The sequence below is a fragment of the Ixodes scapularis genome, unplaced genomic scaffold (assembly GCF_016920785.2).
Source record: "Ixodes scapularis isolate PalLabHiFi unplaced genomic scaffold, ASM1692078v2 ptg000105l_1___fragment_1__unscaffolded, whole genome shotgun sequence".
NCBI lineage: Eukaryota > Metazoa > Arthropoda > Arachnida > Ixodida > Ixodidae > Ixodes > Ixodes scapularis.
In genome coordinates this window covers 157,714-217,162 of record NW_024609912.1, presented here as the reverse complement: position 1 = coordinate 217,162, position 59,449 = coordinate 157,714, and the positions used below count along the sequence as shown (strand labels likewise).

The following is a 59,449-nucleotide window of genomic DNA, read 5'->3' as shown; positions in this document are numbered from 1 at the left end:
TCCAGTGTACGACGAGGCACCAAGAAAGGATCCGTGCAAGGAAATTTAACATATCCATGATGAAATTACGTTCTTAAATTGCATCATACTGTAAGCCCCGTAATCATCTGGGTGCACTTTGCAGTGATTGGACTAGAGTGTGCTCTGCAAGAGGGCAGACGTGCATGCATTTTTCAGAGGTAGGATATATATAGCGATGTTAATCACGAAACTGCCAAAGAAAAGTGCAGGCATGATGGTGTGCCTTCATGTGTGTGCAGATAGTATATAATCAACATCAGAGTTTATGTATGGTATTAACAACAACATTTATCTGATTAATTAAGAATCTTTAATTTTACTGTGCTAAACACTGTGCACTATGCACCTGCTTGAAATCCACTGTAGGAATGCAAATACGGTAGAGGCGCTCTTTCGCATTTTACTTCTGCAGAATCGAGTCCAGCACCAAACTATGCCACATGAAAGCACACATTGACCCACCATGATCCACTTCATTCTAAACGCGAGGCTTTCAGCGCCCCCGCCAAGCACGCGCGAGCGTGCAGTGCAAGCAAAAGTTTAGGGGAACATGAAGATGTACCTCAGGAAAGCCTACAAGCTCGAGCTCCTGCGGCACAAGCTCTCGTTCACTAAGAGCAGCTTCCAACGCTATGAGCTCGCGCTTCTAGCCTTCCCCGCGGTACAACATAAGGTGAAACAGAGCATAGTAGCTTCGGCTTCGTTTGCACACGAAGTGAAACAAACATTAGTAGCTTCGATCAAAGCCATTCATGTGTAAACAAAACACGAAAAAAAAAAATTACGACTAAAGTTTGGAGAGCAAATTCCTTGGCATACTTTATGATTAAAAAAGCCTGAGACTGAGGAACACATACAAGGGGAAAACACATACGGCCCCAAACATAGCTGGAGTTCTAGCCGAACTCGCTTGCACCCGAGAGACCAAGCAGCCCTCTGACACCGTACCCGGGCTGGACGGCGCGGCGTCAGGTCCACACCGACGACACAGCAGCTCCACCGCCCTCACGTTCTCAGGCGTCAAAAACAGAATTGTTCACTGTCCCTGAGAACAGCCCAACGCCTAACTTCCAAAAAGTCACTCACCTTCCGATTCCCTCGTAGCCGTGCTCGATGAAATGGAGAATGGCCGAGGCTACATCCACGCGCGGGGACGTAGCCAAGTCGGGAGGAGATAAGGCTCCATCCACGCAAAAGGTCACGTGACTTGTAATATGGGGAGATAATTTGTTTTTATGTACATATTATGCTCTCTTATAAGTAAATATAGGATATAAAAATAAAGAGGTTATATTTCATTGTTGTTTTAAGGTTAATATGTCACGTGACCTTACAAACTTTTAGATCATGAAAAAAAAAATAGTACAAATTGAGACGTTGCCTCGTCTTTTTCTACCGTCTGGTGTGTCCTCTTTTCTGCCCCAGTCTCAGTTTTACAATCATGTTCAATATATATCTTTATATTTATGTTGTCCAGAAGTCACACACACGTGTGGGCGGCGTGCGTGCCATCCGTGCGTGCGGGCGGTGCGGCCTCCGGGACCTTCGCCCATGTGCGCATGCTGCTGAGGCGAGGCGGAGAGGCTTCGTCGTGTGTGTGGTTGGCTTGGTTTGAAGCCTTTTAATGTGAGCTTATCTGTATCGAAGGGGACAAGTACGTGCCCACCGCTTCGTACGTTCTTGACTTGCGCGCACGCTTGCAATCACACAAAGATTGTGAGAAAAGGGAAAACATGCACTAGTCCCACTAATAACAAACATACTGAGAGCATTCAATCGGGAAAACTGGGTAAAAGATTCCAGAAACAGTTTATTCCATGACAAATAAGACAGTAGCCGATGCGCAGATGCCACTCGTCCACGAGATCACCGATGAACACGAAGACCTGCTTGCGGCAGAACTCCTGCAGGAGCCAATTCACGTCTCTGAGCCGATCATTGAACGCCTGGATCTCGGTACTCTGACTACACTGACACTCCATCGAAGAGAACCTGTTCCCCCACCTCGGAAGGACAGTAGAATAGGCGATTGCGTTCCAAGATCTGAGCGGCCAGCCGACGATACTTGTCAACGTACGCGCTGGCACAAACGCTGGTGTTGTCTGTGCCAAAATCGAGCAGGGCGCAAGACACCTTGGAAAACAACGCCTCGATCCTAATGCCACTAAACGCTCGCACTTCGAGAGCCACCCGGTTATTCGATGGGAAATACTAGGACAAGTATTTCACCGTCGAACCCCCGGCAACCAAAACTTGAGGCAGATCAGAAGCGCGACCGTGCTAATACTCAAACGGCCAAACTCCTTGTCCGAGAAAACAAAGAAAATAAAAACGCTTCAGAGAAAGTCAAAACCGCTTGCGGAAGACCAGGCAGGCACAGTAGACAGTAGTCCGCACACGGCAGGAACGCAAGGTGCAATGGCCGCCAAGCAAATGGAAAAACAATGGGAGGCTAAACCGGAAGTTGTTCGTAGTGCGCCGGAAGTGACGTATTGCGTGGATGGAGCCTTATCTCCTCCCGACGTGGCTACATCCCCGCGCGTGGATGTAGACACTCCCATGGAGAATAGTGGCGAGCCGGAAGCTGTCAACCACCGATCCTAAATCGAGACTCGCACTTGCTTGCTTGCACAGACTTGAGAGGGGCTCATTCGTGTCCGCTCGCTTTTGATCTTTAAATTTTAAAAGTGAAAATAACACTCGCGAAAAGAGAAAGCGAGCGCGGTAGCAGGATAGCAGCAGAGACAGCGGCGGCGGCGGTACTAGTGGTACAGTGAACTCAACGAGGTAGAGGGGCTTAGAGTGATAAACCGGAAGTTCGGAAGTGGCACCCCCCCGGTTGCCGCCATATTTTACGCAAATGTGACCACTCGTCACGTGACCTCCCAAGAGCCGTGACGTCACAGGTAAGATGGCAGCGCCCAGAGCTGGCGGATGCGGGTTTGTTCGGCGCGCTGTAGAAGTGATGTGCAGCTGCTTTCCGACGACTTCGGGCTTCTTCGTGCTCGCTGACGCAGGTATAATGTGAAAATATGAAGGAATGAGACTTTATACCGTTTTTGCGCAAGATCGCTCTGGATCATCTGGATATTAACGCCTGTGAGATAGCATCAGCTTTGCATCGCCGTGTTGGTGCTTGGATTCCGGGATGTGTCCGAGGATCGATAGAACTTTGAGTGCTTTTAACATGAAATTTTCGCATTCTCTTAGCTTTGTTTGAACGTTGAAATATCTGAGAATCTACGCGAAGTGTATACGTCGCGTTAGGGCCTAAGGGAAGTTGTTTCAGCCCTCCGTCACCGAACAACCTTAGCAACTTTAAGCGAGGAAGCTCCTGCGATTTTAACCTTTTGTGCTAATCCACGATTCTACATTCGATCGCTTTTCTTCCTTTTTTTTTTTTTTTGTGTGTGTGAGTGCGAAGTGCACCCTTATTTTCAGCTACGAGGTTGGCGTTTTATTGAGTATGGGGAAGAATAAATCGTTGCAGGCACCTGCTTCAAAGCTATTCGACTTGCTATAAGAACAACTGTTTTGTTGCATGCATAGATTAACTGCGCATTTTTTCTGTTTTGTAGGATTTATTGCAGCTGTACTCTTTTCCATCAAGAGTGCATTGTATTAGTCGGTCAATTATTTAATTGTTCTAATTACCTGGATAAGATGATTCATATTTGTGTTCATCCCTTGCCTGGAGAGCAGTCCTGTTAAAAAATGTTGACTACCATTCCTTTCGGTCTCTTCAATAGACTCTTTTTAAAAGTGTGGGCTGTCTATACTTCGCATCACCGTAACTTGGAAAAGGCCAACCGCCACAGCCCCCTCGAGCCAATCAGAGAGACGGAGCGAAGGTGTGTGACAAATCTGTGCAGACGAGCACTCTGGTGGTATGCTGTCATGTGCCTCTCTCCAATGTGTGTATTGACTCACCGAGACCGTAGCCTTTGCCGTCTGCCAAATTCTGATGAAGCAAATTACAGTAGCTACTACTGTAATTACCCCAGGCTTTCATACTTTGGGTATTTGTTCGACAAGAATGTTATGTCCGCCATCCCTGTGAATTCGGCTCAGCACCTATTGGACTCGAATGCTGCATTGGCGTTCGACGTGAACTGGGGCTCATTCGTGTGCTTTGCGCCGAAAAAAATGGTGATGGTTGTGTTGCTTGATAAGGTTCTGCAAAGGGTCTATTGTGTCATATATATAGAAGTGTCATGCTATATAACAATGCATCAACACATACTATTAAACTATATGCTCAGAGGTGTGTTTGTTTCTCCAATTAACAAGTTACAGCAGTGTGCTTTAATGCTATTATCATGTGTGTAGTTTTAAGTATCCTCTCTGCGATGCCTACGAAGGCCCCTGGAAGGAATAAATTAATAAATAACATTTTCACATCACTGGAGTTGGTTTTCGGATGCACCACATGTTCAGGAAAGGTTGAACGAGTGCAACCCCTTGCAAGAAGTCTGCCAGTCTGGTATGACCCCTTAATTAATATTGAAGGGTCAGAGAAGCGAGTGTCCTCTTAAGGTCCAGAGCGTGCAATGGACACAATTCTTGGTGTGTAGACTCTCAATGCATGAAGGCAAGCGGAAATATGTTTATCTGGTTAGTGTATCAAATATGTTTATTTCCACTTGATTACATAATTATTGATTCTTAGTAAATGGTTCCATAACGAGTTCTTTCTGCAACAGTCTCGTGTCAGGCGTTCAGTCGTAGTACCTGTGGACCTTGTTGTCGGATGACGCTCCTGGCACGTCGGTGTTCAGTTTGGTCGAGTGGCAACTTTGACCGACTGATGCTGTCTTGTAATCATACGTCATGTGCACTGAAGCTGCAGGGCTGGCTTCTAATCCGAAAATTTTCCTGGTAGTTTTCGGCATTAATGTAGCAAGCTCGGGCATGTATTGCTTCCGTGGCTGTGCCTTTTGCTGTACCGTTGACTTGAAAGCTGGCAACAATTTTTGTTTGCTATCCAAGTCTGGTGATGCTTGCAGTTCACTTTTGAGAGCAACCAACCATTCTATTCCTTCAAGTCACTCAGGGGCATTCTCCCTCAAAGTTCAAAATTGTGTGCTTCGTGGAGTGGACACAGAAAATTGGTGTCAGCAAATTTTTAGGTATTGTCCTTGGACGACAACCGACACCAAATCCACTGTCACTGCATCGCCGCTCACCTGCTTTGTCGTGCTTACCTCTTGTTGAGGTGATGGACATGAGGAGCTTTGGGGTAATCAGGGATTCAGAATCTTCGATTCAGCACCTTCGGCATCAGGGACAAAGGTCGCCGAAGATAATCCTTAATCTCCCGTGGTCGCTCCTCGAGACGTAATTCAGGGTTGTTTGGTACGAACCCTCGCCGACCAATTTATTGGTACGGGCTGCTTTGGTAGACATGGTCGGCTTCATGCAGTGGTAGCAAAGTGGTTTTCGGTCGCACATTCGCGTCACCTACGTTTTCCTCGGTGTACTTTGTTGAGCACAGTCCTACACACGATGTCGGGAATGCTTCGGCGTTAGAGTGTCTCATTGAATTGGCATTGAATACTAAGGGGCAGCCGGTGGCGATCGTCGTGCCATTGTGGTGTAAGTTGCCCTTGGTTTGTCAGATGCCACTTCGCTCGCAGAAGTCTCGGTTGAAATACCTGTCAAACTTGTTCCGAAACAATCTCGGCAATCAAAATAAAAGCCGGGCAACTGATGCCAGGAAGTAGCTTCCTGATCTCCTCCCAGACCACGTCGTGGGTGATGTCGTGGATGTCTGGGAGGCTGGCGTCGAAGTAGTAGCTGGACAACTCGAGTGTCGAGACGCCGGGAAGTTGTTCATAGTGGCAGGCTCGGGCATGCAGTGCACATTCTATGTTGGAAGCCTCAGTGATATGAACACTTCGACTGTTGTTGGGGGGTTGCGGACAAGGCTGCCGAAGGTGTTGTCCCTCACGTGAGACGCATGGGATTCTTAGGTTCTTGTCTCCTGTAGCATCAAGGTCGGCGTGGGCGTGGGCGCTCGATCAAGCGCAAAACATCCTCCACGAGTGCGGTGGCACTCTCATTGGGGCAGTGTCCTGGACAGAATCAAGAATGCGGCTCTCTTTCGTTGATGTTGGCTGACGGATGCGCGCTTCAGCTTGATCTTGCAAACTTCCCATGACGTTAAGGAGGATCCATGGTTCTCAGACCAGCGCCGGCAGTTGCTTCCACGAGAAGTATAGGTTCTGCAGGAGCTGGTTGTCTGTCCACCCAATGTGGCGGGCGACACTGTCATATTGTTCAATCCAGTCCTTGACGTCTTCATACAGCTTGCGTGAAAAAGCGTCGGAGTGTGATTTGCGACGGGCATGCAAACAATGGTGGGAGGGGACACGGTTTGCTGCTACAGGTTTGTCATTGTTGGCTTAGTCAGCTTCGGATTTCTGACAGGAGACCGGATTCCGGTGGTTTTTCCTGGTAGCAGCAACTGGCTCGGATTTCAGGTGCTTCATGGTGTAGTTCCGAGGTTACTCCTTGTGGTACTCGGTCGTCTTGCGGTTGTTCTGCCAGGCTCGGGTCAGGACTTTGCCTACAGCTCGACAGGGGTATAAGACGCAGAATAGTCTGCCAGCCGTGTCCCATTATCGGGTAACTCGGCTGAAGAGCCGCCGGGTTCACACAGAGTGAAGGGCTACGGGTAAAGTGCCCAGCACCTCCACCTGAACACACAATTACAGCTGAGCATGACCTGCAGTGTCCCAGAATAGTCAATATTGATAGAAGATAGGACTGGAACAAGGATCCGTGACAGTATAACAAAACTAGCAGAAGAGAATCTATCCTGACCACTGAAGAAGCTGCATTGCGCTTTAGTGGCATTCTGTCCGAATAAATCCTCTCCTTCGGGGTTTGGCGACTGCCGTGGACGAACTGAACTGAAATGGATGTGGGACCACTTTTCTGGTAATGAGCCACTGCAGACTGTTGCCACAAAGCTGCGTGAGCTGGGTACGTAACACGCTCGGTGAAATGTCCGGACAGCTTGCAATTCGCGTAACGAGTGTGGATGAAACGTTTGTGTTGACGAAACGTGCGACAGACCAGCGGGATCAATGCCAACTGCAACACCTGTGCTCCGTGAAAGTGCACGTCTACGCCGGAACAATTTCGGAAGCAGCACAGCATCACCTAAAGCATGGCACAGGAACTACCAGCTTGAAGGCTTCGGTGCGCCGCACACCTGTGCTCCGTGAAAGTGCACTTCTACGCCGGAACAATTTGTAAGCAGCACAGCATCATTCAGCACGGCACGGGAACTACCAGCTTCGAGGCAGCCTTCAGGTGCGCCGCACAACCGAAGTGAGCCCTCGGTCATTTGATCAAAGCTGCACCGCGATTGCACACCGCCAAGCACGACTCACGCAATTTCCGTCGCTAAACTGTGTATCCAAATATATTGCACACGCTTCACTGCAAAGCTCGAAGATTCCGATGGTCAACGAGAGCACAGAAACGTCGCCTTAATTTTTTGTCCTAGCGGTATCCGAATCAATCCGAGGTCCGAGCAACGTGGGTCAGATTGTCTCTTCCGTGGCAATATCCCGGTCGGTCACCAGCGAAATGCACACCGTTTCTCCGTATTTTCACGTTATACCTACGTCAAACACCACGCTGAACTCTGAACTCGCTTTCGACCGGCCTCATATGACGGCTTCCGCGTCTGAAATCAACTCGCCGAGACGAACGACAACCAACAAAGCATCCGACAAGCTCCGGCCCAGCTGGGGCCAGCCGCTGCATGGGCGCTGCCATCTTTCCTGTGACGTCACGTATTTGGTTTGGTCATGTGACGTGTGGTCAAATTTGCGTACAATGGCAGCCTCCTTATGGGGGTCACTTTCGAGTGCAGACCGGAACCCCGGTTTATCGCTCTAAGCCCCTCTACCTCGTTGAGTGAACTAGAGCAGTGTTGCCAGATGGTCCCAACAAAAAACCGCCAAACGGCTGGGAGGTATAGCCCAAATATCGCCAAAGCCACAAAATAAATATAGCCCAAAATAGCCAAGACTAAAAACGACGATTTTTAAGCCTTTTATTGACAATTTTTCATACGCGCAAAAAACAACACGTTAAATTCTCTTTTTCAACCTTCAGATGCGCCACTTTTTGTGTACATTAGGTCCCCTGATATATATACATAAAAAAAGCTTCAGAAGGATGAAAATTTGTGAAACAATTACCCATCCTTCGTAGGTTTTCAGAAATAGAAAACATACATGGACAGCTGTATTGTGAAGCCCGGGAGATATAATCATACAGTAAAAGAACAGAATGTGGAAGCAGAACAGTCAGAACTGGGAGTTTTAAACTAGCACCCCCTATATCTAAGGTTCTTACCAATAAACCACCCGTCTTTTTTTCTTTGAATAGAATATGAGCGTCCCCTGTTCCGGTTCAAGCTATTTTTTATTGTGTTTCTTTTCTTAAAGTTGGCGATGCCTAAGAATTTTCGCAATGGGTACCAAAGCTGCGTTTGGAGAGTCCAGTCTACGTCCGGGTAGAAGACGCGCTACCGGACCTGTAAAAACAGTGCAATTTGTTTGTTTGATTTGCTTCACTGCGCTGTGGGGAGACCGCTTGAACTCTGCTAGCACTGCTTCTCTGCGCATTGTGAAAACCCCGAAGTTTGTAGAAGTTTGAAGCCATTCTCCTTCCTCTCTCTCTTCTCAACTAGCCAAAAGAGAAACAATTTTTTTTACGAAACTGACTAGAAGTTCGAAAATTAACTAGTCGAACCTCAAAGTTCGACGTCGAACCTGAGGTTCGACAAGAGTTCGCCGCACCCTTAGAAATAGCCCAAAAATAGCCACATAGCCAAAGGCGAAATTTTGACGCCAACTAGAAAAAAATGTAGCCCAATTTGGCTATAAATAGCCCAATCTGGCAACACTGAACTAGAGTACTAGTGGGCCGAAAAAGGCGCCATTGGCTAGAATAATTCTGCAGTAAATACATATAAAGCTTTTTCCTGATATTTCGAGATATTAGCTATTTATTTAGAGCAATTTCTTTTACAACTAAATGTAAAATGTTTCTGAATTTATTTTGTTAGTAATTTTTAATATTTAGGGTCTACGCGTTTACTTTTAATCTTTCTCATTTACTGCGGAGATGCACGCCTCAGAAGTCAGGGAAGTGCAGCTTCCAGTTTCCTCCTACCATCGCGACGACGCTAACGACGCGGCGCGTTGCGGAAGAAGGGCAAACTAAGTGCCGTGTTGGCGCGGCACTCGCAACAGATGGCGCGGTACTCGCCACAGATGGCGTACCCTCCCCTCCAAACACACACAACACACACAAAAACCGCCCCGTCGAAACGGTGCCCCCCTCTCCGTCTTCTCTTTTTCTTTTTTTCGTTTTTCCCGACCGAGCTGTTTTGGCGTACGCTTTGCGCGAAGGCACTGAGCTTCCCCTCCCGCTTAGGGGCTGCTTTGTGCAAAAAAGTAAGACACGGATTGTGCTTTTGTAGTGGAGCACTACCGCCTCTGAAGCGGCGATACTAAAAATTGGAACCACCACAAAGTCGACGTTTCAAACGTGCTGCGCAGCACCGCTAATGAGATTTTTGTTTCCCATGCCGTGCAGCTATCATTTCAAGTTTTGAACGCTGTAAGACACTGCAGCATGTTCGTTTCTCTTACCAGAAGTAAAAGAGAACACGTCACTTTCTCCCGGAGTACCGCGATTCCGCCGTGTAATCGCAAACCAAAAATCTGACTATTTCCCAATCTGCAGCCGCATATGGCGACAACGAGAAATATGGCGTGATACACAAGTTTTTAAGTAATTTGAAACGAAAAAAAAAAAACTTTTAAAGGTTCGTATTCAGCACCCTAGCTGAAATGCGGGAGAAGTGACTGTCAGGAAAAGCGAACCAGCTGTTTAGAGCGTCGGTAACAAAAATAAATGAGTCTTACTAAACAAAATAATTATAGTTAAAAATCTTTAAAAACAAACAAACAAAACAAAAAACCACTATAATTTTTTTTTTTTTTTTTTTTTTTAGAATAACCGGGAGGGGAAAATATATTTGAAAAAGGTTTGAAGAAACAGTCGACCCATCGCAATACATTTCTCTGATTAACAAACGAAGTAAGAGGGCAAAATTTTGGAGCGATGTATGGCCCGGGGATAATAACAAACTTTTTTTCAGTTACGGGTTTATGTGATCAGAAGTAAGTATTTGTAATGATAATGTGGCTAGGGTGACCAGACGTTCCGTTTTGGCCGGGACAGTCCCGTTTTTGAGATCCGCTTCTGCCGTCCCGTCTTTTTGTCCCAATAAAGAATCATAACCCGTTTTCGAAACGTGATTCTTCTTTTTTTTTTTTTTTTTTGTCTATATAACTGCGCAGACCTTTGCAACCGAGTCTTGTAGGATAAAGTCCTGCTTAGGAAACTTCAGTCGTCGGCAAAATACACCCACACCAACGAAGGACGCGAAGCAGTGTGACTGTTCTCTAGACTTTAGGGCTTAGCGCAATATAGTAACGTTTTGAAATGAGAGCAGTTATTTCATTAAAATTTTCCCCCAATCTCAATCTTTAGCCCCGCGCACCCCGCTGGGATGTCCCGTTGTCTACCTTGAGGAATATGGTCACCCTAAATGTGGCACATGAACAATTAAGTTTCTCAAAGGTTGATCAGTAAATCATTTGAATGCAGGCAGTGAGATGCATCCGTATTTTCTTTTCAATTTATTATATGTTGTCACAAATGCGGCTAGGATTACGCGTGTTTTCGGAGTTTATTTCTCGTGAATTCGGAGGGTGTTTTTGGAGTTTGTTTTTCGCTGAAAATTCAGGGTTTATCAGAGGTAATTTTTTGTCAAATTCTCAATCTTTTACATTCGGATTTTATATTCCTGCGTTGTTATAATTTTAAAAAAAAACTTCAAAAACAAAATGAAGTCCGGATACCGTGACCCACTGTCTTGAAGGAACCTCAAAGGGCAAACCCCTTTTGTGAGTAGTTTCATATATTTCAAAGGAAATTGAAGCGGCATTTCCTCAGGGCCAGTGACACTGTGCTCGTATGAAGTTTATTTGTAAAACACCAATTTTGTTTGTTTGTTTGTTTTTTATGGCTTCGAAATTTTGTGGGTTTTTTTTGTGTGGGTTTTTTTTTAGAGAAATCTGCATCGGCGGAAAATGCACCGGCGATTGTTCTTAGATTTTTTTCGGATTTACCCGAAAACACAGAACCCTCACGAATGACCGTCAGACAAATAAATTCCAGAGGAAATGGAAAGGAAGGCGGAGTTTTGACGACTGTCATGTTCGATTCGCGATCATCCTCGAACCTTTAGCGGCAGGTCGTCGATACTTTTTTGAGTAATCTATGTATAACATAACCAGTCAAAATATAAAAAAATGTTTATTATTTATCGCCAAGAATTTTGTAAACATTCCCAAACATGCCTTTGCAGCCCCAATCTTTCATTATTTTTCTCTCGAGTAGAGTTTTTGAAGCACATCGGATTCAAATTTCAAATCGATGCCATATACAGCACGTGTCATTGTCTTCCAAGCGAAGTATAATTTATATATTGAGAAAAAAAAAACTATGAAAAATTACAGGTTTTCAAATTTGGTACAAGTTCAGCACGCTGTGAAGAAAAACACACATCTCTCTCTCGCTCTCTCTCTCTCTCTCTCTCTATATATATATATATATCAGGGTGTCGAACCGGAACCGAACCGAACCGAAAACCGGAACCGAACCGGTATTTTTTCCGGAACTGAACCCGAACCCGAACCGTTATATTGTTATCGCAATGAACCCGAACCGGAACTGAACCGGAAAAAAAATAACGGTTACCGGCTCATGTCAAAACGGTTCGGCCACGTGCTGTTGACAATGAATGTGCTATCAATGCCATTTGTTTTTTAAGTGCCGTCAACTGACACACACCTCGCTTACATATTTTTCTTCTCCACTCGGTCTTAGGAATATAAACGCTGCATCCATGAATCTTGGCATAGGAACCAGTATTGCGCTGGTCGCGGCTTGCACAGAAGAAAGAGAATTGGAAGGCTGTGCAAAAAACAAAAAAATCGCGTCACGGGATTTCATTTTCCTACAATCTCGTAAATCCTAAATGCTAATGTGCGCTCATTTCATAACACGTTTTTAGAACGCGCGAGTTCTTGAAGCTTGCTTCCATCGGAATGAGAAAAAGAAAAGGCAGTGGAGTTTGATAATAATGCATCCGGTTTCGTATAGGCACTTAGAAGCTAACATATTTGTGAGACAGCGAACTCTTCTATTTTAATATTTATCCTATTACGTCCTTCTGGCGTTGCGTTCGGTGAAGTGTTTTTCATATTCCATATCTTGTTTAATGAAAACTTAATTTGAGTTACCGAAGGCTGGTTCAAATAAAGAAAGCTGTATTTTCTCCCCACTGTTCCTTCAATTGCTTACACGCCGAGGTGGCGGGATAGTTAGCGAGCTCTACTTGTAAGTGGGTTTGTAAGGAGGTCGCGGATTTTACAGCTACTGCGTCGGACCCAATTAGATGAAGTCCGAATGCGTAAACGTCGGTGAGGTAACCTTTGAGTGCACATAAAGAAACCATTCCTGGTAGAAATCCCTGAGCCTTACACTACGATGTATCCCGTTTCGTATGTGGTGATTTCGGATGTTTTATTTGTAATTTATTTTGACGTTGCAATTTGTCATTTATAATTTCCGAACCGGTTCGCGAACCGGTTCAGCGCCCCGAACCGGTTCACGAACCGGTTCGCGGATCGAATTAATCGAACCGGAACTGAACCGGAACTAAATAAATTTACCTGAACCTGAACCGTAACCGAACCCGTATTTTTTTCGGTTCGACACACTGATATATATATATATATAGACAGAGAGGGGGGGAGAGAGAGAGAGATGTCTTTTTCTTCACTACTTTTTTTTCTTTTTACTACTTAACATTCGTTTGATGTCCTTCTTCGTGAGGGGGAAATGTAGTCTCAATTGCCAAGCTTCTCAATGGTTAGAACCTTGCGCGGATAATAGTTTGTTTGATCACCCGTATCCGATCCACACCCGCAGACTTTGTATACGCATCCGAACCGCATCCGCAAAATTCGGAACCGCATCTGACACGCAATCCATGCATTCATGTTACACCAAAAAATCGAGCGTAATGAAAAAAAGAAAAAAAAGCATCAGGCCGTTTTTTTTTTTTTTTACACAAAGAACTCTTCGAGTCAAGGGTGGGTTGCACACTTGTGACTGGCGCCATATAGCCTTGGAACACTGGCATTTCCGTATATTTCCTATTTATGTCGCGCATCATTCTTACTTCCTTGGCTTGAAAAGCTTTTGATCATGTTATATCTTATAAATGACCTTTTCTCGTGGAGTATACATACTTATGATCTCGCAAATATCGCAAAACCTTCTGTCTAATTAAATGCAGTTCCAGAGTCACCTCGTAAATAGCACCAGCGTGCCCGTGTATTCTCTCGTCGGAAGCAATCACAAGAACTCGGTCGTAAGCAAACGCAAGTGCGTAAACGGGCCTTCGGAATACACGGTTAAAGTCATTTGATCGTAATCTGTTTTATCGAATTTATATTACAAGCGATCATCCTCCCAACACGTGGCGTCGCTGGAAAGATGTTTGCGTGTTATGGAGATCGTGCTGGCAGTTTGCGACACCCTGCCCAAAAGATGCACTCTAAAAAAAAACTTTTAACTATTTTTTTTTTTTTTTTGCTTTGCAACCTTCATTTTACGCAGAGGCGTGTTTTCTCACCATAAATATTGATAAGGGGCCAACTAATAATATTGTGTCATTTGATTTAGGCCAAACAATAAAAAAGTGGGAAAAGAAAAACAGTCTCACCGCAGCGGTGCACCACTGGGAAAATATCACAATATTCAATAATGGCGAAACGTTTATTGATTTCAGTTTGAAACACGAACCCGCGGCCGCGACTGTGTGCTCCGGACCGCACACTCAGCGATACCTTGGCAACTCTAAAATCAAAAATAAAAAAAAAATAAAAAAACGCGCGCGCACATTTTTTTTTTTTTTTTTGTGTTTTTTTTGTGAGGTTTTTATTTTGTTCTGGCTTGTACGTTTTAGCTTTCTTTGCCCACAAAACGTTATTTTTTCTGGGGACAACATTTTTAGCGAGATAGTACGCATATAGCAATCTTTTGTGAGAGTCGGTTCTTTCTTGGCAACAATTTTCCCCCCATTGGCAACCTTTTTTCTTAGAGGGTAATTTGCTCCCACAAAACACCCAGTGCTGTACAGGGAGTTCCCGACGAAAGAGAAACGTGTTTTTTGGCCCAAGTAAATAAACTACGTATGCATCGCAGAAAGCTCGAACTCCGTGAAAATGTGAAGCTGTTGGTGATAGAACGCGAAAGTTTGAGAATACGACGGTGCGTGGAATAAAAGGTAATTGGTGCAAGCTAATGTTTTCTATGAGCCGACGTCCACCTAAGCCTAATATCATCAATACAAGATATGATATTTTCAACGCTTGAGGAATTTATATCAATAAAAAACAATTATCAACAAGAAAGGGAATATTGTTTTCTTTCTTGTTGATAAGCGTGTTTTACTGAAAACTAAACTTAATTACCACGATCCGCTGAGGGGGTGGCCGCTACATCTAGCCAGAAGCGTGTTTCTAGTGCAGATAATCAGTGCCGGCCCCAAAAAAGTACCTGTATTTGACCACTTTTTTATGTGGCACAGGCGAATAATCATCATACACCGCCGTCGAAAAGCACTGTTTCATAGCATGTTTAGGGGTCCGAGGACGTTTTGTTGCGAGCGTTTCGGTACACGGACGTTCCGGGGCACAGAAGTTTCAGTCGACTTTTCTGGCGCGCGGAACTTTCTGGTGCACGAACTTTTAGGTGCACGCACTGAAGTTATCGGTGTATGGCCATTTAAAGATTATGAACATCGTTCGACTGTTCCTAAAATTACATCTCTTATTTTATTACTTAGATTTACGTTTTATCTACCCCTTTTGTGGCTTTGAAAATGCAATCCTGCTAATTAAATATGTTTCTAAATTAAAATGATTTGATTGAACCTTGAAATTGCCGCCTTCCGGAACTCAGACGTAATAATTTAAACACGAAAAATTATCGTACAAGTTCTGGCTAGAGCGAGCACATAAATGAGCTCTTTGAAAGAGGTAGGCCAGTTGCACATTCGTTTAACTTCGCATTTTGCAGCATATAAATTGCACCGTTTTAGATATAATGATAACGAAATTAATAGAATCTTAGGCGACAAAACGAAAAATAGTAAAAATGTTTTAGGGCCTGCTCAATAAAGCGCGAAACACATGTAGGACGAAACCGTCCGATCCGACATGCGAACTGCCAGTACGACCTTCGGGGCGAGGGTTTTCGTAGCACCGGAGAGCGTTGAAAATCCTCGCCTCCGACCGTCGTATTGCCTGATCGGACGGTTTCGTCGTACATGTGTTTCGCGCTTAATACCTATACATAAACACAATATAATTTGGAAGCCAACGACACGTAATATCTGGTTTAAATTTTAGTGTGAATCCTTAAAAACTCCACTCGAAAGCACATCAGTTGTTAATTGTCCGCAGAGTCAGGTTTGATCCAGAAAAGTCAATCCCGGCGCGCTCCAAAACGACTAGTGGAATTCGCCATAAATCCGGTCCTGGAAGAGTCCAGGGCACTTTTCAAGGACCGGCATTATTTGATTTTTATATACAGATGATTTTTTTATGTAAACAATACGTTTCCGGCATATCGACAACGCTGCATCCGACTAAAGACGGTCGCTCTTTGTGGGAAGCATTCCCCGAGGGGAAGCTTGTTCCCGAAACGGGCCGCTGTCGCCTCCCCGTCTGCCGCCGCCGCCGCCGCCCCCCCCCCCCCCCCCCCCCCCCCCCCCGCCCTCCGCGATCTTGTCTTTCCAGTCGTTTCCGGTTGGCGCAGCAGCGCAGCTTTCGTTTCTCACCCGCGCTCCGAGTGGTAGCGTTGTTCTAGCTATCGAGTTTGCCGCTGAACTTTTCGAGCGCGTTGTTATAATGAATACTTAAAAACGAAAGAATAAGAACATAAAGGACGTGCACGTGTGGTCGTCCGTGTACGTCTTTCGCGTAATCATTCTTTCCTTTTTAAGCTCAGTAGGTTTGAATAATATTCAGTGAACGCTGGAAAAGTCAGTGAGGGAATATCTTGGCGATGTGAGGCGAACTTCACTGACAAGTGCCACATTAGGGAGTTCTCGTAGATGGTTTTCCGCTGGCCCGCAACGTTCTCCGCTCCGCAACTTGCTACGAGATCTAGGACTCTGTATAGCAGGGGTCTCAAACACGCGGCCCGCGGGCCGCATGCGGCCCGCGACTCGCTGGGACGCGGCCCGCAGGCAACCGGCTACGCGTCCCGGTTCTTAGGTATCGAGCGCTAGAAATGGCACGCGCTATATTGATCTCATCCTGCCGATTCATTTTCTCTCGAAATGTCGCTCTGCTCTTTCAACGTATTCACATAGTTTTTACTTCTCTGTGTTCATTTAACCTTTCTTTCGCTTTAAAGGGATACTACAACGAAATTTCGGCGCTCATTTTTTGGTCTATATGTGTTCAAAAAAGCACCATCAAATTGAACATACCAATATCTCGTTAAAAAAGTCACGAAACGGAATTTTAAAACGAATTAAACGATTAGCAAAGAGCACCTGGTGGATGTCGCTAACGCCTCGCTTGTAATGCCCGTCTAGCAACCTTGGCAGCTAGTGACGGAGGTTGTCTCGCCTCCGGCCACGACGAGAGAAGAGGGGCAGGAGGAACTCCCCTCTTCCCGAGAATGCCTTTTGTGTGTCACAGAAGTCGCTATTGTCCCTCTACAAGATTATAGAAGATTAACCCGTCACTCAAAATTTTTACAAAAGCAGCCGCTTCGGTGGCTGGAACGACTAGGCCATCCTCTCGACGTCAGCCTCGCCGTAGCTTTGCTCGTCTTGAGACGACCTACGTCACGATTGCGTTGGATGTCACGTGGTCTCCGCTGGGCCTTCTCCGAGCGCTTGCCAAGGTGGGCCGTTTATAACGAAAAATACAGCCACCAGGCTCAAAATACAAACGTGCGATTGTCATTTACGGATATTGTGGATCATATTCAACCTATATTTGAACACGACGGGAATATTTCAAATTTTGTTGAAGTATCCCTTTAACTTATGGGGCGAGCTTTTTGTAGTGCACAACAATTTCAGTACTTGGGTGCAAGCACGTGCTCTTTGTTGAAGAATGCATATCGGCTGTGCGAACTCTCAATCAGCAGAAGGAACTACCAAATATAAAGCTACAAGCTCGGGAATCTCGCTTTAAAAAAGAAAAAGAAGAAAATATCACTACTAAAAGACAAGTATGGTTATTGTAATAGAAATCGTCAGGCATGCAAGAACTGCCAAATATAACTTGTCTTTTAGATAATTGTTCAGCTTGGTTAATTCATGACTGAATGGAGCAACAGGAACGGCAGTGTACTTGCTCCTTTGGTCTATTAAAAATGTGAGCACGTTGGTGGGGCGGTGTCATTTTAATTATTGTTATCCCATGAGGTCTAGCCCAAAGTAGTCATATAAAGAAATCACACCTAAAAATGTCACTGACAAAACTGAGTCTACATAAAGCATAGAGCACGAGGTCTGTTAAATTTTAAATCGTTTGACTCCCCCCCCCCCCCCCCCCCCCCCCCCGGTCTAACGTTGGCCCTCGGACTTCAAGCGTCGGCTATCTGGCCCCCACGCTCAAATGAGTTTGAGGCTAGCGCCGCGGATGAGCAGGAGAGGCGTCTTCGTTTCCGAGAGCGTAGAGGAAGTGAGAAAACGGTCTACGAAAACTCCTCTTTCCCCAAACTCAGCTGTCTGTTAACCCCTACATTTCTTTTCTTATTTTTTTTTTCTTTTTGTCTTTTCGTTTTAGGGTAGGGCTGCAGATGGAAAATTGTCGTTTTCTATTTGTCAGTTTGTTTTTCGCGAGCGGTTGCCAGGTCACGATCACCTCGATCCTTCAAAGGGATTGAGGGGCCGCACCAGGGCCTCCCTTTTAGTTTGGTTTGTATCTTTTGTGCTTCCTAGTAGCCCTGTTATCGTTCCCCTCGGCACGTGTTGTAACATGATCCTTCTTCCTCCCTCTCACACTGCATCGGCTCACAGAGGGTTCTCATCCAAGTGGAGAGAACCCTAGGAGCGTCAAAGGCCTGTGGTCTGACTGTCCCTCAAGTCTCAAGAGGACCACACGGACGCTACGAGCCATCGGAGCCATTCCAAAGAATGTGTGACCTTCCGGTCCTGCGCAACGAGGGCAGCGACGTGTTTTGTCCTTTTGTCGCGTCATACGTTCTCAGCGTTGCATTGGCTCCGATGGTTCGTAGAGTCCGCTTAAGTCCATTCTAAGATCGCGGGGGAAAGGACGGCCACAGATCAACACGTTCAAGAGAATGCATTTGTGGGAAGAGAGGAAAAGCAGAGTGAGACGTGAGACCGAAGTAAAACAAAACCAAGGAAACATCTTTGGGTATGTTTTACTTTTTGAAGGATTCTTTGTCACGTGCCGTCAAGAGGGGCCCCGGGTCGCAGAAAACGAATCTCTCTCTCTCCGAGAGAGGGGCTCAAAAAGTTAGAAGTGGCTGATTTCAACTGCTCCAATAACCAACGGGAAGACGGTGGCGCAACGGTAGGCTCGTAAATATAAATTGAATGACGCACAATGACAAAGTCGAGTGCTCGGGATAATGTCAATAAGCATCGCCAAACATTCGCGTAATGGGTCTTGTTCAATCAAATATGAGAACAGCCAAACTTTAACAATAACTGATGCTCAGCCCATGCTCTATGCTTCGCCGACCCCAGCGCATGACTATGACGAACACTGACGTACATACAATTAGCGTCAGTTCACGGGATGTCTTATTCTAATTTCGAGTTAATGAGGGGGGGGGGGGGGTAGCTGTTTCTTTTCTTATTTTTTTTTTCTGCGTCTTCCATTGCGCGGAGAAGAAAACTAATGGGTATTAGTATTCTTGCAAGTTATCAACGTCAGGGATTAGTTCTTAGCGGAATTTACTGAAAGTACAAAAAATTTTGCATGACCCATTTTGCACGCAGACATCCTTGAGGTGCCCAAACATGTTTTCGTTGTTGTTGAAATGCCTCAGATAGTTGTCCCCGTGATGCATTGGAAGTACTAAATGTGACTTATTAATGCGACATTACACAGAACTGGAACTCTGTACGGGAGGGACCACCTCCGTATTTGTTTAATTTTTGGGTGCAAAATAAAATCAATGGAGAATTACTGTAAACAAGTGACACAAACATAATAGTCGAATTAACACCCCACCCCCAAACGCAGGAGGGAGTCCTTCAGGAATAAAACATACTCTATAAACAAATGACAAAAAAAAAAAAAAGGGGGGGGGGGGTGGTTAAAAACGTACTGCGTTGTGGAGGTTCCTATGCTCCGCATTTTCGGCACGGGGTCCGGACATTTCGGTGTAGGACGTTTCGGTGCACGGACATTTTGGTCAATCAAAATCGCGAGATTTTTGTTTTGGTTTGTTTTCTCTGAAAGTATTATGCACTATTTTAGCCTTTTTTTTTTTTTTCACTTTATAATTTTGTAGATTTGGTCATCCATTTACGGTCACTTCAGGCACGTAGCCAGGATTTTGTTTCGGGGGGGAGGGGGAGGGGAGGGAGGTCCCGCCCATGGCAAAATGCCGTAGGAGGGGAGGGGTGAGAGGAGGCCCCAGCAAAATGGAAGGACTAACACATTTGGCACGCCTTGCAAAATTCGAATAAAAACATACATCTTGAAATTGGGTACGGGAACGTAGTTTCGCAAGAAGTTGTATTACTGATTTTTTTTTTTTTTTCAGAATTAAAGTCAAAGATAGTAAAGCATTAAAATAGAGCAACACGGCGGTCATATTTTCTTATGCCCTACTGCCGGATGTTGGTCGTCTGCACACTGGTTAGTGAGCTTGCTCACAGGTAGTCACAGTTCATATATTTCGTTAAAAGTACTAATTATCGCGATTATCTTGCTCATCGCCAGCCTCTGCTGCTATTTTAAGGGTTTTACCGTGCAACAAGCCACCCGGGAGCGAGCTCATAAACCAGAGTGCAGTTTAGAATGTGTGTATTTTTTTCTCATTATTTGAATCTTTTAGATTTATACTCCACACATGCAAGGGCCTGGTCAAGGCCTTCAGTATGTAATAAATAAATAAATAAATAAAATATCAACTAGCAAGGCTGATGCTTATTTGCAAATTAAACGGAACGGCATTTTGTCAAGAAGAAACCTCCACAGCCATGCCATGCCGGTGTATCCTGTAAAAGAAAAATTTTCACTTGGATACGCACTATTTTAGGCCAGATTCGACCTGAGAACGAAGGTGCGTTTGAATAAGGTAGTGAACTATTTTGATCACTCCTTTCCGCATTATTTTTCGCATGCATCACGGTGCTGAGTGTGAAAAATGTTGGTTAGGAAAACAAGCATGTTGATTGTTGCTCAGTGTATCTATAAAAGGTGTGTCACTGGCCCAGAGTGACTACAAATGCATGCTTTTGTCATAAATATTTCAACTGCTTTTAGCTCAGTTGCGTTGTCATCATATACAGGGTGCGGTCGTAAGGACTAACACATTTGGCACGCCTTGCAAAATTCGAATTAAAAACGTACATCTTGAAATTGGGTACGGGAACGTAGTTTCGTAAAAAAATGGTATCACTTTTTTTTTTTTCAGAGCAAAAGTCAAAGATAGTAAAGTATTAAAATAGATCAAACACGGCGGTCATACACTTCCTATGCCCTACTGCCGGATGTTGGTCGTCTGCACTCTGGTTTGTAAGCTTGCTCCCAGGTGGTAACAGTTCATATATTTCGTTAAAAGTACTACTAATTATCGCGAATATCTTGCTAATCGCCAGCTTCTGTTGTTGTTTTAAGAGTTTTTGCGTGCAGCAAGCCACCCGGGAGCGAGCTCATAAACCAGTGTGCAGACGACAAACAGGCTGGTATACAACACAGGAAATACACGGCCTCCGATTTTGCTTTATTTTTAATACTTCACTACCTCAATATTGAGCGCTAAAAAAAAATATGGCGTAAACTCTTTGCGAAACTACGTTCGCGTGCCCAAATTCAGGCATGTACTTTTGAAATTCGAATTTTGAAAGGCGTGTTAAATATGTTTGTCCTTACGGCAGCACCCTGTTTATTGTAAAACGTACTTCGTAAACTGTATTTCATGATATATATGACGACGAGGTACCCATAACATTATTTTATGTACTCCAATTCCTTAGTTCAAGAGCACAACTACAATTCAGTTTTTAATACTGCGATGCAAAGTTGTATCAATCACGGGTATTTTAGGTGACCTACCAAACTTCGTGACAAATATATGTGACTGAGGTAAACAAATGGATGTTCAGTCGTATGAACACGATCGACGTTTTGCATGTTTACGATTTTCTTTTACATTTGCGTCAAAATGAAATAACGCAATTTCTTATTTTTGGTGCTTGAAAATAGAAAGTAGATTGCACCTACGAGAAAAAAAAAAAAAAAAAAAGTTTCTCGTTTCACGGCGGAAATAGTGCTTGTTGCAAAAATAACGCGGAAAATATATTCTAAATTTAGCTGCTCAAACCGGTTCGCACCGGTTTGTATTTTTGTTCCCCGGTGCTGCGCCGGAACTGGACCGAAAGTTGTGAGCCCGAACCCGAACCGAACCGATAAAAGTTTTGGTTCGACACTCTGGTTCAGACAGTTGCGTTTGCGCAAACCCGACCGCGTAGTGGTCCGCGCAACGCTTCATAGTGGAACGCAAGGAGCCGTCTGGTGCAGTTGAGAACGCAAATGCCTGAACCAGCCTCATGGTAAAACGGAGGGAGAGGTCGCTCGAATAGGTTCTAAGTTCTCATCATGTCGGCAACAAACTCAAAAACGTCCGGAGCAAAAAGACCGCAAAGAGAGAGCGAAAGAGAAACGGCTCCCCTCCAAAAAGACGCAAAAAAAAAAGAAAAAAAGCGCAATACTTTTTTTTTTTTTTTTAGGCGAGGGCATGGGCGAGGGCAGTTTCACGCGCGCGTAGCAGTTGGCGTAGCGAGGCTATCGAGTTTTTCGCGAGCGTTTACTCTGGTGGTGCCGCCTATGGAGAGTGTCGCATACTTTTTCGCCTATCCGCGACCTACAGTTCGTCTTCCTGCCACCATGGGTCGGGCTGATAGTTTCACTTCACCGTGTGCACGTAGCGTGCGTCTCGAGAAACTCTGGGTTGCAGCAGCGTGCACATCGTTTACGAGTACGCCAGCGATCGACAAGTGTGATGAGGTTACGACACGTGAGCTCCTATTAAAATTGATATTCTATAAAGTTCGAGTGCAGGTATGTCTGTGAAATTTTATATTGTCCACATGCGAAACGTTTTGGAAGCCGATACATGACGGGTTTTTGTGTGTCGGCAAAACGATGCACGCAGAAGCCGATGCACGACAACATGTCGTGCGTAAAAGAACATAATTTGAAATTTGTGCGAGTATTTACGTTTCGGCCATGCAGTGACTTTATGAAACGCCTCTTGAGACTTTCTATTTGGGCGCACTGATGGAAGTATTAAATTTGAACCTTTACGAGCTGTGGAATTGATGCTTGAACCTAAGCACGTCGTGTTGGAGAGTAGAGACTTAGGGCTGTGGAAAGGACTGTTCATATGTTGACTCAGGCACGCAGCCAGGGAGGGGGGGGGGGGGGGGGGGGGGGCGGGCGGGCCCGCTTTTCCCCTTCCTTCCCCCCCCCCCCCGAAACAAAATCCTGCCTACGTGCCTGTGTTGACTGCATATATGAGACTCTTTGGCGGGGCAACCTTAATCAAAAGAATTGTGGAACCTTTTTAGTGGTGCTACTTATACTTTAAATTAGTTAAGTTGACTAATCTGACAGAGTTCCCGATTGTAGATCACTAGGCCGGCCTTAGCAAACAGTTCAAAACGTGATCAACATAACGTTGGTAAATACTCGTGGTTCTGTTTTCTTATTTTCATGTCTTGTAGCCTACCAAAGAACATTTCAAAAATGATCTAGCTGACTCTGCTGGCACAGGATCTATCAACACAGAGGACAGTTTAGATTAAGATTTTAGGTAGTGTAATTCGGTACATCTGCAGTATCCCCAAGCACCTACTTTGGAGTAATGTTTTTACATTACGTTTTCAAGCCTTCTCCAGCAACAACATTTAGACCTTATTCTTTGTGCAACTAACGTAAATGGTTGACCCATACACACATTCTGATACAACTGTGTGCATGGGTTTACACAAATGGACACCTATATGTGAACAGGTTCCACATTTACGCAAACCCTTTACAAACATTATCGGGTAGGGCATTGTTTAAAAACAAAAATCTACAGTTGGGTTAGCATGGGCTTGCGACTGTGGCGAACCAGAACATGCTTATGTGAAATGCCTTTTTTATTGGAAGATTTATATTGATATTTCAATAAAAATGCAACAAATCTCTAATATAGAGTTTTTTTATGTCTCTTCGTCTCTTTAGCAAGAGCACTCTGTGAAAGTGCCATAGATGTGCACATATTTTGGGAAGTTGAATGTTGAACGAGCTAACGCGCAACAGATGCAGCTTCTGGTGCTGTGTAATCAATCACTGACAGCACTGTTTCTTTTTTCTTTACTTCTTTTTGCATTCCTAAGTGTGATATAGGTATGGTTGACAAATAAGATAGAAAACTTATCTGAAGAGAATAAAATAAAATTGATGTGGCCTAACTAAAACGTGTGGCAGCGACATTTTTCATTCCAACGATTTGTACTGGGTTTAGAAAGCAAAGTATCTGATTTCTGCCCTTAATCTTTATGTCACAAATAAAAATTGCGCTCCCGCAAATGCAGTTGTATCCTCAATCCAGCTTCTCTATTTCGTAGGACACGCTGTCAAGCAGTTGCAAGCTGAACGTCATTTGAACGAATGACAGTACCGTGAAGACATTTGAATAATCAATTGGGAGCGACTTTGAAACAACTTTCGCACTCTGACAGAAACTGCTCATTCTAAGGTTTTGACTAGTTCCAGCAATGAGTGAACATACCTTAAATAAACTCTCTTTCACAGTCTTTCGAAGAATGTTCCTGGCTTCACTACAATATGTTTTTTTTTTAAACTAATAATTTTAATCTGGAGAGATACCGGCTGTTGGTTAATGTTCCCTCGCAGGCAAGCAGAGAGTGCTTTGTTTACGCACAAAAGTACTGCCTTGGCTTTTATTTTCTTATCTTTGTTGGAACTGCTTCGGTATTGCAAATTACAAAAAAAAATGAGTAACTGGAGCAGCACTTTGTATAAACTATATTTTGAACACAGTCTTTAAACAAATGAATATTGCCTAAATGCCCATAAAGTTATAATTCTAAAACGTCTTGTAAAATATATGCTTTCAGAAATACAGAACCATGCATAGTTCAGACGTCTCTAGATAAAAGTGATTTGTTAAAGTTTGTCCCCATGGGGCCATATATAAACCACCATTTATATATGTTTTTTGCACATCTGTTGGAACTCTGATGTGGACATCCCTAGACATCCAGTACATCTCCGATTTGGATGTACAGAAATGGATGTCCTGTGTACACCCATGAATGGCAGTTCTCCGGATATCTGCTGAAAGTCTGATGTGGACATCCCTAGGACATCCGGTACATCTCCGATTTGGATGTACTGATATGGATGTCCTGTGGACCTCCACGGATGGAAGTTCTGCGGATATCCATGGAAAGTCTGATGTGGACATCCCTAGGACATCCGGTAAATCTCCGATTTGGATGTACAGAAATGGATGTCCTGCGTACGTCTATAAATGGAAGTTCGGCGGACATCCGTTGAAAATCTGATTTGGACATCCCTAGGACATCCAGCACATCTCCGATTTGGATACAGAAACGGATGTCCGGTGTACGTTCTACGGACGTCCGCTTCAGGCACAGGATATTCGCACCTTCCACGGACGTCCGACGGATATCCGTGGTTTGTTGGGGTGGTCATGATGTTTAAAATTTTAAACTGATTTAAAACAAAACAAATGTCCACCTACAGCGAAAAAACTAATGACATAATGCCATTGTCGCACCCGGAACCATGCAGAAATAAATGGAACTTCAAATTAATATATAGGAAGCCTCATTCTTTTGTTTTATTATCCTCCGTCTGTTCGAGGACCGCCAAAGACCATTTTCAAGATTAAACCCAATTGTTACACTTTAAATAAGCAGTTGTGCACAAATCGAATTGGAGCTAGGTGTATATCATTAACTTCATTAAAACCGTACTTGTTCGGGGGAAAGCATATGTTTTTACTGCGAGAACGAGCCTGCAAACTAACAGCTATGGGCAGCAGAAGTTTAATGGTAAGTTCGCTGAGCAAATAAAACTGAGTACGGGAGATACATACTCACCTGCCTTATCTTGAAAAAAAAAAATGAACAAACAAAAACTTGTGGTCTTGGCATTTGCGCTGTTCGTGCACCATCGGGATATGGCCACGTAAAATGCACCTCTCAACAGTCTCTGAAAGTTCGCACCAAAATATCCATCGAGTTCGACAGGCGCGCGGAACGCCGGAGTGGCCGGAGCGCGAAACTACGCTCGCACGACCCTTGGGTAAACAAAACCACGCGACGCCGCCGTCCGCCGTTACGAAGTTTCAAATTTGGGCGAGGGTAGAGCGAAAGGGGGGGGGGGGGGGGGGGGGGGGGGGGGCCGGGCCGCTGCGGCGTATTTCCAAAACCTGGCCATTCCAGATCTCGAACGAGGTGCGTATAGCCACTTCCGCTCGAAGCGCACTCCGGAGTGCGTATAGCTTTACTCTTTAATCAAAGTCGTGGGTCATTGAAGGCACACAGTAAATATTAAAATAAAAAAAAAAAAACTATGAAACCCATTTTTTTGTGGCTCCCCAGAAGCTGCGAATGCGATGATTGAAAAAAGAAAAAAGGTAGCACAGACAACCGGAACCATTCTGTACGTTCACTGCATAATTCTCAACATGACGTCGTTTCGCGTGGGTGTGGCGGATGGCAGCGGACGACGGGCGTTGGACCCCTACTTCAGAGCTTTTGTTCACGGCACCGGCGAATTCTTTCTTCCTTCGAAAGAGAAATTTTTGACCGATCAAAAGAACTGATATTATTCCCGTACGACACGCCCGACCAGCAAGCCGATTGCACAAAGACGTCGCTGAGCCGTCGTCCCTTCTCGTGGCTGAAGACATCGCTCGCTCGAACGTCAAGCACGAAGTGCGTACATCGAGTTGAATAGGCACGCGTACGGTTTCTTTACGAGGTGCGAGTGTGGCCTATGCGTGGTGCTGCCCGACTTCAAACTGGGAGTGCATGTACTGGAGGGTAATCGGCAGCAAACTTCCGACATACAGTCGACCGGCTGCGTTATACGCATGAAAGAGTTTCTTCGGTAGCTCAGTGTCACACGAAGCGGGCACGGGTTCAATCCCTGGTGTGGATGGACAATTTTTTTTCCAAGCATTTTGCGATGTTTACAAATCTTTTTTTACAATTATCACCGAGAAAAACAATTGTTGTGGAAGATACGTCGCTGGGAACTAAATGGTATGGGATCCAATTTTTGACACCTGCGAACTCAATGTTGTCACTTTCCACAAAATGCAAGGAGCATTTATGAAGCGGGTAGCGTCCACTTTCCGAGCTTCGCGTAACTGTTCTACAGGAATTGCAGCCAGCCATTGATCCCGACCCGTTGATCTTTCAGAAACTTGTGCACTCTGCCGCACAATGCCACTTTCACATTCAGGACATGTGAGGCAACTCTTCCCGCAACATCTTGGGAGTATTCTTTTCGGAGCCGATGACAGGAATTCACCACGGGCACTCACTACTAATCGCCAACACTTAATGTACAAAACAACTCATCTTGAAGTACAGAACAGCGAGCGGAACAAACATAACTGCAAAGGAATCGCATGGCGAACGGATCACGAACGCATTTCATGTGCTACGTGCAAAAGAAAAAAAAAAAAATATCGCACGGTCGGGTGTAGCCACGTGACTTCCGCCACTCAATCTCTCCTCTCCACTTCTTCGTGCAGTGCGGGAGTTCCGGTTTCGGTTTCGAGCAGTTATGTTTTCTGGCTTTATTAAAACAAATACCTGTCTCTGTAGCAAAATATTAATCGGGTAGTATTCCAACAACCATAATAAATCGCTTGACAAAAAATGAAAAAAAATGGGAGGGGGGGGGGGGGGGTGTCAGTGTCACTTTAAAGTTTGATCCCCGTAGTTCGTGCGTATTTTCTCTCTAACATGCATTACAAGACTTAAGTTTAAGGAATGTCTTTGAAAGGAAATTGACATAAAAAATCCCGGCTGGTTTTGAAATAATCATAAATTACTTTTGAAAGCTTGAATGCGATTAGCTGCTGAACAGTGAGCAAACTATGCTTTTGAAAATAAATAGAGGTATGTTCATTATAGCCGAAGCACTCGATGGATCGAACAGCCTTCTTTTGAAGCACTAGTATTTCATAAAAGGTGCTTTTTGATGTTGTTCCCCGAACCAGTGAGCAGTAATGTTTACGAGACTGAATAAGTGCATTCTATATTTGACGCTTTAGCCATATTGGTAATAAATTTCTTACTTTGCGTATAATGCCGACTGATCTGGAACACACTAAACATAACTTGCATATATGAGTTGTCCAAAATAAGTTTTTTTTGAAACCAGACACCCAAAAGTTTTATAGATTTAACTTTTTCTAGTTGGTACGAATTAAATCAGTGGAAAGTAACTTATCTTTTGCCCTAAACACAATATATTTCGTTTTTGAAATGTTCAACTCAAGCTTGTTTGTAATTATTCACGTAGATAATTTAGTTAACCAATCATTGGACGTATTTTCAAGTTGGCGGAGATCAGGGTGTGAAAAAAAGACGTTCGAATCGTCTGTCTATAATACTATTTCTGCGTTTTGAGAAATATTATCTGTATCATTAATATAAACAAGAAACAACAATGGTCCTAAATAACGGCATCTGCAGGATTAACTGTGCCAAAGCAAAAGCCTAAATCAAATGGTATCTTGCACGCGCATTCGTCAACGCTTTACTTTGGTTATTTACTTCGAATTTTTTATACGCGTGGAAGGCGTGTGCGTGTAGCAGTGCGAGAGTAGAGTTTTTGTTGACGCACATAAAAAATTCACGGAGGTTTCGCCATAAACAGCTTCGCTGTAATAAAGCCAGACATCTTTGAGGTACAATGAACTAATCCAAAAGTTGGGATTGCTTTCTACAAGAATGCCTACTAGAAAAACACCTGGACCTCTGAACGAGATCGTGAACCCAACATGCACCTTTTTTCTTGGAGGTGTAGCAAATCAATGATACGAGTTACACTTAGCTGACAATGTGGACAAATCCTGAGCGAAGTGGAAATCAACCTTTTGAATGTTCCAACGAAATGCCGTAGAAATGTAGGATCAAGCCGTGCACTTCCGCTTCGTGTTTGGTCCAGCCCTGGAGCATTTTTTTAAGAAAGATTATTGCAGCTTGTTGAGCCTAAGTTACCACGATCCGCTACCATTGCACTCATCACCCATGGGTTACTACGAGAATTACAAGAACAAGTGCAAATTATAGCACCAAGACTATCAATGACTTGCCGCAGGCCTTGCAAGACTTTTCAACCCATTTTGACGACAGAACAGCAAAACCAGGTAGGGAAGATGCTAAAAGTGTAATCTCCTTGCTCAGCAGAGATATGTATAGAAATGTCAAGGTTGTCATTTTGTAGCTGCCAACTGAAAGATGCAGAAAACCACGGGATAACTCCCGATTCACAGTACCATACCATCCTTCTGCAAATGGCCGAGCAGAGCGTGCCATTCGAGACGAACAATATATGAACGTGCTCCAACTTCCCAGGTGGAAGGAAATGTTCACTGGAGGCTGCTGTAGCCCATCATAATCGGTCCTACACAGCAAGGTTAGGATGTAGTCTGTCCTTTCTTCGTGATCTCGGGAAAAGCTATGCTGCTGAAGGCTGACAGCCCGCTCGGGTTTGCCGGACAGGTAGCTCTCAAAGAATGCAGGAGGACTGAAGCTCAACAAGAGAAACATGTTGAATGAAAAAGCATTTCGATATGCGACAATGAGCTTTCAATGCTACGACGAGTGGGCGACTTAGTCTTGGTATGGAAGGCCTGCCAAGATCTGCGCAAAACGGCTGTGCAACAAGGACTTTTCAAAACTGGAGGGCGCAATGGACCCCGCGGGCGGCGGAGAAAAGCTCACCGGAGAAAAGCTCACCGGAGAAAAGCTCACCGGAAAACCGGAAAATGCGGAGAAAAGCTCACCGATTTTTTTTTTCGACTTAGCGGATTTTAAGTCAAACGGGGCAATTTAGCACAATTCGCATTCGCCACCTCATTAAAAACAAATTTGTCCTCTTTCTTGTAATATTCTTGAAGGTCATCGGGCATATTTACAAATTCCTCAGAAATTAGTAATCCCCCATTTTGTATATTATTAAAGCCGCAAAAATTATATCAGAACATCGTACACCGGTAAAAAAGACAACCATTTATTGACAACTGAGGGTGCGCCGTCGGTAGCTGTCAAATAAAGAGGTTTGTTCTTTGTGAGCTAATATGAATAGCGGTGTGTAAACCGTTTCAGCTCTAAATCTTCTGTAGTGCCTAATAGTTAAGTAGGTATTTGTTGATTCAATCAGTGTCGGCTACGCTGTTTTCTTTCTGTTAATTTCACTAAGAAAACTTTAGTTGCGAGAATAGCTTCGTCCTGTCGTGTTTGTTGTCTTCACTCCGTCGTCGTCGTTTGAGCGGTTTTCATCATGTATAACGTCTACCAACTCGCCCTATTCGCTACTTTACAGAAGCCTATTTCTTATATAGGTCACGAGAAACAACGGTGCCAGTCACGCAGCTCTGAAAGTCATGAGTGGCTCACCTTAGAAGGGCACTATCACACAAAGGCAACGCGCGGAAACACCAGCATGAACGGCTAGAAAACGTGCATGTCCGCGGAAGAAAGAAACCTCGATATCCTATACTGACTGTTTTATCCTGTTTTTATAGGTTAATAAAAGCTTCAAAAAGAATTTCAGGCACCGCGTTGTTGCGCATGCACTTTCGGATTTCCGGTGTTTACAGTTTTGATTTTTAGGTTTTGGGGAGACATAAGTTTTCGAACTTTTTCATGTTATTCAAGTTCATAAAATTTTTCAGTTAAGCTTTAGTTGCCTAGAGAGTAAGCAGCAGAAAACACTGGCCCGCCGTTATTAATTTGGGAGCAATATACTTAATAAGCTTGGCAAATAATACAAAAAAGGACATTTCCTTTTTGACACAGCTGACGAACTTTAATTATGATAAATTGATATATGTTACGCATGACCCAACAGCCTCCATATGAAGAGAAAAAAAAAAGTCGGTGAGCTTTTCTCTGCATCCGCCGGTTTTGCGGTGAGCTTTTCTCCGGCGAGCTTATCTCCGGTGAGCTTTTCTCCGGTGAGCTTTTCTCCGGTGAGCTTTTCTCCGGGATTCGGACCCCGCATATCAGTAGAAGTGACGCCCATCACCAACGTCTGAATATCATTCCAGGAGGAATGAATATGCAAATGAAGGTGAGTAAAAAATACCCGAGAACAAAAAAAATATATATAAATGAAGTAGCAGGAAACCTAGAAAGCATGAAGGAGATTAAAATGGCAATAGACTCATTTTGACATTTTTGGAACGTTACAAAATTGACAACCAGTTTTGAAAATTGACACCAGTTTCTGCAACAATTGGCAGTGTAACAGCATTTAGTAAAAGTTTGTGTTCAAAAGGTACTATAGGTAATATTGCCGCACGCAGGGCTGAGAAAGCAACGCTCGATCACGAACCTCTAGAAAGTTCTCGTTTCTTCTTGTTCCAGACGTAACTTCTATCGCTTGTCCCTGCTTTTGTTGTTCCAGAAAGTGCGTGTTCATTCTCGCCCCGAGCGCGCTACGCTCGAACCTTCTCCGCCGAATCTTCGAGATAGTGGCTCACCTTAGATAAGAGGCCGCCCGCGACCTTGTCGAGTCAGTCTCGCCTCAGCGTTCGATCGTGCTGCTTCGCCGCCTTCGACGCCCGCGACGCTCTGTTGTTATCTTTCTTTCTCCTTTTATTTTTGGGCACAATTTCTTCCCATAAAAAACGTTTATTTCTTCCTGTTTATTTATCGTTAATTCTCGTCACCACCCGTGACGATATACCTTTTGCCAAAATATTGCTGCAAATTCCACACATTTTGTTGTGCAGAATTGTGAAAAAGTACCATGGTGGGGAGTGGCCCTATCTAATGGTTCACTATTGCCTTTGGTGAAAGTCTGAAGAGGTTTGTAAAAAAAATATTTGCAACTGGGTGACGAGCTATGTCCTGTCAGGAACCCTTTACTTTGTCGTCTTCACCGTTTTTATTAGGTCTGTATACCAATTAACCGAATCTTCTATGTTACACAACTTCGAAAAAGTTGGTCAAAGTAATAAAGACCCTTTTTACCTGATGGTAACGAAGGCAAGGTTTCTCTGACATTGAACCAAGTGCTACAGTCGAGCCCGGTGATATCACACCCTAGCATTTCTAATTGTTGTTCATATCAATCAGTCCAAACATCGCCTTGAAGATCACATAATTGTATAGGAGCATTGTTTTTCTGCATCGAACTCCCATGGCAGGGACACTCGACATAGCGAACGAAGCACGGCTTCCCGTTGCTTCTCCCGCGGTCGGATTGCGCCCGCTGCGAACGCATAGCTCGCTTTGCAGGTCTGGCAGACCGCCGAGCCAGCATATGTGCACGGGGGGGAGGGGGGGGGGGGGGGCATATATCACATGAGCGAATAATGTTTTAGCGAACAAAGACATTTAAATTTTTTTTTAATTTTTGTGTTTTGTCGCCAATGCTGTGTGGGGGTCGTGCGCGTGGAAACGACCGCAAACACAGTCGCGTGAACACGACAATGTTTGCGATCTTCACCAACTAAGCAAAACTATTTAGCGGCTCCATTTGGTAAGGTCCCGTTTGTCGCGGCTTTCGGTATTAGCAGAGACGCGCGGAAATTTGAACTGGAGCTTAAGTTAACATATTTTTGTATATCAAAATATTGATATCTAGAACTATTTTATGATCCCCTTTGAATTCAATATATCCGGGTTCGACTGTAATCTACAGGTTTACACCCAGAAATCCAAGTAAACTGGGCGATGCTGCAATGGCAGCAGACTAGGAAATGCTTGGCCTACATGTTGGCGGTTGCTGTCAGTTTCGAGATCCTGCGAGAGTACTGGCCCAGACAACTTTCTTAATGGTTGGGAGTTACATAGTGTCAGCATATAAAGCCCTAGGAAGCAACACCTGCTAGTTCCACAAGCTGGGTGCATCACAAACAGAAAGAGGAGATGATGCATTGTTTATTAAATGCCATGAAAACAGAGAAACAGAAGTAATATCTTAACTTTGGTCACACAGAATGTGGGGGAAAGACATCTACATATCTATGCTGACAGTGTCAGTTGGCTAAACAGTTTTATCAAGGTCATAGTATCTTGGGATAGTCTTTCTGGACAAAATATCCCATGGCAATGCAGCAAGCGATTTTGCAGATGTCTACAGGTCTCACTAAACAAAAAAGCACTGCCATCTGTCCTACATGGATGCGTCTGCAAGAACATCCACATTGAAGTGTCTGCCTAACCTTGCAAAAATGAGAATCTCGGGAAGTCAAATAAAATCGGAACTTCATAAAATCGCGACGCAACCAGTATGTATGAGGTTACAGTACGCAACACTTCATAAAATCCATAAAAATGTACTATACATAAAAGCTGCCTGTATGTACATGAAACCAGACTAAAAAGATTGAAACGATAGTTAAAGATGATCCATTGGGCATTACCCGGCTGTTTACAAAAATAGATAAAAAGATGAAAGGGAAGCAGGCCATTAATAATGGGATGAGGCCTGCATTTTCCGATGTGCTGTCCCGATGTCGCACTGGTTCACCTACAAACAGAAGAGGAAGACTAAGAACACATAGAACAATCTTCAACAAGGCTTGCAGATTTACTCCTTTTTACTTTCCAGTGCCCCAGCAATAATAAACACTGATGCCTACATCTTTTAAGCTGTAGGCATAAACTTTAAACACTGGTGCCTAAATTCTTCGAGGTGGAGGAGCTAACTAATGCCATACACATTTAAGAAAATATGCCATGTCATAGCTGTGGACATGAAAGACTAGGAACGAAAGGGGTAAAAGAAATAGAGGACTAGTACACGAAAGGGGTACAAGGACTAGGACACGAAAATTAAATGGATAGATTATTCTTGAAATGAAATACTCATTGGTTACTTAGTATATACACCAAGCTTTCTGATTTTCAGAGGTTGAGTAACTGCAATAATCAATTTACAAATTTCTATAATTTTCATCTGGCAACCAGGCAACACTGCCCAAGTTAGTCACACCATAGTGCCCACAGACCACGTGATCAAAAACGCTCATCGCTTAAGCTCGCCTCGCCGCGATAAGATACGATTAAAACCGCTCGCGCACTTCTGCTACCCAAACGACACTCTCGCTCTTGCCCACGGCCCTTTGACCTTCCCCAATCCACCCTGCATGATCCTTCGAGATTTTCACGGACGACACCGACCACCGCGAGTTCGTCCGCGACTCGCCGTCGCTGGTCGCCAGCGGGTCATAGTCAAATGAGCAGCTTCCAACATCACTTTCATTGCGGCTGCAGTCAGTGTCGAAGACTTTGACGAAGTGAGCGATGCTGTAGACAATTGTCGCAGACCACAAGCTCAAAACGCGGACAATAAATGAGGAAACAAGATCGAGACGCAAAGAGAGTTAAGCCGGCGAATGCACGCAAAAGAACGCCGCGCAGTTGGCTGGCGACGTCACCAGCCCACCAGTCACGGCGGCCTTTTCAAATGGGGCGGATAACTATACTGCTTTATTATCCATGAAACTATTGCACCATTTTCAAAACAAATTTAGCATGATTACTGGATCATGCAATAAGTCTGAGCAGTACCAGTTCTGTTTTTGGCATGCCTTGGCCCCTGACTAGGACTTGTTTTGCCACTTTTTAGCCTGGCACAACCATGGCACCCAAATCTTGAAGGACATATGGCCCACAACACACTCTAAAAAAAAAGGGGTGTAGTACTTACACCCAGTGGGGTGTATGTGACTTGTCCCATATACGACACCCCCATGGGTATATATGCGACACCCCAAAAAGGGGTGCATTCATGCACCTCATTTTGAGGTGCACATGTGCACCTCAGGGGGTGCATAAGACACACCCCACCCCGGGGTGTACATATATTCCGTTTCTCACTTACTGGGAATACTGATACACCCCATTTTTAGGTGTACATATATTCCGTTTCTCACTTGCTGGGAATACTGATACACCCCATTCTTAGGTGTACGTGTATTCCGTTTCTCACTTACTGGGAATACCGATACACCCCATTCTTAGGTGTACGTATATTCCGTTTCTCACTTACTGGGAATACTGATACACCCCTCTTTCAGGTGCACATATATTCCGTTTATCACTTACTGGGAATACTCATACACCCCATTCTTAGGTGTACATATATTCCATTTCTCACTTACTGGGAATACTGATACACCCCATTCTTAGGTGCACAAATATTCCGTTTCTCACTTACTGGGAATGCAGTTACACCCCATTCTTAGGTGTACTTATATACCGTTTTCCACACCCTTCTCACTTACTGGGAACCGATAAACCCCACTCTTAGGTGTACATGTGCGAAGTCAACAAAACTAACACTAGAACATTTTTCCATCAAATAGACAGGAAACGTATTTGCAGCTCTTTTCCAAGCTTTTAACCGTCAAATGACGGTGTTTTGTGTCATTTTCATGTCCCATTTGTCAACCCGAAAGCAGTTAAGCTGCCAATCGCACATTCTATCGCCATTTCATCATATGGCCTGGCATCATTTTGACGTCCTAACTGTCAACCTGAAATACAATTGAGAGCTTTTGTGTCACTCCTGCGAATATAACATTGTCAGGATCATGCAATATTTTATCAAATAAGCTACGAAAATTGGTATCTGTTCCTACATATTTATTGCTCGTAAACACTGGATGAAACATATACTACAAAAATACATATTGAATGCATGCACCAGCAACGTCGCTTGTTTCTTTTCTTCTTGTTTTTGCATGTCTGATCTTTTAGTCTTGTGCCTTGGGTGTTGACCACCAAAAAGAGCCATGGAGCATTCCTGAAAAGCAAAACGCAGTTGTATACCATGATTAGATACATAAAGGGCACTGTCAAGGCCCCACACCTTACTTAATGAGCATTACCAAAAACCAGGAACTCAGCCAACTTCATAAATATTTTGCACACCATCGAAGAATAGTGGGGTGGAAAGTTTACCACTTTAGATACAGGTGCAAGGCTGGAAAACCGAAAACACAGATAAAAAGCATGTGTTTTCAATATACTTAAACAACTGATTTTGGCGGTTTTCAACAATGCCAGCCTGTTTCTTATTGCAACTGTGTTTATTTTTTACTAATAAAATGCACAATTAGCCGAAAACTGCCATAAGCAACCTTGTACTCAGTGGCGCCTAACCAGATAAACGAATGCCAACATCAGAAGTGTCCTAATGCAAGCTTCCTTTAACAAAATTTTGGACCATCTAAAACAGTGCTCTCAAACACATTTAAGTGTAGAGGCCAGATAGCCCACCCCCAAAAGATCGAGGGCTTCTGTAAGGCATGGGGGTCAAGAAATTTGTTAAAGGGACCTTGCGCTCTCCACGTTTTGTAACTTGCAATCTTGACAGTGACATTTTTAGCCGTGATTCATTTGTAGTGCTCCCCTTATCCCTTTCCTGATGCAATCGCAAGAATTAAAGTGGTACTGCCGCCAACATACTGGCATTTTGTAAGAGGACAAGAGAACAAGTACACTGTTGTTGCCGTTGCTTATTTCACTCAGGATATATTCAAGCTCAACATGTCTCGAAAGAATGCCTTTTGCTTTTCTGAGAATTTCTGATAGCACCAGTCTGAGCGAATACTTGTATTTTAATGGCGATATTTTCTGAGGGCGAGAATCCAGAGCTCATGAATTTATCTTTGGTGGTTGCTTCTGACAAGCGAGAGTTCATGCAGTTGAAGTGCATCCTTGGGCAAAGAGCTCGTGGTTGCAGCCTACCATCGGAATTGTCGTGCAGGTGGTAAATACTAAAAAAAAGACGGGAAGGAAAAATAGAGACTAAACACCTGAAAAATAAAAACGAAACTACATTAACTATGTGGATATGTTATAAGAGGATAGCTATGTTTCCAGCGTAAATGAATAGACCTATCCCACCAAGCGTTCCACGCATGCGTGACGCCGCCATAACTGTAGTTCGTAGGAGGCAGACCAGTTCACGCGACAGCTCATGCTGCCTCGTGGTCTGCTCGCGCAAACCTCCAGCATGGTTGTCGCGCGTGTAGAAAGACTACAGCTCCCACGATGCATATCGGCAGCGGTGGCGTACTCAAACTAGCTGGTGAGATCGGTCTATTAGCGACATATTATAATGCATGCCATTTGTAGTGCTCGTTATGAGACCAGGAGCTTGCAGCTGGTTTCCTGTGGGCCGTGTTCAAGCAAGTCGCGAGCTGCATCTTCAAGCACTGAGCAGATTAATTTTACCCAGTTATCTATTACCTGCCAGTGCATCATAATCTGTACAATGGTGAATATATTCCGAGTCACTACTTGCGCGCAGCACAGGCTAAGGCAATGCCCGAAGAGGGGAAAGGGCAAGCGCTAGAAAGGCGGGTGAAAAGAGTAACCTCCTCTCCTATCTAACATTCATAGTGCTTTCCCCCTCTCCCCCAGCCCTGCCCTCGCCTCCCATATGCCTTCCTAGTGCTCACCTTTTCTCTCTTCGCATGGCTGTTGCATTCACCTGCAGTACACACAACTAGTGACACGGGGTGTAATTGAAGGACGGTACACTCACAGATGTCAAAGCACTGGAAGAGTTCGCAACTTTGGTGCAATGCCACTGGTTGCACTTTTGTATCGCACTTCAGATGGGTTGATTTGCCCAAAGTACCTGGAAAATAATAAGAATGATAGAATAAATTAATGTGCCATAAACCAGGGCTGGGCAGACACACTCCAAAAAGTATTCGGGAATACTGAGATACATCTGCTTTAAGGCCAAAAATGCAGATACTGAGATACATTGTCTTTTATGCAATGCTATATCCCCGAGACACTTCTGCGAGAATGGTGAAAAAGTATTCAGGAATACAGATACAATGTGTAGTTGTATCTGTATTGTAGAGGGTGTAGTTCGTGGGGAATATGTACGGTCAGTGGCGTTCCAACTTGCTTTCGAGTCAGGAAGGGGGGAAGGGGGGGGGGGGGGGCGGGCGGGCGAGTGCTTTTGGTATCCCTTGGGCGCTGCCGGCCAGTCTTTAACCTGCCTTGTGGCGGCTGTTTTAGGGGGGTGGCAGGGGGGGGGGGGACAACACATGTCTTGCGCCCCCTTTGCCCCCCCCCCCCCCCGGTTGGTACGCCCATGTGAATGGTATCTATGCTTTGCTCCTTTTTTGTGCCATTTTATATGCTGTCCTTCTTACTTCAAACTCTTTATTTATCATTAATGCCGCTAAAGAAAACATGTCGCCCCCGTTGAATCAAATAGTTACAAAATGGTAAAGACTGCGTACCATGCTTGACGAAAGGCGTCTGCCAAAATTAAACCTCTTTTGCCGTGAGGGCAGCCTGTGCATCAGAGATTTGAGTCATGAGTACATGTAATCTAACCAAGTATTAAGCCTAATCACACCATATAATCCCAGCTGTCTGACAAGTAAAGAAGAAAAGAAAACAGGGTCCACCAGATAGTCAATTGCTCACCTTGCCAGACGGTGCCTCGGGACTATGGCGGCATCTGCTAGGTACAGAGCTTCTGGTCTGTGCATCAGAGAATAGGCATTAGCAAACATGATCTATCCAAGCACCAAGCCTAGTTTCACAAGATACGCTAACAACCTGAGAAAAAGAAAAACAGTCTGCAGCATAGTTGATTGCTTACCTTGCCAGACAGAGCCTCGGGACTATGGTAGCGTCGGTGCTACAAGCAGAGCCTCTCGCCTGTGCATTAGATTACTCATTAGTATACGTGATCTAGACAAGCACCTAGCCTAGTTACACAATTTTACTTAGCAGCCTGACAAGTTAAGAAGAAGAAAAAAAGAAAATAGGGTCCGCAGGGTAGTGAATTGCTTACCTCGGGACAATGATGGCATCACTGCTAGGTGCAAATAGTCATCAGTAAACGTGACCTAGCTAGGCACCAAGCCCAATTTCACAATACATGCATTACAAACTAAAAAAACAACAAAAAAAAAAACAGTGCACGATAGTTGGTTGCTTACCTACCCAGAAAGGGCATCGGGACTATGGTAGCGACTGTGCTACAAGCAGAGCCTCTCGCCTGTGCAGTAGAGATGAAAGTCATTAGCACACGTGATCTAAGCAAGCACTTAGCCTAATTTCACAGTATATGCTTAACAATCTGACAAGAAAACAAAAATCAGCAGGCTAGTTGATCGCTTACCTTGCCAGACGGTGCCTCGAGACTATGGCGACATCAGTGCTAGCAGCAGAGCTTCACTCCTGTGCGTTAGAGATTCGAGTCATTAGTACACGTGATCTAACCAAGCATCTTATGTTATCTCACACTTCACAGGTGCGTGAGATGACTGGCATACTACAAGCACAAGGAGACACTCGCATTTTTGAACCATTAACACTGCGACACCTAATTGTTGCTGCAGTGTGACAAAGTGTATGCTTCACAAATGAAAAATGCAATAAAACGTGTAGTCTAATTTTACAAATTTTGCCCAAGAAAGAGTCTGACAAGTAGGGTACCAACATGACAATTCAAAGTTAGCCAAACTCGAGCTTCGCAAAAGTTAGCATCCGCGGGTACAGCCACTGCACATGTTTCCGAATAGAGCTCTCAAAGTAACGCCAAACTGAGCACCACACACACCGAAGCTGGTGAGCACTGTCCTAGAGTTCCTGCATAGGCTCTCTACGAGAGTCAGAGTTGCGCGTCTGTTATCCACACGCTGACACGCCGCTATTCGCCTAGATCCGACCATGTGAGGAGCAAAATCCAAATACTGTGCAGGAAAGCCGCCGATACGGCCGTTTCGCCGACGTCGCAATCTCCTCAGCGTACGTTCCCCTGCTTTTGTCTCCTCCCCCTTTCCTGTTTTTCAGGAAAGGAGAAGGAGCACGTTGCTATTCGCCCAATCCAGTGAGATGAGGAGCAGAATTTCGTCCCCTGCAGGAAAGCCGGTGCTCCGGGGTGAACGCGCAGCTCTGGCTCAGGGTTGGCAGGTTGGGCTATAAACAGCCCGATTGGGCTTCTCAGTTTTGTAATAGGCAGGAAAATCTGGTGGTTGACTATTAAGCTATTTCATACCCGATATTCAACAATTTTCAAAGCCTTAAACATGATATTTCTGCGCCGGGTAGAGAAAAACAATCTCCTGAGGTTAGGAAAGGAAAATATCCAAATCACAAGCGTGCAAATACAATATGTGGACCCTCATTGGTGTTGGTTGTGGAGGTGCAATATCGTTTTTCTGAAGTTTTTTGGCACGATTTAATACCGCAGGCAGGGGTGGAGGCACGTGTTTCCAGAAGGAGGAAGGAAGAGGAGTGGGGGCAGCTTAACAGATGTTTGAGAACCCCCTTCTTTCGCTGCACTAAAATATACATGGGGACGCTTTATCCTCTTATTGCCTTCTTCTGTAAATAATTGCCTTATGTCATGTATCATGTTACCCGTGTTCCAAAGAGATGTAAATACCTTGTATGAAATTTTATGTGTTGGGCTATTTTTATAGCCCGACATTTGGCTACTCTTGGGCACAATATCAGGAAATTTTGACGGGTTAATCTGCAAATACCTGGCGACCCTGCTCTGGCTACCATAGGGGGCCTACGCAGGAACTCCATGCTGCCCTAGAGTTCCTGCAGAGGCAGCCTACGGGAGTCAGGAGTTGCGCGTTCATCCCAGTAGCTCCGGCTTTCCCGCACTTCAAGTCTGCTCCTCACGTGACTGAATTCGGGGAATAGCGGCCGCCGCGCTTTACCTCCTCATTTCCTGGAAAGCAGGACAGGAGGAGGCAAAAGCGGGGGTATGCACACCGAGGCGCTTGCACCATCGGCGAAGCCGCCGTACCGGTGGCTTTCTTGCACGGCATTTGGAGTCTGCTCCTCACGTGATCGGATATCGGCAAATAGCGGCGCGGCGGCACGTGGAAACCAGACGCGCAACTCTGGCTGGAGCCTATAATCTCAATGCTGCACTAGAGTACCAGTCCCTGTATAGGCTCCCTACGGGAGCCAGAGTTGCGCGTCTATATTCTACGTGCCGCCGCGCCGCTATTTGCCGAGATCCGACCACGTACCGTGCAAGAAAGTAACGTTGCACGCTCCCCGCCGGCACCCCTGCTTTTGAGCGCGCCTCGTCGGTTGGAGAGTCAATGGTTCCAGTACCCTCTCCCTCTTCGTAGTGGCCGAGCAGGGAGGGAATATGGTTTCGTTGTGTCGACCTCGGGGGCGGAAGATTACGCACGATGGGGACAAAGGCGAGTTTGGGGGAGCAGTATCTAGGTCACAGCGCCTCAATGGTTGAACAGGATGTAGCTGACGTTTTGGGTGTGGAACGGGTGGGGACGCCTTGCGCGCGCGTTGTTTTCTCGACACTTAGCCTCGTGTCGAGGTGGCAGCACATATTCGCAAAGAGGTCCAAAAGTCGCGTGAGGAGCTGGATCAACATGCCGTGCAGGAAAGACGGCGCTACGAAAATGAACGCGCAACTCTGACCCCGTAGGGAACCTATAAAAGAACTCTAACTGCCTTGTCCCGAAGCGCCACCTTAGTTCCATCGTCCCCACTGAAAATCGCATTGCATAAGAATAAGTGCGAGCGAAGCCGGTAACAAGCGCGAGCATGTTGCTCTGCAATCGAACTACGTTTCACCGACAGATCGTTTTATAGATACGCGATGGTTCATCGCCAGAATGCTTTATCGACAGCACAAACTACCTTTTTTCTGTAAGAAGCTGCCTCACACTGTTGCCACGAAGCGGATAGTATGTGTAGGATACACCCGCGACGAAATGTCCCTACAACGCTAAATCCGCGTAACGACTGTCGATGGAACGGTAGTGTCGACGAACGAGAGTCCATGAAACATCTGTCCACAAAAAGTGTTTTTTTGGCGAAACGATAGAGACCCGTTGCTCTGAATGACGCCAGCTCTACACGCAAGAATAATGTCTCGAAGCTGCGATGTCGTGCTCGTTTGTGCACTCAGAGAACCGGGCACCGCCACCGCGCACACATGCCACAAATACAAAAGCGAAGAAACTCTGACATAAACAGGAGAAAAAGGAAAGCACGTCCCCAGCTAGCAGGCCCCATGCCTCGCAAAACGCACCATCCAACGAGTGCATGTAAACGGCAGACTTACCTTTATCGGGCGGGCACATCTTGGTTTGTGACTGCAGTGCAGCTACGTGCCGAGCATCGCTTCGTGAACACGATCCGCTTTGTCCAACCACCTTCTAAAAAAACACGCAATTCAATATAGCGCGAATGAACAAAGGCGATGTCACCCGCCAGCCGAAGCAAAAGTATGGCCGCCGAAGCACGCCGAGATGGAATGCAAGAGGTGAGGAGGTCAAGTCTCCTAGCAACACGAAGGCCAGATAATGCACGAAACGCGATCGCTATCGCGATAGGTTGTCAGTCGGATGACGTGTAACCAGTGACTGCTAATCAGGACGCGCGCTCTACTCTATTACCACGCGCATTTTGTTTGTTTTGTTGCGCTCTCCTGATAGCGCTCCCTCTCCCCTTTTTGAAAAAGGAAAGGGGGGGGGGTGTAATGGCGCACCTGGCAACACCCTCGCCTCGCCCGCCGATTCCTTTGGGAGAGGAGGATTCGCGTGATGGGAGTGCGATTACGCTCGCCGGGTGTCTCCAGTCGAAGGGGGGTGTAAGGGTGCGCGATACACCCACATACACCCTTTTTTTCTGAGAGTGCACGCCATGCCTTTGCAAAACCCTAGAGCAGTGATTCTCAACCATTGATGTTTCGGGGACCCCCATGGATCGGCAGAAATGATGGAGGACCCCATTCGTGGTGAGGGGTAGGGAAAGGTATATGTTTATTACGATAATGATTTTTTAAATAAATATAACTAAGGACTAGAGTGGAGTAGACTTCTCTCGCTGATATAGACACGAGAAAACTTACCCAAAAATTGGAATGTCTCTTCTCAACCCGATAAAAAAAAAACTTATTGACAGGCTTGACTGATAAGGCAGGGTTTCGTGGACCCCTAGAATGCTTTGCAGACCCCAAAGGGTCTGCAGTCCCCCATTTTAGAACCACTGCCCTAGAGGGATGTAACCGTAAAGAAGTATGTACCGTTGTGGCAAAGCGCAGCGAGTTGATAGTCTCTGCCAGGTTCTTCTCGCGGGGAGAGACGTTGAGCAGCATGTGGGTCTTGCTGTTCCCTCCCAGGCTGTCCATCAGGAGGAAGGTCGACTTGGAGTTGCGGTATGGCACGTGCTCTGCCTGCAGTTGCCAAAGAAGGGGAACGACCATTGCTCAAAACAACGACCTTACCACCACACTTGCACTCCGGTTCACTTGAAAGAATAATTGACAGCCCGGAGCAACCCGTCACTGGGTGCGAGTTCACGCCCCGGAGTGCACAAGCTTTGCACTTTAGTCACTAAACGGACAGGAGCATCATAGAAGGCTGCTGCTCAACTGCACTACGTGCGCCCACGTTTTCTTAAAGCATTAGCTTCTCCCTGGCGCTCCCCCGATGCCACTTCCATTTCAATTTATTAATAGTTTGTTTCACGATACAGTAACCAAATGAAAGTAGTCTTTCTTTCCACATTAGCAGAGCGAATACCGAGAAGAGAAAACTGCCAATCCTGGGGAAGAGCTTGGCGGGAGAGGCTCCCGTTAACATTACGTTGCAACAGACTACCCTATAGTAGTATATTCCTATGTGTGATGTTCGCATCCTAACTGCACTGAGAGCACGAGAAAACCCTTGAGAGAAGCAGACTGAACGTGCCCATTTTCGTGCAGATATTTTCTCAAAGGCGTTCCCTTTCTACAGCCAACTTATATTCAGAAAGAAGGTTGCTTAAAGGAGATTGCAGACCTTCTGGGAGAGTGCCAGGATGACGTTGCCCAGGTTCAAGAGGGAGCGGTTGATTTGCTGGGCCTCCCGGAGCCTGGCACCCTCCGCCTTGGACTCGTCTAGTCGCTCGCTGCCACACAGGTCCACCAGGTTTAGCAGGCCTGCAAACACACATACCAGCATTGGAGATTATTGCTGTATGGCAGCAGACATCAGCAGGCCCCAAACTTCAGCAACTGTTTCACATAATCTGTGGCACTTAATGGGAAAGCACTTCATTTGCCGTGAAAGGAAGTGAACTGCAAAATGAAAAACAAGTCATCTGGAACTGTTAGATGGGTGCCACAAACAGGACGGACATGTAGGCAAAGAGACTAAAAGTCTCTGGAAGCAGCAATGGTTGCAAGATGGAGATTGTATGATAGAAAGGAAACTGCTAAACTGTTTAACAGTTTATTTCTAGGGCAGGTTAAACTTTGTTTAACTGCCTTAAAGAAATTCTGCTCTGCCACGAACGAATTATTTTTTTATTCCAGTAGACTAATGAACTTCGTGCAACCTTGTAGAAAACATGTGTTACTGTCTCGTGCGTTAGGCAAACCAGTCAGCTAGCCAGGAGCGAAGCTGCAGCAAAAAATACTGAACCGTGTCCACCACTGGGGACCACCCACCTCGGCTGCCCACACCGGTCCGGCGGCTAGTCCCCGTGATGCGGAGCTGGAAAACCGAGTGCGAGCGGGAGGAGTGCTCGTTGCACTGGGTGGCCCTGACAGCCCGATGCTTGCGAGCACGCCGGAGCAGCTCGTAGATCTACGCAGACATTGCACAAGCTCAATCAAACAATCGGCCATAGCAGAGTTCATACAGTAAATCTCTCGCACCTTTAAACACTATGCTTAACAAGGAATTGACATGTATGGAAATACCCGCTTACCTCTCTTGTAAAGCAGTAAGCACAACTTTTGAAGCCTAGGTGAGCTATGCATGACTAAGCCAAACACTTCCAGTCGTCTCCCTGGTTTGTGGAACTGCTTCATGCCAAGAGACTTTGTCAAGCCACAGCCGCATTGCTAATACATTGTATGAAATACTGTCTGCAGACATGATGAAGCATACATATGTACGAGAAACATGCTTTGAACATGCTTGAGGCCTGTCTGCGCGGTAATAATTCTGTCATTGTGTCTGCAGTGGTCACCGTCTTTTGCATGGTGTATGAGCAGCGCAACTTTGACTTTAAGCTTCAGAGGAAATAACAAAACTAGAGCCTATATCGAAATTAAATTCGCCAAGTTTCCCTCAAGACCACCAAGAAATTGAGCAGTCCCGCGTTAATCCAAAGTACAGTCACAGCGACCACAGCGACAGGTGAGACGCGTCACGACAAAGTCAGTGGGCATCGGCATCGCGTTCACGCACCGTGCATTGCGTGAACAAAAGCATTCGAAACAGAATAGAAGTGACCATTTTGTTCTGAACACTCCTTTATTTTTTGTTCAGGAGCATGCGCAACCCTATCTCCCGGCACAAGCTCTTGGCACTGAATAGGCCATTTCTTCGCATTTTTCCCAGAGGGCGCGAGCAGTGGACATTGGGTACCGTAACAGCTCTGGGGTTATCCTTGTCGGGTTTTGGTGGAGCCCAGTGCCGACCAGGGCATCGGGCAGAAGGAGCTCCAAAGCAGGGCCGCTTTTGACAACCAGTTTACATTTGTAGAGGACAGAAATACAGAATCTGAAGACGAAGTCCCGAAGAAATCAGCTTCTTTTAACGGGACTTTTCCCTACATTCCCCACGGAGGAATTTCGGGTAGCTAAGTTGACTCCTCCCTCACACACGCCACCAACCCCATGCAGACCAGCTGTCTCAAGGACGTCTCCCCTTGTACCCCGAGGTGTAGGCGCGAAGCCCAGAACACAAGTGCCACTGCCTCCTCTTCCGACGCGAAGGTAATTGGGTGCGGGGCACTTGGCACGAGTAGGTCAGCCTGGGAAGTACGGGTAAAGGTATGTCGACCACCTCCAATGTCTGTTGGTTTCGAGGGAAGCCGCTTGTTTGCCCTTTCGTCTCGCCGCGGACTGTTGTCCATCGGCATCTTGGAGCCCTAAGGGTTTCAATGTCGAAATACCTGGACATCTTCCCACGTCTGCTTGCTTTTTGGAAGGTCGCTCAGTAGCCCCTTAGCTCTGCCGCGGATGCTTGTCTATGGGCTTGGACGCCTGAGGGTCTCCAGGACGGCCGTTCATTACAGTACAACAAAAACCACAAGTATAAAGTGGGTTAATAATGCTGTAACGTAGCTCAATGGTAACGCCTCCGCTTTGCACACAGCGAACCTAGGTTCGATTCCTGCATGCGGCGGGCAATCTCTTAAGGATTTGGCAGGATCGACGGACACCCTACTACGCGAACTACTACATTAACTACGACAGACTAACATATGTCATTCCCAGTGGCAGGAGGAGTCCATAACAGCTATCGCTGTCAAACCCAAATTTCATCGGTGACCTTGGTCAAACTAGGGCCGCACTTGCCTGCTCGGAAGAAGTGACAGTCGTTTTGGTGGCGTTGGTCACCATCATCGAGCCGTCCTTCTCCTGCTTGATCTGGCAGACGGTCTGCTTGCACCGGGGGCGCGTCGACAGGAGGTCTTGCACATTGTCGTTGTAGATCTCCAGGTATGACGCCACCATTGTGAACTAGAAGACACACGCGAGGAAAACTTGTCAGATTTGATGCTCAGAACAGTGCCGCTTATTGCAGACAGTATGGGTGTAAAGAGTAAAAGATTGTTTGGATGTGCTTTGATATTCAGTGGAGACTCACTGCCCTAGGTTTAAGATGCTTAATTATGGCACATGGGCTTTACCACACCCTGACCGGCGGTTATTGGATCCAAGTGCGCTACTGCCCCGACAAAGCTTTTCTTGAGACTCTTGATTGATAGCTACAGCACCATGGTCAGACACCAGCTGTTACGAACACCGTGACGTCATCGTAGAGGTTACGTGCCACGGAGACGAAAACCCTGAAGAACCGGCCCTACAAATGCTACGCACGCAGAAGCACTCACCTCCCAGTGATGGGTGTTCTGGAGCTTCTGCGCTGACATGAACACCTGCTGGAGGGCCCTGGGGATCAGCCCCAGCTGCGAGTCGTTTGGGCAGCCCAGGTCCAGGTCTGGCGGACCCTCCATCGTGAAGGTCTTCCCGGATCCGGTCTGGCCGTAGGCGAAGATGCACACGTTGTAGCCGTCCAGCGCAGACGACGTGTGCCACCTCCTCGTAGACCTCCGCTTGGGCCGCAGAGCCCGGGAAGACTCGGTCGAAGGGGAACGCCATCACCTTCTGCTTGGAGAAAGGGAACGCAACTGGTCGGTCACGCAAATATGATACTCTGCGATTTTATGAAAAAACTGGCTTTGTTTTATCAAAGACGAGCACGGAGGAAAGTTAACAAGGTGCAGGAGCTCAACATTGAGATGTAACTCAGTTGAGAGTTGGAAAAAACCTGTAAAAATTCTAAACGATATTAGGAACCTTGTCAGTAGCAGACACTGCCACTATTTCGTGTATTTCCACCACGATCTCAATTCAAGGTTAGGTCAGAACTTTTTGTTATCTAGTTAACACGATGGCATAAAACTATCGCATCTTACAACGTCTAGTGGCACCTTCAAGGAGAAGCAGCTTATTGCAATGTACTGTTAATAAATGCAGTAAGTGGCACAGAAAGAACTAAAGGAATTAAATACCGTCTCTGCATACTGCGAAATCTGCCCATGACAGCACAGTTGAGTCTGTTCAAATTTAAAATGCTATTCCTCCTAGAAATTCTCTTTGCAATTTTGATTCTGGAATTTCATAACTTCATTACCAAGCTTTGCCATCTTTATTGGCGTATTACAACCAGTGCAAGCTCCCTCTTCCCCTCAATGTTCACTGGTAGACTGTCCACAATAACATTTATGTATTCCAAAGACTACACTAGAACACACCAATGGTGCCCTCACCTCCGTGTCGGGCTTGACCAGCTCCACAGTCTCCTCGTCTGGGAACCAGATGCGGCTTAGGCGTTCGCCCTCCCTCTCCTCCGACGGAAGCATTGGCCGCACCCGGCAGAAGACGCGGATGTTTCCCTGAGGGGAAACACAAGACTCCAATATGATACAATGGTCGGTGTATGCCGTGGCGAATGCCAGTGATCTGGCAGTTTGTTTAATGTTTCCAGGATTATTCAATCTTTTTTTATTTGTTTGTTGTATGCGTCTATTATCCACCCGTTTTGTACTTTCGCATGAAGTAGCTTTTTTTTTTTTCTTGTACCTCTCCTGTTGTGCCTATGTAGGGGGTCGAGGGTCTTGTCAAGCAGTATTTCACAGCTTTTTCCCTCGAGCTCCACCATCAATGTAGATGGAATTAAACGAATTACTAGACATGTTGCTAATTATTAGATTGCGCACAAGGTTATGCCCTTCCTTTTACAAGAAACAGCCCTGGCATGCAAACAGCGCAACAGGTTAGCAGACCGACACTCACAAGGTAGCAGCTCTCTGACGCGCTGCGACAATCAAGTCAACTCAAGTCAAAATGTGTTTTTATTTGACGGCGTGATCTGCGAAGTTTTTGAAACAAAGGTTCGGCAGTTCTCGAGCAACGTGCAATAGTGAGCACTCTTCATTACGGGTTACCTGAAAGCATAATCTATGGCGAGGCACGAACGCTTCCTAGCAGAGAACTACCCGCTTAAGGAAGTCACTTCTTCGGTAAACTTTCACTACATCAGCACCTCAAATGACAATACCAGTATAAGCATCACCCAAAAGCCGAAGAATCTCTTTTTGAGAGCCCAAGAACCCCTTTTATGCAGGGTATTGAACCGAACCCGAACCGTAAACCGAAAACCGGAAAAAAAACCAGTTATTTTCGCGCAAACCGGAGTTGACCCGCAACAAAATAAGTTTTCTCGCTCCGGAGCGGAACCGACATGTTTTCCATGCGGTTTTCGGTTCATACACGAAGGCAGGTTGCGTGAAAAGTGCGTGGCGAAAAACACAGAACCTTGAAAAGAAAACCAAGAAAAAAAAATATCTTTGCGCAAACCGGAGTTGAGTTGGACCGAAATAAATATGTTTTCGTTTCTGGACAAAAACTAATCAATTATATTTTCGGTGATTCGTTCATGTGGAAAGTCAAAAAAAAGAAGAAAAAAATAGGTAGCGGAATGCTCTTTAACGTTCCATTATCAGGTTTTCAGATAACGGGCGTCTTCCTAATTTATAAAGTTCGTCTCAAGAACTCCGACGAAATGAGCACAGTAAATATAAATTCTACGAGATTTCTGGTCTTATGTATTTCTTTAACAACTGCCCACGTTCGTCCCTACCTTTTCTTGGGTACCGAAAGTGGGTCATCGAAGAAAATTTAATACTAGAACAATCCCAATTCGTGCGTCAGCAAAAGTGACCAATTAATGAGCCTGTTTGGTGGCAAAATGGTGAGTTGGGCTAGTTGGCTTTTCCATCTCGACCTAAACGCAAAAAAAGGACAAAGAGAGGTATAGACAACACCCTTAGTGTTGTCTATACCTCTCTTTGTTTTTGTTTTTTACGTTCAGTTTAAGCTTTTTTTTGGCCTTCAATTTTGCAGAGTTGTGTGCAATTTACTTTAAACGCCTTGATTTCATTGTACAACTGATCGGATAAGAAAGCTATACAAAGGCCGATGGATATTTTAGAACCTGCACTAGTTGCCAGACCGTGGAGCATCCCATCTGCTTTCAAAATAACTGAGCGGATATTATCATCTGTCCCGTTCAGCACCGGGAAGGGGGATTTAATCAACAGTTACACGACAGCCTCTGTAGTCAGGTCAAGAGACTTGGAAGCGGAGGGTATCCTACTCCCCTTATGCTCGCAGTGGCTGAGAAACTTCTGAAGAAGTTCAGGGACAAAAGCCAAAAGGACAAGCAACAAAAGAGAGCAAGACCCCACGTGATGCCATACTTACACAGGGTGTCACACAATATAAAAATGTAGCGGAAAGGTTCGAGGTACTTCTGCTATACTCAGCACCACGTAAACTGGCTCAACTATGTCGGAGAATAAAAGAAAAAGGCAAAGATAAGCAAGCGGAAATGCACAGTGAAGCACGTAAACAAATACGTGGAATGTGCGGTGGGCGTGGTCTATAAAATTCCATTGGGCTGCGGCAAGGTTTACATAGGCCAGACCGGAAGGTGCTTGAACGAACGGTTGCGTGAACATGCTTTATCACTGCGTTCAACAACAGGAGCCCATTTACACATACATTGCAGAGATTGCAGCTGCATTCCCAACTTTCAAGGCACTACAATCGTTGGGAGAGGTAAAGAAAAGGTGGCGAGGGAAGTACTGGAGGCTTACATCATCAAGAAGGAATGTCCTGATAAGTGTATCAGTCAGCCCTCACGTTTCCTTCACAAAAAGGAAGTGGACTTTATTGACACGTGTGGTGGCCGAGTTATTGATGACTAGTCACCTTTGTAGTATTTGTGGCTTTTGCTGGTTTTATTTTGCTGTTTCTATTTTTCCAATAAAAAATCAGTTGATAGTCAGCGCTCGTCCTGTTTGCCTCTCCGTCTTCGTATTCGTCTTTATTGTGCGCTTTCACTACTTTCAACAAGAAAACAGCAAAGCAGCTTCGGTAGCAGAAACAGCAAAGACCAAAACGTTTTCTCATCAGAAACACAAACATCAAGGCGCTCATCTCTTCTGAGCATTGCTAGTGCCACTAAATAAGCTACGCCTCAGAGTAGCGACACTTGGCCATTTTGTGTCTTAAAATCATGGTTGCCAGTTATCTGAAGCTTCATCTGAAACCGCAGGAAACGCTTTTCCGCCCCCCAGAAATGTTTAAACAGTTCGCCACAGAGCATATCAATATTACGTGACCTTCCTAACACCGGATCTAATGCTGAGGAAGTCGCACTTTTGAATCATGACGATCGGCAGTTGTGTCTGCTCTGCGTACGAGCCAAAATGGCGGCACCCACAAGAATGTCGGGGAACGGAGTGCCGATACTCTAAGCGCAGCTCATTTAGTGGCTCTAAGCATTGCTAGACAAGGAGCCGCGGCTTCCAATGGATGCTAGTGTCTTACAGCTTTGGGAGGAGAAAAGGGAACGCCATCCAGAACTCTACGCGTTGGCGCAAATAGCCCTGGGAGTGCCTGCGACCCAGGTTCGCGTGCAGCGAGCCTTTTCTGCACTGAAGTTCATTCTATCGTCTCAGAGGTGCCGTCTTTCCCCGGATATGCATTCTTCGGTCAGCTGCCTGACATTGAACTGCGCTTTCACCCACGTCCCGAGGTTCCCCAGCACTAGCTCGTTCGTTCCACACAGTAATGTAAGCCTTTGCTTCTATATGTAACACTTTTATAAAATATGCATAGTTATATTTTGCTCTCGTCATTTGTTTTTGTAGCATATGAGTACGAACCGGTTCGAACCGGTTTGAACCTTTATTTTTTTACTCCAGAGTTGAACCGGAGCTGAACCGTTTTCCCTGAACCGGAACGAAGACCGGAACGAAGAACATTTCGGTTCCACACCCTGCTCTTATGTATAAGGCCGGTTTCTGCAAACCTTGGACATAAAATAGGGTGTGTTTCATTTTGCATCCATGAATGGCTCAGAATTTCCGATATAGCACTGAAACTTTACTTGTGGCCAAGGAAAATTTGGAACCTAGAAACCCTGGCTCCTAAAAACCCAGTGTGAGAAATTCTCGCTATAGTGGTTTTACCCTATACAGTTTGCTTGCCTCATCGATGCGCGCCCACTGTTCTTAGGAAGGCACGTCATTGTGGATGCAAAACTTATGGCGATTAATGCAGTGAATTTGTTGTGACAACAACAACAACTGCAGAATCGAGCACGAACCAGGAAGCTTCATCTCGGCGGAAAACCCTAACTGCATAGCGCAGGAAGTTATCGAGCCGTAGTGCCACCCACCTTCAACTCTTGCAGCGTGTTGTGCAGGTCACGACGCATCATCTCTGCGTCCTGCAGCAGCTGGTCCTTTTCTGCCTCCCGTTCCTGGCTCTGACGGAGAGACTCTGCAAGCCGCGAACACTTCTCTTGCTCGGTTTGAAGCAGCAGCTGCAAGCAGATGAATCTCATCAGCACAGAAGCTGCACCACCGCGAATCTTCAGCACGCACAGAAGGAATAAAACAAATCTATAGCACCCGTGGAGGTAGCGAGCATAGAGAAGCATCAACAAAAGCGTTCCGAGGGCATCATAAGCATCCAATCCTTGATTGCGACAATGTTATGAGGGCCTTGCAAATTAAACCGAGGCTACTTAAAACAGAGTAAACGAAAAGTATTGCAAGTGAGTCCGATGGCAATGTTATGTACGTTGCACCTAAAGGTGCATCTTTGGTGTCCCTTTTTCACGAAGAAAAAATCTTTTGTACATCTTTAATGTGCAGCAAAGTCAAGGCAAAACCGAAGCTCTAGTCACATAATTAACATTTGCCCTAGACAGGGAATGAGATTCATAGCAAGATTCAGATAACACACACCTTGGGGATGTCCTAGAACAGGGGATTCGAAAAACCTATCCTATTGAGGAAGCTCCCAATGATATGGAGTAACTATACACACAAATCAATGTACTCTCTTACCTTAATATTCTTACAATTACAATTCAGAACCTCCCAAATATTGGTTAATGAAAATAAATCCAGTAAAAAAACGACAGCCCAGTCATGCTAAATATATTGCCCTTAAAAATGAACAATGGCCTTGGAGCTTTCATCCTTTTTGTTTGATAAAACTGAATGAAAGTGCAGAAGCTTGTTCAGTTTTTCTTGCCAATTGCAAATATCTGGTCAGTTTCTCGGTCAGCAGTACAGTCCTCAAGATAAAACTCCTTTGTTTTCAGAAAGAGAAAAACCTTCACTGAACAAAAAATTATGTTCGATGCATGGCTAGATACTACGAAGTATAAAGAATACAATGATAAAATTACTTTCCAGATTTAACCATTATTAGTAATTTCTAAACACAATGAAGCTCAGTGTTCAGTGTGTGGCAACTAAGTAATAAAACAATAGATGAGTTGAAAAAATTCCTAGGCTTGTGGTAATAAATCTGCTCTAAACATTGTATGCCTCACATATTTAGCAACATATTGCAAAAATATATTTTATTTCTATCTGTCCTAGATGCTGAGATATCCCTCCTGAAAATCTGCAAGGAGCCCAAATTTGTGTTTTAAGAAAATGTCATGTTACCATAAACTTCAATGCAAATTCAGACTATACATAATGTTAAAAGTGTAGCACTAATATTGAACCACAAAAAAAAACTTGCTAAAATTGCAGGAAACTTTAAAATCACCATATACTATCGAGACCGGTTATAACGAAGTCAACCGGAACCGCAAATCACTTCGCTATATCCGCTATTTCGTCACAACTGACTTCGGTTATAACTAAGTGCAAAAGGGAAATCCCGATCGCTTCACTGTGGCCGCTATTTCGTTACAACCGGTCTCGACAGTACAAAAAATAATTTAACAAACCTGTCATTAAAGACCGATGTCGCCCCTTAACTAGAATCTGTTAAGCGAAGAAGGGCATTTCGGTGCGTGAGGAATCCCCCTTGTCGAGTAGGCCATTGCAGATATGAAACCTCCAGGGGCATTTCTCGGCATAAGTACATTTCCGAGGCAGAACGCCTCACCCTGCAACAAAACCAGCACGCAGAAAACGGAGATCTCAAACCTGCACCGCCGAGTGTTCCGCTCGTAGCCCTGCATAGTTCCCGGTAAGTTGAGACACCGTCTGCTGTAGAGACTGCTTCTCTCTCTGGCAGCACCCGAGCTTGGTCATGGTGCTCTCAAGTTCGGCTGTCACCTTTGCCACCTCGTTGGTCTTATGCCTGTTAGGATAAAAAGGACCGACATATTGGACATTGTACAACATAACCATTGTTTTACCCATTCCTTCACAATATGCGTATGAAGGTTACATTATCTATTAATTGCACTGTTCTACCTAGTAATTTTCGAATATGTCACCGGCTTGCAGGCAGAGAACCAGGATAAGGTGAAAGCTCACACATTAGCTAACAACTTTATTCTTAGCATGCCTTCAGACAACAAAATGCATTGTGTAGAGTATCTGAGAAGATGAGTATTTCTTTATTGTAAGGTTTGCTTGGACTTCATCCCTCTCAATAAAAACGGCGACAAATCGCTGCGGTTTGACTAAATGAAACTAACTTTGCCGACATCGTGGCAGCATAAAAACAAATATGACAGGAACTGAGTCTTCCCAAGTGCACTTTCGAATTCTTACCTGAGCTCTTCCTTCAGAGAGTCATTCTTGAGTGTCAGCCTCTTGACATGCTCTAGCTGCACTTGCAGCTCCGTGTTGTCCTTTATGAGCACCTCCAGCTGAAGTCAGAAGGAAGACAATACTTGCAAAACAGCACACAGAAAATTGATGTAGAAGTCTCGTTTTAATGGGCAAACAAATACAGACAAGCAAGGTGTACAACAGCAAGTACTAAAAGATGAGCCCTTTAGTCTTCAGGGAAAGACTCATCCATCGGGTCAATGAAAAAAGGCGTTGCCCAAGTTGAGTAATAATGGCTAAAGGTTAGGGTGTCCAGTGAAAATGCCCCTGTTACGCATTTTAGATTTAGGCAAGTTAGGAGCAGGGGTTCTCAAACTGGGTTTTGGGGAACAACAGGGTTCCACAAGCTGGTCTCATGGGTCTTGCGAACACCCAAATTGCAACCCCCTTCCCCCCATGCCGCAGGCTGCGCGGCAGGACCATGCAAAGCACCTTCACCCAGGGGAGGATGCAATAATTTTCTGAGGGGGGTCAGGTCTTGGTCAGCGTACCATTTGTTTAGGAACCCCCTCCCCCTCTCTCTCGTTTCACGCCCTAAATTCCTAAATTTTACACATGAAGAATTCAAGAGGGGGGTCAGGACATCCGGATTCCCCCCCCCCTTTACATCCGCCCCTGAATCGCCCCATTTCTGGAAAGAACAAAACCGCTTTTCAAGAATTAAAAAAAAATATTTCGCTTCACAAACAATTATTGAGTGAAAATCTGTTTTATACTCCGTGCTTTTTCTACTCAGTTCTGTACGCTGGTGTGAATACGGGAAGCATACAAAACTCAGTAATTTTTTGTGCTTTCGTATGTTATTTTGACTGTTTTTTAGTTCAAAGGAAAATACTTTTGTATTTTTGTTTATTGAGGTAAAAAATGTCAAACATCGTCTCTGAGAATTCGGGAACATCTTCAGAGTTATTATATTTGTCACTTATTAAATACTATGCGGGTGTAGCCTATTTTGGCACAAAAAGCAGAGCACACAGAACTATTTTCCTGTTGGCCGAAAGACTGTGGGGACACTTTGTCCACGCCCACTTCCGTGACGTTACGCCACCTCCTGCCCATTATAACCTCCTTGCCTACTATAAAATGGCGGCCAGCTGGCAGTGCCAGACCTCGGAATCCTTGGAGCAGACCCCCTCTTGGCGCTCGAGATGGAGCTCCTCGAGGCGCTGCTTCGCTTGGGCCAACTGCTCCTTCTTGAAACTGAGCTGGGACTGCATGGCCTGGTGCTTTAACGCTGTCCGGCCGTTCAGCTGACTTTTGTTTTCGGCCACTGCCTCCCTCTCCTTCAGCAGGCGGTGGTATTTGTCCTCCGCACTCTTCCTGCGTTCAAAAGCACGGGCAAATCGAGGCAAGAACAGCTCCTTCCCGCCGCTGTCACTTTGTCAATAATTACACTTACGGGCAGTGTTACCAAAGGTACGAGGATGAGATCATATCTCAAGCAGCTGGAGAGGGGACAACTTTCTCGGATTCTGCTATAATCGCGGACGACATTCTGTGGCAATGCAGTCAAAGGTGTGGGAACACGTGTGCTCACGCGCCTCCAGCTGCACCCAAGGCTGCACATGTGCACTCTTCCTCTTTTCGGAAAGGCCGTGGAACTTTCCCCCCGATAAAACAAAGCAGAGAATACAAAAGCGTAGACCTGCCTTTAAAATGCTCCCCTAAAGAAAACAAAAAAAAAATTAATATTTGGTTAGTTATTACTGATATAGAATTATGCTTAAAGGCTTATTTACACATATGTGTTTAGCGTGTTGCGCGATCTCTCGCAACTGCTTACGACGAGGGCGCACGAACACCATCTGTCAGGCAGCCCCGGAGCACGTCTAAAAAAGTCAAATTTGAGGGTTTTACGTGCCAAACCTACGACGGGCATCTGGCACGCCCCAGCGAAGGACTGAGGATTAATTTCGACCACCTGGGGATCTTTTGACGTGCAACCGAAAGCTCGGTTACACGGCGCCTTCTCCGCAATAAGCCTCCGTCAGATTGCGGGCACCTCGGTCGGGATTCGAACCCGCCACCTGGGGATCCATAGGCCGGCGCTCTCGCCTCGGAGCCACCTCGGAGCCACCGAGGCGGCTCCGGAGCACGTCTAGTCCACAGACAAGGTTTTGCAGTTTTTGCGAGATCAAATCTATGCATTACATACGAGCAATGGTTGCCTGTAACATTGTCAGAATTATTTCGAGACCACGGTAAGTGAATGATGCATAAATAAAATTAGATTGTACGAGCATGAGGGAAACATTTATTTAGCCACGAGATTACGGGGCGCAGTTGCGCTGCGGCAGGGCAGAAAATATATACTAGGCAAAATGGAAGCACCAGTGCATCCTCTGGTCGCAGCTGGCTGGAAGCAAGTGCAGCACGATCAATATGTGAACCAACCTCAAAACAACACGGATAGAGAAGAGCACTTTTTAAGCAAGCTCCGGATGTTCCCAAGGACGTTACGAGTCGCACCGAACTCCGACGTTACAAGTCGAAGCAAACTCGTCGCAAGACAACCGCCCAGGCCGCCGCGGCGGTTTTAGGACACCAAGTGCGGTGCGATGGAGGGCTATAAAAAAAGACGGAGTACGGGACGGACCTGCGCGCAGACGCGTTCTCCTTGGCCTGCACCAACGACTCCAGCTGCTGCTCAACGGCCAGGCTAAAGAGCAGCTGGGTCTTGAGTTTGGTCAAGGCCTCTCGCTCTCTCGGAGCCTTCTGCATCTTGCGGCGCAACTCCTCTACCCTGGTTTGCAGATGACGATGCTCCTCCTGCAGCTGAGACCCTGTCTCCGCTTCCTCAGCCAAGTACCGTCGCTGCCGCTCTGGCGAATGGCAGATTCTGGCTCGGACGTCGTGCACTGCAGACCTCAGGTCGAGGACCTCCACCTTACTGCAGAGAATGCACAGGGTGTGGCAGACCGCGAGATCACGGACCCTTTTCGAAGTTCACTATGGCAACTTTGATCCCAATCGTCACCGCGGGTAGGTGGAGCAAGCTGCCGCCCGTTATAAAGGGTACAGTCGTTAGCATCCATCCATCCATCTATGTATGACATCTGCGCCAAACTAATGGCAGCCTTCTTGAGCCTGGTGAAGGAAGAAAGAAGATACTACCACAAGCCGAGGACATATGAGGCCTGAATGTTCAATATGTCATTGTGCTACACCACTCTCTTACCACAAAAAACTTGGCTTTAAAGGCTTTTGTTGGCAGATATTTAACCGAGGGACTTATAGGTCGCCACTTTGTACTGGTCAATTCTTATGTTCACACCATTGAAACTGAAACAAATCGAAACAGGATTTTGAGGTGATCAAAGGAGCAATTCTCATCTGCCACGATTTAAAACTTGACTAAAACAGAAGAGCAACTGAACGACTGCCATTTAGGTTGGTCACTTGCCTGCTTGCATGAATTTGTACAGAAGGTCATATCAAAGCGACATTCTCATGCAGTATTGGCACGGAAAGTTGCAAACATACACGAGAAAAATTGCCTCATTACGCGTCGCTGCAGGCCTCAGACATGGGCGAATGACCCTTCTTTGTTGTCACAACCCCTCAGCATTGAATTAAGATTATTATTATGTTTGTGCCGTGTTTACCCAACAGTTCATTTTTTTTTAAAAATGCTTGAAAGGAGGCACTGTGAAGGTCCCTTAGGCACTGTATGTTGGTGGAAAATAGGAAATGGGACAATGCGCCGAATAACTGAGGTAGCCAGAGCTCCGGTTGGAAGGACTAGTGGGGAGACCTCAAGCAGGCTCCACTGCACTCATTAAACGCTTTAGAACGCGGAACGCCGGCGTCCGCCATTCGCCTTTCGCATTCGGACGCGTCCGACGAGTGTAGTGGAAACAAAGGCGGGCAGCTTTTGGGTCTAGCGGCTTAGCCACTAATCATGCGAACCAGAACTCGGCATTCTCGTGTCAGTACTCGTCAACTGAATATATAGGAGTGACGAAAACAAACCTTTTCTTCAGCTGCTCGGTCACCTGGCATTTGGCACTTTTTAAGTTCTTGTAGTCGTTCATCACAACCGCCTGCTTTGGCTCCTTGGTCGCCAGCGCCTTGTTTTCGGCCGCGAGCTCCCCTTGCGCTGCCGCCAGCCTCTCCGGGTTGATGCCGGGATGCTGGGACAGCTGGTTGACCTTGGCCTTGACCGCGTCCAGCTCTGCTCTTTTGGCTTCGCGGTCAGTTTTCGCGGCGGCGAGGCCCACCTCGATGTCTGACCACATGTTCCACTGCCGACCCAGTCGCACCCAGAAGTTGCAGAGTATCGAGAGCAGCTTACGACTGCGCTTCGGCAACGGGACGCTGATGTCGGATATGCCGAAGTCGGGGACGCCCAGCTTCGTAAAGACCACCTGCATCAGTTTGTTGAGGTGTAACACCCATTCGACCATTCGCTCAAATGTCGCCGTTCGCTAAAATGTCATTCGCTCTTGTGATATGGACCCGCTACAGGAAGATGGCTGACAACCACCATTTTACGTTCCTCGTCGCTCTCCGCTTAACTAGCGACTGTTGCAATTTCTTCAACACTCCCGAAGTTCGGGACCGTAGCCTGCACTTAAATACGATTAGTCTTCGGGTCTTTAACTGAATCGCTCTATTAAAAAGGTCGAGCAAACTCCGGGCGCAGTTTGCCAATGGGAGGTTGGAGGCCAATGTTATTGTGCGGACTCAGGGGCTCCGGAAGTCAATGGACCTTTTCCACATACCGACGGCACCAGGCGGTGGCTGCAGGAACTAAAAATCGAGGAAGTGACCGAACTGCGCTACCCATCGATAATGGGAGCTACGCTACCAGTTTCTTCGCTCTCTGAGCAGTGGCGAAGCGCTCGAAGCGCTCCGCCGAAGCGCTCTGCCAGAGACCAATTTCCCGCGGCAAGAGGTTTTACGTTTGGAGAGGCTTATCCAGAGCCGGAGGGAGGCCTCCTCCCTGCCATCCTTTCCGATGACAAGGAATGGTAGAAAGGTGCCTTTCCTAAGCTGTCCCCGTCCCGCTGCCAGAATACGCGCGCCTCAAGGCTGGCTCAGAAGAAACGTTTACTCCAGCGCTTAGCAGGGGTATCAGCTTTACTACCAATTCTCGTCCCGACAAAACGTCGCTGTCCTTTCTTATTCCGCTTCAAGCTTGGAAGGCGCTGTAGAATGTTGCTCTGACTACATTGAGGGAGGGTTGTGGGTCAGCCTTCAGCGTCCGGGGGGCATGACCCCTACGAAAAAAACTTGAGGGGGCGGACGCCCCCCTGCCCCCCCGGTTCCGGAGCCCCTGTACAGCGGACTCCGTGGTCTTTCGCTCGGATCGTTACACTGCAAGGGTTCGCTTCGGCGCGAGGAAAAGCGCGCTAGAGCACGCGAGAAACATCCGTCGAGGCGAAGGGTGTACTTACATGTTTGCCGGGTTTTCGGCGCCTCACGGCCTCCGGAGATGTCGCACTCAATTAAAAGACTAAAAAAAAGGTTAAAATAAAAAAATATAAAAAAATTAAAGGTTAAAACAGCGCAAAAGACAACGGACAGGGTAAAGAAGGACACAGACAGAGCGCTGACTCGCAA

The 59,449-nt window shown here is 45.6% G+C and overlaps 1 long non-coding RNA gene and 1 pseudogene across 2 annotated transcripts; both read right to left on the bottom strand.

Moving 5' to 3' along the window:
• Positions 1-32,587: 32,587 nt before the first annotated feature.
• Positions 32,588-58,290, bottom strand: LOC115309018 (annotated as a pseudogene).
• On the bottom strand, positions 37,231-38,583 carry LOC115310999. Of its 2 annotated transcripts, none has more exons than XR_005715396.2 (4): positions 38,313-38,583; positions 38,135-38,191; positions 37,945-37,999; positions 37,231-37,322 (listed from the first exon to the last, which is right to left on the bottom strand). It is a non-coding gene; the product is annotated as an uncharacterized LOC115310999 (long non-coding RNA). The 2 variants fall into 2 exon arrangements; XR_006076952.1 differs by having other exon boundaries at positions 38,135-38,186.
• Positions 58,291-59,449: the final 1,159 nt, after the last annotated feature.